This window comes from Hirundo rustica, chromosome 4, assembly GCF_015227805.2.
Source record: "Hirundo rustica isolate bHirRus1 chromosome 4, bHirRus1.pri.v3, whole genome shotgun sequence".
Taxonomy (NCBI): domain Eukaryota; kingdom Metazoa; phylum Chordata; class Aves; order Passeriformes; family Hirundinidae; genus Hirundo; species Hirundo rustica.
Window position 1 is genome coordinate 35569844 of NC_053453.1, and position 60877 is coordinate 35630720.

Genomic DNA, 60877 nt, shown 5'->3' on the forward strand with positions numbered 1-60877 from the left:
AATCCAGCCCAAGGGGTCATAGTTAAAATCTGCAGTACAAGGACTAAAGGAGGGGGAAATGTGATCCTTTTTCGTTGTTTTACTTGCCACTCGGTTTCTAATACTTTCCAATTTTAGTCTTTGTCATTTCCCTTTAGTAGATGCATAAGTAAGCTCCCTTTCCTGTTCCAGTCTGTCCTTTCCCTATAGTTATGATACAGTTTATGGAATTCTGGAATTGAGACAGAAATTGTATCACTGCTCACATAAATACATTGACCTCACCCACTGTTGCCAGTTTTTTAGATAGGGGCCCTTGTCTGCCTTCAAATCCAGAAAAAAAAGTATTTGCTTAAAATACAGGAGGAGTCAGGTTAACCTGAATTAAGAGGTAATTAGTCAGCTCAGGAGCTGCACGTGTCTTCCCAGTTGCACTTGCTCTGTATCAAACAGGCACAATGTGCTGCCTTTATAATGGATAGGCAGGAACAGACATGGGCAGACTAAACATAATGTAATTAAAGTAAATCACATATTTAGAAGCAAGTAGGGGGAACAATCCAAAGGCTGCTTGGAGGATTGGCATTGCAAAGATATTTTCTGTTTGTGGTTTCACTAGAACATGAATACAAGTCATTCATTTGAAGGCATGTGGTTATATTCAAGGAGCTCCAAGAAGCTCAGCAGGTGTGGGTAATACAGACATGAAGGATACACATGCAGGCTAAACAGTATGTCAGAAAAGAGCAGGATTATTTTTAGAACCATAGATGGCTGTGTCTCATCCAGGAAGTACAGGGAGGAGATCTCTGAAGCAGAGCATAAGAATGTAATTTTTAGTGACTTGGCACAGAAAACTGTTGTGTTTTACTTTCTTATTAAGCAGAGACCAAGAAGCAAACTCAGTTTGTAAAGGAGCTGTGTTCTGAAGCACATGGAATAATCATGGATACTGAGACCACAGAACAGAGGTGATTGTCATGAAAGAAAAAAGTGAGACAATGGATTAAGAAACAATGGAGAAGAGTAAACAGCACATACACATCCAGGCAGGTTTTTAAATATAAGGCCTAAGTTTAGATGCTTAATTCCACAATTAGGCAGCTCAGTAACAGGGCCAGATTTGTCAATGTGAACTTCTCTTTTAAGAGAACTTGATAGAGAATGGCATTGGCTCAGCACTTCTGGAAAGGAAGCTGCATAATTGACAAGCTTGACTTTTTTTTGTCTCCAACTAAATTAGGTATTGTGTTCAACCAAGAAACTGAGTCCTTGTTCTCTTTCCTTGCTCCACCCACAATGTTTTTAATCCTCCTCACTTCTGGGGAAAGAAACCATTTGTGCACTCTTATTTTCTGACTGGAGTGACTGAATGGGTTTTGTTTTACAATACACCAAAGTTGTTTATTAAAAACTTGGATTAAGATCTTAATCAAGCTTCTGTCTTTGACCTGAATGGAAAAAGCCATTCCAGCTCCTATTATACAGCATCAACTGTTGTGAAATAGATGCTTCTCTCCAAAGAGTCCAAAGCAATATTAAGGTCTGGGATCCAAAATGGTTTACTTGTTAAGTGCATCTCTTGCGGTGGTAAGTCAGAAACTTTCCTATTTGTCAGTCCAGTTGAGAGAAGAAACACAGTGGTGATCATATACTCTCCCTCATATATTTCTGAAAACACACATCCTTGCTTTTCTGACTGTTAAGGTGGTTCTTCTGATCAAGATTAATGTACCAGTATACCCCTAAACCTACAGTCTCAAAGAGTTTCAGCTGACAGCAGTGTAAATGGACATGTGGGAGGCTGGCACTGAGCTGGGATTGCTGAGCACCTGCACCAAGTTGGTTTTATAGAAATAGATGCAAGTTTACAGAACCAGCTGTTTGGATGTTATCCAAACCTCATCTTGGATGCTGAGGACAGAAACGTAAATTCAGAAACTTTGAGAAATTAGCAGACGTAGCTGAAGACATGCTCCTAGTACACATTAGTACACATGAGATGACAGCATCAGTGGAATGTCATGTTCCTGCTTGAAGACACAAGTCCCGTGTCTCCCCATGGACCCAGCCTAAGCTTTTGCTTCTGCCACTTGATCTGTCTGAACTGGGAAGTTAATCTGGTCCTCTGCTAGGCAGAATAGCTATGAGCGGCTGTAGAGCCTTCCTGTGCAGGCGAGTTTCCGTGCCGGGACAAGCAGGAAGGCTGACACCACACGGCTAGAAGGGGCATCGAGGGAAGCGGGGCGGGCCGGGAGGCGCCTCTTTCCACAGTCCGCATGGAACATCCGCACGCCCAGACCCAGAAAACGGGTTTTGAAGGAGGAAGTGTCACACGTAAATGACATGGTGAGAAAACACTCTTTTCATGTACAGCTACCAGCCTCTCAGGCAGAAGCCCTCAAAGAGCTTCTTAAGCACTCAACATATTTATGCGACTTTAAGTGGTCTTGAAGTCTTTGGGAGACTGGCCCTGAGCCTCAGTGGCTTTCTTCCGGCCTCTGCAGCCTCCTGTGTACTGGCAGTTTTCTCTTCACCTTGTCCCCCGTATAAAAGGAAGATCTGTGGATGTAAATTGTATGTTGATCCTATTTTTCAGTGTGCTTTATTTAGTTGAACCACTCTGATATGCTACATCATCTGTTTCTGCTTCTTTGAATCCTATAGTAATTCACTGTGTGTCACACAAATCACAGATCACTGGGATATTATTTATAAAGGCTAGTTCATTTTCTATTCACTTACTCGCCCCTAAGCAAGCCAGGATTTAAATACCTTCAAGTTAAATAGTCTCAGTGTTTTCACTGAGTGTAAAGTAAGATGAGCAACTCCTCTCATCTTCAGAGTTTCCTTTTAAAAATTAATGCAAATCGGCATATGTAAAGATGTCTGAGGAAATTATTTTATGATGCAATGCCCTGTTGTCTAATGAGATTTAAATTTGTGGTGCTAGGAATTGACTGAGAGAAAGAAAAACTTATGTAAAGACTTTGCTGCAAAAGTGGTTTGGCAGGATTGCATTGTAGCAGAAGCCAGAGACACTGGGCTCTAAAGAGGGATTGCTTGCCTTGGAAACTGGAACCAGAATCTAGTAAAAATGGAGAGCTGATATGCATATATAAAACATAGATAAAACCATATAGTTTTCTTAGTTTTAGAGTTTAGTCATCATTTCAGTCTTGCTTAAAATAATTGTATTGGCTGCGCGAACCAAAAGGACTCAGTCTGCGTGCAGAGGTTGCCCAGTGGTGTGTAGCAGTACTGCTCCCCAGCTACTTCAGCTCCTGCTTTTCCAGAGGCGATTGTCCTTTTCCTGTCTGTGTCAGCAAACAGGAATGTGTGCCCATGCCGTGGTCTTCCTTGGATACAGTCCTTAGAGTATCAGTTTAACATGCCAGAGTGAGAACTGAGATGTGGGTAGCGACCGATCCTGTCACCGAGACTGCGGGAAGAACAGAAACTCTCTAACATCTCTGCATTGTTAGAGAATCGAGACAGTACTTTATTCTGGCCGGGAAATGCAATAGAAATTATTTTGTCCACGCATGCCCAGGTTGTGCCATGAAAATCATTCCATCACAAGTGTTTTTTCACCACACATTTCACATATTTATACAGACTAATCCGTAAGAAATTCACGTTCATTGGTCTTAAATTACACAAATCTTAGTATTCTGTTTCCTGCTGGTTATTGATCCCTTCACCTTCGATGCTAATTTGGTCCTCATTCTTCAGTTCTCTTAGCGATCTTTTCCCTGACTAGGCATCTCCTACCGCACCGGGGCGGGTAATGTTTGTTACTTGTCTCCTGTGCATCTGGTGGCTACTCCCAGTCTGCAGATGTTAAGCTCATCACACCCCAGCTGATGAACAGCGTCTTTTGAAGAGAAACTTCAATTCCCCTCCCCCTGGGCAAAGGTGAACAAATCCCTGACTAAAGTTAAATTTAAAATGTTAGAAGTTGTATCATTTCCAACCACCCCCGCCAACTTAAACTGTGTTGCAATGGAAGTAACTTTTGTCACAAAGTCCCAACAACAGCAGAAGGGGGTGATGTCTTGTGCTTTTAAATCAGCCTTCACAGAAAATACTTTCATTTTGAAATACAGAGCAAATTAGTTAGAAAACACCGCTGCCTGCAAATTACCGTCAGAAGTGCCTTCTTTGGTAGTATCAACACAACTCATCTTGCAAAACTTTCGACTCCTTTGCAACACAGGAAAAGCTGGCTTTGGGTAGCTAAAGTAATTATCAGTGCTAACTTGCACTCTTTGCTTCTCCCTGAGTAACACCTGAGGGAAACTTCTAGGAATAGGGTCCCAGTTCTAACTGGTTTATCAACCCAGGTGACTGATACAGGAGATAACATCCAAGGTGTGGTTAGATGACAAGGAAAAGACCACTGAATGGCTCCCTGCCTTCAGAAAGGAATTATTTTCCCATTTACATCTCCAGTTCTCTGCTTCCAGCTGTGTGTCCCTGCTGCTTTCTTTATGATGTCTTATGTGTTCTTGATAAAGCAAGCTGGCATACTAGCAGCAAATACAAGTAAATATCCTGCTGTTGGATCAGATAAATCTGGTCAAAGGACCAAAGCCAGTTCAAAGAAATACTTGGCTAGGAATGCACAGCTCCTGGGAAGGCCATTGTTTCAATAGGACATTAGATGAGCTTCTTTGATGGTATTTAATGGGCTCAGCTGCATCACCAAACAGTTCAAGGAGGCTGAGACAGCCCAACACCACACTTCTTCCAAAAACATTCTCACCATCAGCTTGCAGCCATAAGTGAGGCAACAAGGACAATGGAACACCTCTCTCAAAGTTGTGTGCCCTGAAATCAGCCAAGCTTAATGTAATCTTCCTCCTTGGTAATGCTGCTAAAATAGCTGAAGCAGATCCCACCTTTTCCCTGCCTGTCTGCTGCTATTCCAGTGATGCCCTGCTGTGTAGCTGCTCAGGACTACCTCAGGGAACTGATCTACAAAAACAAAATTGCATAATTTCTCAGGTGTGCCAGGTCACTTTATCCACTTTATATCATAGGTGCACAAATAACAGAAGGGGCAGAAAGAGGATGGAAGAAATGGCTGGGAACAGATCTCTCTGAAGTAACATGCCACCAGCCCCTTTACAAAGGGATGCATGCTGAGTCTTCATCATCTTGCCATTAAATACAACCATTTTAGTGCGGCTGTGCAGCTAAGTAAGCCCCACAACTGCTATATTTCTTGAGCAGAGTAGATAATGTGGCTGATTAAGGATCAGAGAGAGGGTAAGACAGGCCCAAGTCAATGACTCCCTGCAGCTCTACCTATACCCTGTCCAAGAAGAAAGAGGAAATTTGATATTGTGATATCCTCTGCATTGAATGAGTTAAAGATCAGGATTGGCACATATCTGTCAAGAAGGATAGTCTCTATTCTAACAGACTCTCTTCAATAGATATGGGGGGAAAACACGTGTTTTTGAGAATCTTTTTGAAACTGTATTTTGGCATGAAAACCAGATGTGTGCTCTCAGACGTCTCACTGCAGTACATTTCAGGGTATGTTTGTGTGAGGCTTGTTTTGCTCGTGTGAGCAAACTGCAGCCTGTCCTCTGACAGCAAAGGCACAATGCAGTAATATCTTACAGTCCCACAACAGTGGATTTGGGATTTTTCCCTTGTGAATAGCACTACATGGTATATTTCTCTCAAGGTGTCCTACCCTCTGATCTTGGCTCATAGCTGAACAACATGTTGTTAAGATAAATAAGGTAAGTCAGAAGTCAAAGCCCAGTGCCTGCATATATCTCCAAGTACATAAACAAATGCAGAAGAAATTGCCAAATTATTTTTAAACTACAAAGGTGATTTAAACTAAAATGCTAGGATGGATATTGCAAAACCAGCTGAATGAATGAATATCAAAAAGTCCGTGCACTTGGTTTTGTGGAGGCAAGAGATAACTGAGATACTAATGCTTCAATGGAACTCATCAAAGCACAGAATAGTATTTTGGATGGCTTCATCACCTGCAGTCTTAGTTTGTGTTTACACTTAGTTTGTGTTCTGCTTTTCCAATGACATCAATACGTTTGCGCAACTTTTATGCATTAATTCCAAGAGCCTTTTTTGGGTGCTGTAGATGGAAAACAACCTTTTCTACACCAGATGGCGCAACCACCAGCGAACCTCCCCTAACAAAACCTCCTTCCGGGGCGAGCGGGGCGGAGGCTGAGTCCCAAGGCTCCGAAACTGCAGTGGTGCCTGTCAGACCGGCTAATGGAATCAGGGCAGGTGGTAGAAAAACAAGTTTAGTGTCACATACAGCATTCAAAAATGCATGTACCATTTGGCTTAATACTTCCTCTCTTCAAATATTGCCTTTCTGATAAAGACTCTGGATGTTACCCTGATCCGTACTGCCCACTGGTACTTAGAAAGAGGTTTCAATTTGTAAAGCAGCTGGGGTGGGGGATTTCCCTTAACTTTACTGTTTCATATTTAGTAAAAACAAACAAACAAACAAGCAAACAAACAAACAAAAACCCAAACAGAAGAAATATTCTTGTCCAAGTAATGGACTTCGACAAGAACTGCCTGTTACTTGTTCAAATGTTTCTAGTGCAGATGGCCCCATCACAGTTCTCCTCAGGCTAATGCATGCCACATATTAGAAACTGCTACCAGCTGGCTTTCAAGTGGAAGTTAGGAAGAATTAAAACTCTACAATAAAAGAAGAAAAGCAGAATGAAATACATATATATATGGATATTAAAACACTATTAAAAAGGAGCAAACCCTCTTGCTATATGCTTTTTATAGATCCAATTCTACAAACATTTTCACATATAACTACCAAAAATCAGGACACGTAAGAGTAATTGCCAAATAGATTGTGATCTCTTTGTTCGAAAAGACTTTTTTATATCTTTAGAGCGTGTATGTGTCTCTCTCTCTATATATATACTGTGGAAATACTAACAAAATCTGAAAAGCAGAAATGACATGGAGGAGAGAAGGATACAGGAATATGCAAGTACTGGGAAGAAAACACTGTTGGAAGCAAAGTGGAGAAAATCAGAGGCGAATGTGTAAAAGAAGCTCAAGACAGTGTTGGTCATCCCAACCAGTGTCTGGCACCTGAACAGCAGGATGCCAAAATTCCACTCCTTAGTGTTTCTTACTGCAGATGTGAGAATGTAAAACATGTGTGAGAGCTTTTCCTTTGACCCAGGGGGAAAACATGACATTTGCCCTTGAATTCGGTGATTGTCATGTTCCAGGGCCTTGGAACCCAGCTCGGAACAAGCAGGTAAACTGTCATTGCTGTTGCAGTGGAACTGTACTGCATCTCTGTGGGTCACCAAACTCCCAGAAGAACTCAGCTCTACACCAGTTCTCTGCCGAGTGCTCTGCTGAAGTTACTATTCCCTTGCTCCACAGAGACAACTGTTTCTGTTTCAGTATCATTAATGTGCTCCTTACCTACATGCCGTTGTTTCATGTTTGTGTTTAAACAGGTACTAACTCACAGGCAGGCAAATGGGCACTGTAAAAAACTTCTCTCACTTGGCAACAAATTATTGCATACCAGCTCCTGGCTGCTGAGGTGACTTTCAATCAGGATCCATGTGAATCAAGAGAGGGCATATGGGCAAAAGAAAAAACAGACTGGGTAAGCAATGTCATTTTTCAGAATAATGACTTAGCAAGAAAAATCAGTTTATTTCAGGAGGTATATGGATCTGTGCCTTATTCGGGGAGACATTTAATCTCAAGGAAACTCTTTGCAGCAAATCTACTTCCAAAGTGGGCTTCAGAGTATATCTCCAAGGTTGATAACTTTGCCCCGTTTGTGAAGGCAATGAACTCTTGGAGGGAAGCTACTCAAATAAGCCTTCACGGTTTCAGGTCAAGGCTACATCAGACACTAATGACTCTAGTAAATTCTCCAAACTAATCTAGCTACTTGCACTGTTGTTTAACTGCATGTGTTAGAACTGTATGCTAAAAGTTGTACTGAAGAAGCTCTGCTCTCAAACACAGAGAGCCAGCAGAAAAGTGACTTTGTAATTCATCAGTAAATCAATTGTATTAGGAAAGGAAGAGGGCTGAGGCTTTTTTCAGGAATGGATGGTACATCCTGTGTCAGGTAAAATCATACACCAGTCAGTAAGACTGCATCTAACAAAGATTAAATTGTGGAGTCGAGTACCAGAAGGTTTGCTAGGAAGGATATTACAGATCCTGTGATCCAAAGCAAAGCAAAGTTATTCTTTGTATAACAGGCAGATAGAAAGCAAGTATGGAGTGTGCAGAGGAAATGTGGGCAACTGGGTCAGCAAGACTGGGACAATTCTGGAAGGTAAATGATCAGGTACATAGAATAGGTCAGAGTTAAGAAGCTGCTGGTTGTGTAATAAAATCCCTTCTTGGTTTTGTTGTTAGAAACAAACAGTTCAAGTAACAGACAGACACTTAAAATAATTTTTTTGTCTTTTCTTCCTCTAACCTAGACTGCAGCCTGACTTGAATACTACTTCAGGCCTGACCTCATCATCAGCTGTAGTTCTCTCCATGCAAAGCATTCCCAACAAATTGGATTTGAATTGCATGCTGTGTTTGCTCTTAGCTTCTCCTGGATCTAGATTGTCCCTGAATACATTTCAGTTTCAGACTGAAAGATATCTCAGTGTTTCACATGAGTCCTATTAGCCTGTGCATACCCCACACACCCTTCTGGGCCACTCCCTTGAACAGAAATTTTTTTTGTGCTGGAGTTAACAGCACATTTGAAGGACAAATCAGCACTGAATTAAAAGAACAATTCTAAACTGAATTGGCACCATCCTACTTTGATTAAATAAGGCAGATGAGCATGATTATACTGGGACTTTTCTGATCTAATTGCATACAATCAAGTATTTCTAGGAAAGGAGAGATCACTGGATTGTTTAATTTTCACAGTTTAGTAAAGCAGGATATGGTCACAATCTAGTCACATACTTCACCCTTGCATAAGAAGAAAAACAGGTTTATTCACTCAGAGATGTGCTTAACAAAAACTATTTGAAAGTAAGAGGAATCTTTTCCTGAGATTTCTCCCTTTTAGTTATTTAGAATTGTTCCATGAGCTTCTTTCAAAAGTGAGGACTAAACAGAAAACTAGAGAGGGAAAAAACACCCAACCTTTTCGTTCTGTGTTAGATATTGAGCAGAAGTTCAAAATAATTGGTTTATATTTTTGCCAGTTGGCTTCCCTTCAGAAGGCATACGCTATTTTTTTGTTTAATTGTGCTTGTGGCTGACTGTGCTGCTACTAAACAGGAATCAGATTTGGGCAGACAGATTACCAATGTTTCCCAGATGGATGAAAGAATAAATGCTCCAATTAAATTAGAGCAGAAGAGCTGCCGTTTTCTGATGTGGGGTTATTCCACCTCCAGGTGGTTTTGAAGCAGCTGTAGTTAACGTGCTTGAGAGCAGACATACCTGAACTGAGTGCCTGTGGGAGGGAGGTAAGAGCTCATGAACCACTGCTAGAAAAACTTTTTTTTTGAGACCCTCTTTTCCAGTACACCTGAAGTAATTTTACATTTTTCAAAATAAACATCTGAAGTTATGGAAATGTAGGAAACTGACGTTCTCGTATCCAAAGCACCCACATGGCACATGGTGTGATTCTTGGAGGTGTCCTGTCCAGGGCCAGGAGTTGGGCTTTGATGATCCTTTTGGGTTCCCTTCCAAATCAGAATATTCTGTGGTAAGACACCACAGCCCAAGGTGTGCACCCAGATGAAGCTGTAGAACGCCTGCTGTGGCACCCAGCCTGCAGAGTAACTGGGGTTGTTGGGAAGGGCGATGCAGCCCTGGAAAGCTCAAACATGGCTCCTGCTCACCAGGAAAACATAAGCTGGACAGCAAGGAGTGTTTGGTGCTCCTTATTAAACCGCCGCAATAGCATTGCATGTGGTTTTTGGGTTCCCACTGCTGCTATGAGCTGTGCTCTTGATTCTTGCCTGTCTGCTCAAACTTGCACACAGGAAGGCTGCATCTGCTTTTCACTTAGTAGAACCTGAGTGTCATTTCTAGTAAGAATTTCTGTTGGAGGTGCTGACAGACCTCTCCATTGGGATAGGCGTTAGATTATGAAATATAATTTCTCTGAATCAAATATGCTATTACTGGCACAAGGATTTCTTATCACTATGCTTTTTCTTACACAACAGGAGTGCCAAGAAAACAACAAAATTCTTTCTCCTGTATTTGTACTGAATTGTACAGAACCCCTGTCTGGCACGTGGGGTCACAGCAGCCCTGGCAAAAAGCCGCATTAAGTAACACATGCCCCAGCTGCATTTCAGCATCTTTCTTCCTTTGTCCTTTTACCTTGACATGCCTGACAATCTGCAGCCCACAACTGATTCCAGATTTACGTCACAGTAATAGAGACGCAGTCTAAGGCTTCAGAAAACATACATCAGCACAGTGCAAAGCCCAGGAGGGTTGCTTTGAATTTATTTCTTTTTTGTCCGGGAGCAGTTCACAGACGGTATGAGATTATTCTATATGAATAGGAGCAAATGGCTTGGAGATGAGATCTGACGAACCCTGGCCACCTATGCCTCTGATCAGCATCTGGCAAGGACCATATTGTGTATGTGCTGAATAGGCAGCTGCCAGGAAAGGGTAGGTAGGGCATGTTGAGGGAAAAGAAATTACAGTGAGGAATGAAAATAAGAAATTGAAGTGTTTTAATGGTCCGTCCATTCACTTGAGTTGGGCACTCCTGCAGCACAGGGACCCACCCTTCCTCTGGCACATGTGCCTGTAGGTAGACCAGATCCATTTCAGGAAATAATTTAGCTTATAAGCATTAAACAGTGAAATGTCTACAGTTAGAATCTGAACTTATATTAAAAAGGGTCTCATACAATGTTAGTTAATCACAATGTAAAGTGAGTATCTCCAGTGAAGGCAGCTGGGCCTTAACTGCTCCAGGTATTTTCTATAGCATTATAAGTAAAATACACAAGTGTAGTGACATCTCCTTTTCTTTTTACAACCCTCAAATAGTGGAGAAGTTAGCACTCATAACTATACAAGCTTCATCCTTCAAGTAAAACTTTTTTATTATACTTGTCCTGAATTATCAAGCACAAGAAAATAATTACGTATGTTGATGACATGGCAACACTAACTGTATCAGTGACAAACAAGTGTTTCAGCACTGCGTATCCCCTTCTTTCCCTAAGCTAGCACAGACAGCATATTTTACCTACTTGCAATCTCCCTTAACTCAAGATTAGTCTGTTGGAGAAAAGAGATAAGATTGTCCTTGAAGACTGATAAAAATTCTAGACAGAAACTGTTGGGGGTTTTTTTATCCTTAGCAGTTAATGAATTGGTAAGGGAAATTATTATTTAAATAATCTCAGTCTCAAAGTCATTGGTCACAAGATGCTTATTGGTAGAGAGGTGGAAAAAGAAAGTCATAGTTATGAGTTTGGCAAGTCTTGGACTGCAGAAAATTTATTGCTAATTAAAAAAATCTCTCTAATTTCCCCACAGCCATGGCAAAATGATACTGTGCTTAAGATGAGGATCAATTATGTGATAGGTTCGGGAGAACTACATAAACAACTTTGTTTGGCTTGTTTTCAGTTCAGTAAAATACATTTTGCATTGGAAGTAAATTGTGTTGTCTGCATGAAGACAAGATTGAGCATCAGTAGTAGAGCTGTTCAGTAACCATTTACTTCCATCCTCTCACATTTTTATGTAGATGGAGTTTTCTCCTAACAATGAAATTAGCTAGCTAAGGGTTTCAGGAATTGGGGTGCTGGGTGAAAAATCTGACTTTGCCTGCTGCAGGACATTCATGACTCCACTTGAAACAGGTTTCTGTTTGCCATGAAATCCCAGCACTAAAAGGAGGTGAGCAGGCTTCGCGAAACTCTGGCAGCTTCTCGTTTGTCCCTCACTAAACCTTGAGCTTTATGCTCTAGAGGTCATCTTGAAAATCCATCCTCACACAAATATCTAGATTTAAACCGTTGCTGGAATTTTTACAAGGTGCTGTGGTTCATGAGAAGCTGTATTTGGCCAACAGACAAGTCCAGGCAGTTATCCGCTGCTTGTTTGGACAAGTTAGTTGTCATGGAAAATTAGCATTACACTCCCTCTGCCCTAACTTATTTTTAAACACTGTCCGCAGCACTCGTGTTCTCTGACAAAGCTTTGCATTATTCAAAAATAATTTTGAAATGTTACCATGGGCAAAGAAAAAAACCCGAGAATTAGAAAAGACAGTCAGACTAAAAACTAACCAGGTCGAGTTGAAGCGTAGCAGCAGTACCCGTGAAAGTAACGTACTTCCAAACGCCCTACATTTAAAAGATACAGAAAATTATAGAATGGGAGATGACAAGAACATAGGACGACAACATCCAATTATCTTTGGATGCAGAGTTTTCTCCTACTCCCATCTCTTAAGCACCTCTGAAAAAGCCCCACCGAGAGTGCGTGAGCGGGCGCCGGACGGAAGCGGCAGCGGGCGGTGTCGCAGCGCGGCCGCGGCTGCCGGCGGAGCCTTTCCGCCGTTCCCTCAGGGCCGGGCCCACGGCGGCTCCGCCCGCGCGCCGCCACAGGGGGCGCTGCGGGCACCAACATGGCGGCGGGCGGCGCGGGCGGCGCGGCGGGGCCGCGGTAGAGGGGCCGGGCAGGGCCCCGGCGCTCCCGGCGCTCCGCCCGCCGCGGGCCGGGCAGCGGAGCGGGCGCGGCTGGCGGTGCGTGGGGATCGATCGCGGCTCGTTCGGGGGCCGGGGGTGGGGGTCGGCGCCGGAGGTCCCGCCGGTCGTTCGTGCGGCCCTCGGTGTTGGGGGAGGGGCTCCCGCTGGGGGGACGGGGCCAGGCCGCGCCGCGCCGCGCCGCGCCGGGCCGGGCTGGGCGGGGGGCGCGGGGACTCCGCTGTTCCTTCATGCTGTTCCTTCATGCTGTTCCTTCGCTCTCCACGCCGCCGGACCCCGCCGCGTTCGGCGGCCGCGGTGAGTCAGCGCCGGCCCGTCGCGCCCGCCCGCCCCCCGCGGTGACTCGGCGGCGGCGCTGCGGATCATGCTCAGGCATGTCGGGCTGGGCCGGTGCTGGTGCTAAGTCCTGACTTGCCTCCTCTTGGCAGCGCTATATAAGGCCCGGCCCGGCCCGACTCAGCCCAGACACCGCCGCCGGAGTCCAGCGTCTGGGCTGGACGAGGCACCGAGGTGAGTGGGCCCCGCCGGCGTGGCGGCTGCCGCCCGCCCGGGTTGTATCGCCGGGTGCCACGTTCTGAGCTTGTTCTTCCCTTAACTGCAGGCAAATGTGCAATACCAAGATGTCCTCCCTTTCGGATGCCTCCTCTGTCACCGCTTCGGAGCAAGAGGCGCTGGTCAGTAGCTCTCTTTTTTTTTTTTTGCGTGCTTTTTGCAAAGTTTTTAGCGGCTAGTTCAGAAGAATCGCTATCCTTAGGAAGTGATGGTTGGAGAAAAGCCAGGAAGTCTAGCCAGTGAAGTTGGTCTTTCTTTGGTTCTGTTGTAAGCGAATCTTAATCATAATTGAGAGTACAGGGTGATGGTGTAGGTCTAGACTGTTTCCTGGAGATGTCTGGTGTTTTTTACTTTCTTTTAATAAAAAGGATCCTATGATCCGATTTGATCGTGGTAAGTATTTCGGGTGGAAATTGTTAAAAGATAACTGAAGAGCTGTGGAAAATCTCCATCGTATAAAACATACTCGGTGAAATAATCTGAAGATTTTCGACTTTCTCCTGTATTGGAATTTGTAGGAAGGTTGTAAGAGTCTTCATTTGGGTTTATGGCTTTGCATTTCCAGGCTTTGCATGATGCAGTGACAGTTCTGCTGTTTTGTCCTTAGTTTTCCTGAGGATGGAAGCCCTTTACACCTGAAATGCGAGTTAAAAAGCTGCATATGTACAATGATGGTTCAACTAGATTTTCTTGTGTAGAAGTGTAAAACTTAAGTACGTGCAGTAGAACTTTAAAAAAGTGAAATTGCAGAGCAGCAGGCTGTTCAAAATTGATTTTTTTGGTTTGTGTCTTCCTTTTTTTTTACGTCATCATATTGTGATATTACTGTTTGCTGTCAGATCTGCAAGGCTGCAGAACTTCATGCTTGGAGGAGTCAGGAGGAGAGGGCTAGGGAGTTGTGGATTCAGAGTTCTGAAGCTGCCTTGCTACACTTAACTGTCAGAAGTACTTGAGTAAATGATTGTTTGCGTCTTAGGAAACTCTAATATATATGCTGCATGTTCTAAATAATTCAGTTCTTGGGAGGGAGTGAATGGACAGCTAATGTTGTCCTCAGGCTTAGTTATCCTTTTCAAGCGGATCTTTGGAATGGAATGTAGAGTAGTTCCCCTGCTCCACCCTTCCCTCAAACATTTATCCCTTGTCTCTATTTTATTCACACTTCCCTATTTTGTTTTGTTTTTACTTTCTGTGCTTATTTTTTACTTTTTATTTTATGTAGTATATCAGGATAGCTAAATATTACCCTGCTTTTAGAATGGATACGCTGTGGTTAAAGGAGTGACACTAGAATATGCTGTTCGGGGAGCATCAGTGGCTCCACAGGCTTTGCTGTTGTGGCAGCCCCTGCAGCTTGTTCTCATCTGCTGCACTGGTGCTGGCACGGCTGTGTGGGATGGTGCAGTTTGTATGTGTGGGGGAAGAGTTTTTTCTTGTTTAATTTTTCCTTCCTTTGCCTTAGAAATTGCTATAGACTGACTGCAGATTAGACTGCTGGCATGGTGTGTGGGTGGGAGGCCATTGCAGAGGCAGGAGTGGGTGAAGTATGATGGATGGGACAGGATGTGCTTGTCCCAGCTAAGAAGAGTCTTCAGGGGTAGAGCAGCCCAGCTGGCAAATGCAAAACCAAAACCCCAGAAACTGTCACAGAAAGAGACTAAGAAAGAGTTTTGCTTTATGGCTTGCACTCTGGACCTGACAGTCACAGAGGTCTGTTTCTGTCCTCCCTCCCCTTTGGGAGTCGTGCTAATGGTTAAGGGAGCAAAGCTGAATTCCTCAGGACCCAGCCCTGGACTTGGAACTAATAAAAAAATCCCGTAGCTCCAGTTAAGGAATTTGTGTTTACCAATGTGTTGAGGTTTAACCCCAGCTGCCAACTAAGGAGCACAGAGCACCTTGTTCCCTGCCCCTCAGCTCCCTCAGTGGTGGGAAGAGGGAATCAGAAAACAAGGCAAAACACGTGGGTTTAATAACTGAAGTAAAGTATAGGAGTAATAGTAAAGAAAAAGGAGAGTGGTTAAATCCAAGGAGGACAAGTGTTGCACAAAGCAGTTGCTCACCACCTGCTGATGGATGCCCAGCCCATCTCCAGGCATCAGTCAGCACTTCCTGGCTGTCTGCCCTGTTCATAACACTAGGACTGACTTTCTGCAGTACAGAATATCCCTTTGGCCAGTCCTCATGGCTTGTTGTGCAGCTCCTCAGTGGCAGAGCGTGGAAAAGTCCTTGATTCAGTGTAGCTACTTAGCAACAACAACATCAGTGTGTTGTCAACATTATTCTTCCTCCAAACCAAAAACACAGCGCTGTACCAGCTACTAGGAAGAAAATTAACTATCCCAGCTGAAACCAGGGGAAAGTCAAAGACTGGACTTAGAGCTGAGTGTATGGGAAGTTTAGTGTGATTTGATTCATATTATTTGCTTTTATGAAAATAGATTTTAATGCAGTTGTATGTTTGCATATCAGATCAAGACTGAAGGTGGAAGACAACCTGTATAAATAATGTTTTTTTCATTAATAATTAGTGCACACTGTTTTTCTTCTACACACAGGTTAAACCAAAGCCACTGTTGTTGAAATTGTTAAAGTTAGCTGGTGCTGAAAAGGACACTTTTACTATGAAGGAGGTGAGAGCTTTTAATCACTAAAGGTAGACTACAGTGGGTAATGGGTACAGATAGATGGATTGGGCTGGTTGAATGGAGGGGGGGGTAGTGTTGTTCATAGCTTGTCTAGAAATTGTGGTAAGACACTTTATGCTCCTGCTGACTTGTATACCCTGCTGGGTATTTAGCAAGTTTCTCAAAAATCTGAACAAAAGTTTCTGGTGGTCAGTAGAATAGCAGTGTTCTTTTGGTATGATAGATGAATATCCGTTGGCTCAAAGAGACTATTAGGCTGAGTTGGGAGAGCAAATTTCAATGTATTTAATATGCTTTGTCTTTTACACTTAAACTTGAAGCAACAACCTGGGTATTTAATGTCTGTATTTCATTTATTTCACAGGTAATATTCTATATTGGACAATATATTATGTCTAAGCAATTATATGATGAAAAACAGCAGCATATTGTACACTGTGCAAATGATCTCCTGGGGGATTTATTTGGAGTAACAAGCTTTTCAGTAAAAGAACACAGGTAAAATGGGATTCTTTTCTGAGAGTCTGGTTGGGAAATAATGAAGAACATAATGCATATGTCCCTTTTTTAACTCTTCGCATTTTCAGAGATGGTAAGCTCTCTTTTATGGTTACGTGTAGCTAACTTGTATCATCTCTTTCTTTATCCCTATTTAAGGAGACTATATTCAATGATTTCCAGAAATCTGATAGCAATCAGTCAACAAGGTAAGCTAGTTTAGGAGGGTGATTTGTTTGGGAAACAGCAGTAGGGAAAATATAATTTACATAAGGTATCTTGCAGGGAGTGATCAGTTAACAGTGAGCTCTTCATTATTAGCCATTTGGCTTTGCTCACTATAGTCCAGAGCAATCACAAATAGTGTATCAAAGCAAACACTTGTTTCTTCAGGAGAAGAAAAAAATTCTGGACAGAACATTTGAGTAATTTTATTGGACTAGAACCAGAAAAAAACAACTGAACAAAAAAGGCTCCTAAATTACAAACTTAAGTAATTTGCTTGTATTTGTTACTGAGAAAGCCCTCAACAATAAAGTTTTCATATTAAAACTTTCAATAAAGTTTTAATATGAAAAATTAGCTTCCTGAACTTATACCCAGTAATGAAATCAGGGGCAAAGAAAAGGCTCTCCTTTTTTTAATTATTTTTAAAGTTCTGTTTTAATTTTCACAACTGAATGTGAAGTATGTTTAGAACTGGTCCTTCTTAGCTATACTCACCCTTGTTTTAAATGGGCTGTATAGTTTTAAAAAGTAGCTTTGTGGTGATGCTGTGGATAGCTACTCCTTGAATGGAGAATTGTTACACACATTCCTGCAGTATAAAAATGCTCAATATAGCTGTAATTTTTGCCTAATACAGGGTAAGTTAAACAATGGAAGCCATTTTGTAAATTGGCCTCTAAATCTTTGTGAAGACACCCTTTGTTTCTAATTTTTCCTAAACGCAAATGTTCAGCTGCTGAAGTTGGGAAACTTGCTCTCTTCATCATCCCCATTGTTAAGCTGGCAAACTTAAATTTATCTTTCAATTCCTTTTTCATGAAAGACTATTAATTCAGGATCTGTCTGTTAGTAAGCATTATAGCATCAGCAACAGCTATTTTTTCTTCTATTGTATGTCTTTTTAATTCAAGGTTCCCATAAGATGATAAGTAATAAAAAGCACATTGGAGAGGAGCAAGTAGTACATTTTGTGCTTTCAGTTGACATTTCTTTTTCCTCCCCGCATTTCCACTTCAGTAGTGTTACAGAGAAGGTGCTGCATGCACCTGAAAAACAAAGGAGCAGTATGTTTCTTTCCATTGTTGCAAAATGTCTGGATTTTGACTTTTTGAGCCTGAAGTTGACTTTTTCTGCTGTATTGTATTATGGGTTTTATTTTGTTTTGGTTTCAGACTCTACCCTTGGTGACACACCTGAGGATGATGCCACATCTCAGCCTGGAGAAGAAAATGTTATTAAGGTGCTATTTTTATTTTATTTGAATAAATTTTCTGAGCTGTACATTTTTATTCAGTTTTGTATGATAGTGTCACTGGTTCAATGTAATAAATTGATTCTAGCACTTTACCTCATACTTATGCACAGGCTTACTCAGTATTTCCATTATCAGGAGTCTATGCAAGAGTTAGAAGAGAAGCAGACTTCATCAAATGTGACTTCCCGACCAACTACATCTTCTAGGAGGAGGACACACAGTGAATCTGGTACCTGCAGATTTGTGATGCAGAGCTTTCAGTAGCATGGCCACTTAGGGGAAAAAGCTACATTCTCTTGCCTGGCTGACTTGAAAGATGCTGACAAATACTATTCATGTTTCTCTGCTTATCTAAAACAAAATGTTCAGTCTGAAAGAAAAACACAATTCCTTGCATTGTTCTGGTGTCATGTTACAGTTTGGATCTCTAGAATTGTTAGTAAGATGATGGAGTAACTTGTTCCACAGCTCTGTTAAACTTTTTCACATCAGCAAGACTTTATCAGTTGTGTTATCATCATGATGAGAACACTTTTTTTTTGTAGTCAACTGATACCATCAAATTCATTTTGGTTCCCTCTGTAGACAGTCACAAAATTTGGCATTTTGTTTCTTCACTAAAGCCAAGTTTTCGTTGGATTTCAACTGGTGGGAGGCATCGAAGGTGTGGTAGTAACACAGGATGATTTTGGATATATTCAGGTCCCTCACCCTTCATTAAGCACTTAATGCTTAATGTTAAAACATCTGGTGATCTAAGCATCATATTTGCCTCTCCTTTGTCTTTATTGTGGTTATTCAATAATCACTGGCAAGTACATTTTCAAAACACAGAATGTTTCTCCTGATAAGTAGCAATTGCAATCTGGTCAGCATAAACCTGAGTCATTTTCTCAATGGAGGCGTTCTCTACAGTTCTACTTAAACATTGTTCTGTGGAATTTCTTACATTAGTTTGTTCCATCACTTACTGCCTTGCCTCGTGCCTTGGTGGTTGTAATTACCTGGGCAGTGATAATTCTGTCACTGTGTAGAGCTTCCTTTTCTTCACTTGCTCAGGAACGTTTTTCAATTCCTCGGCTTTCAAGTGGTATTTTTTGTGTCCCTCATAGGCCACTGTTACGTTAAGTCAGTCCCAAACCAGTGCTGCGTTGCTGAGCGGTTTGCACTAAATTAAAAGAACATTTTAATGTTGTAACTAAAACTGATGAAAGGATGGAAAGTCTCAGTTAAACATCACAACCTGTAATATTTAGGCATGGCACAGAGCACATAAGGTCCTGTGTTGTGCTTACGTATTGTAGGTTTGATTATTAACTCTTGTCTTTGCATCCATTTATTAGTTTGTTACAACCTTAAGAGTTCTTTCAATATAGTGTTTTTATATACACTTTTTTTCTAATTTATAGGAAATCTTCCCTTTAAACCACTATTCTTGTTAAATTGGGATGGTAGCGGCTCCTTTGGAGCCACTTAAATAGTGTATAGAGACCTTGTGGTGATACAGTATCAGTACGGCATGGAGCCATGACAACTAAATGAGGACAACGATGGACAGGAGCAACCCTTGGGCCTGGGGGCACCAAGTTTTGTGGGGCTCTCAGGGCGGAAAAAAGAAAAGAGAGGGGCTGAGCCAAGAAGCGCCAAGGGAAAGTAAGAGAAGTCTCAAAGTATGTACAAGTGTTTTGTTCTCCTTTTTTTTTTTTTTTTTTTTTTTGTACAATGAAAGATTCAAGACTTGAAGACTTGTGCATTGTCACATTGTGATTTTTGCAAGGCCAGGGAGAAGCTGGGCAAGAGGGTGGGTGCAAAAGGCACCTGTGGGGGGCAGCAGGCTCCTACTAAGACCTGTTGAACCAAAAGTTGTTGGCATCTTGGGAGGTTTTCACTCTGCTGCACTGACATTCTGAATTTACAACACATTTTTTATATAAAATTGGTTTTTAACCGAACACTCTAGAAGTCAGGGGAGCTGAATTTTGACTGACTTACCTCTAAAATGCTGTGCCCTTAGTCCTTGCGCTGCTGTAGGTGATTGTTCCAAAACACAGTGTATTCACAAAGCATTGTCTTTTTGCCTTCAAAACTGGCATGCTTAGTAAGCAGAGCTTAAGGCAATGCTTTCAGAGTTCAGCTTTTGCGTAGTATGTCTTGAAGATTTTCATGTTAGGGTGCGATGAAAGTTCTAATAGTTTGTTACAAAAATCTGGTTGAGTAAATACAATTACATATAGTGCAGCTGTTCACTGATAAATATGTTGAGGTGTCTGAAACTTGAACCTGAACTTACCTTGCTTAGCACAAGGTGTTCTATATGCATGTGACCTGGGAGCTAATTGCTCTCTCTCCCTACAAATTCTGGGATGGACTCAGAAACCCTCTGTAAGTGCCTTTCTGTCTATTGCTTGTAAAGCGAGTGAGGACAAGCAAGATTCTAATTGTATTTCCTGAAATTAGGAAGGGTTTTAACGTATCATGTGTGGAATAAAAATTCTTTCAAATTTGCAGTTGTTTTCCATGTGGAAACTGCCATTCATAAGCTGTACTGATGGGACAAGTGGGGAAAGCCAGCCCCTGAAATACTGGTTTCAGAAATGTTTCACACTATAAGTGGGTATAAGTGTTATTGTGTCTTTTTAAATAAGTCTTAGTGCCTTCTTGTCCCATAAAAAAATACTGAATTATTTTGCTTTATTAGATTTCTTTATAGTAAATTATATTTTAAACTTCTGTTTAGAATATTCAAAACTGCACATTGTATAGATATTTTTGAGTAATAAAAAATTCTTGACTATGCCCAGAAGAAAATTCTTCAGATGATCTGCACAGTGACAGAAGAAAGCGACACAAGTCAGACAGCATTTCGTTGACGTTTGATGAAAGTCTCTCATGGTGTGTAGTCAGTGGTCTGTGCCGTGAAAGAAGCAACAGCAGTGATTCAACAGATTCTCTTTCCATTCCTGTAAGTCAAAATAGAAATGTAAAATATTTTTGTGGTACAAAGTTTGCAGATGCCGCGAGTGCAGACATGCATCTGAAAACACAGTGTTCTTAATTAAAAGCAGCAGTGCCTTCAGTAGTGTCTGAGGAAAGAAAAGAGGTTGAGAGAAAAGTAGGTGTGTGGGTGGAATGGGGTTTTTCATAGATCTGCCAGCAAAGCTGATGTGAAATTTTAAATATTAATGTTGAATATTCTTTAAAAATCAGGATCCTCACTGCTTGTCACAGTATCGAAAAAATGTCAGATGTATTTTGTGTTTTAAAATAAGTATTCCTTAGGATGCTAAGAGACAAAAAGAGCCATAGACATTCCAAAATTTAGATGGCAGTTCTGGTACAGCTTTGGTAACTGTACCCAGTGGAATGGATACTGATGTTGCATTGCATTCATTTGCCATTTGGAAGTTTTGTATTGTTTTTAGCAAACACCAAGGCAAATTATTTGTGGTTAGATTAAGTTATGAAGAGCTGAACTAACAGTATTCCTAGTCACATACCGTGTTCTAAGTTGACAGAACTAATACTGTATCTTCGGTCTTCCTGTTTTGTAATTGTTAAGACATGGTCTCAGATTAAACAAAGTTTATGTGAACAGAGAATTTAATGACATGCAACTAGAAGAAATCATCTTCTTGCATCTGTTCTTTCACTTTCTGGAGGACTTTCTGAAATAATAACTGCAGCCTTTCAGCTGCCTACTGGCTGGGTGCAGTTTCTTATTACAGAGCCAACAAAAAGGTTCCAGACTTAGCTTTATTTTTACCCACCTATAATTCATTTATTTCATAAAAATTACTGTGTCTCACAGCAGCTGGTCCTTTTTCTTCCACAGTAATTATACTGAGTAGTACAGTTTTATCCTGAGAGTTGTTTTAACAGTAATGTTATGTGTATGGGCTGGTGAGTTTGAATGTGTGCTTTTTTAATTTTGTTTTTTTTCAGGATCTTGACGCTAGTTCATTAAGCGAAAACTCTGATTGGTTTGACCACAGTTCTGTATCAGACCAGTTCAGTGTCGAATTTGAAGTTGAGTCTATTTATTCAGAAGATTATAGCCATAATGAAGAAGGGCAGGAGCTCACAGATGAAGATGATGAGGTACTACCTGCTTTCCTTGTTTGACCCTGGGGGAGGGGATGAGAAGGAAAAGGAATTTCAGCATGAAAATTTTCTGTAAGTTTCCAAGGAGAACTCTGCAGATATATTTTTGAACCGCAGGTGCTGGTGTCACAATCTGCACCCAGTTGTTCATTAAATCCAATTACGTTCCAGTGCAGTTGGGTCACCCTTGTACGGCCCACCAGGCAGTGACTGAAACGGTGCTGAGGCTTTCTGCAGACTCTGAAATGGGCTATATAGGAACGTCTGGGTGCTTAACTTCTCTCACCGCCTGTTGGAGTTTGTGGCAGCATGTGTACTTCAGTCTTTCTGCATTTTTAATTCTAGGATTATGTGTTGAGCTTTGACAACACTTAATACCAAAGGGAACTTTTCTGAGTAACTCTTTCCAAAGGGATATGACCAAGTTTTTTGCCTTTGTGAGTGTTAATGTTTCATAGACATGCTGAACCAAAGTTTTAGAAATCTTTGTTAGTATGCAAGAAGACAGAAAGATTGGTTACCACAATTTTCAAGAGATTTCTGGACTGTTGGGAATGAAGTGAGACTGTATATGGGGTTTTCTTTCTGAGTTAGTTTTCTGTTGCTTTAGAGAGGTTAATTAGCTCATGGCAAGATTGGGTAGGTACCAGAGGCAGAATTCACCAGGGACGTACGTGAGAGGCTGAATGGGGTTGACTGTACTGACATACACCAAGCTGTAGTGTCGTGCAGAGCTGCACCCTGAGAGAGGATGGTATTTTGGAGGAAGATAAGATGGAAGTGTGCCCTTGCTCCAGACAGTAGTTTTGGGAATTGCAGAATGGCTGGTGTTTGAAGGGGCCTCTGGAGGTTGTCTCACCCACCTGCCCTGGCTCAGACAGAGCCGATTGCCCGGGTCCATGTGCAGATGTCTTGAATATCTCCATGGAGATGTTCATAGATGGAGACTTCATAGACGCTCAGGGCAACCCGTGCCAGTGCTCCTCCATCCTCACAGTAAAAGGTGTCTCCTGATATTCAGAGGGAGCTTCCTGTGTTTAATTTGTGCTGGTTGCCTCTTGTGCTGCCACTGGACATCGCTGAAAAGAGCGTGGCTCTGTGTTCCTGATGCCATCCTTACAGGTATTCACCCACATTGATCAGGCAGCCCCTGCCCTGAGTCTGCTCCAGGCTCAACAGTGCCGGCTCTTTCAGCCTTTCCTCACGTGAGAGTTCCTCTAATCCATTAATAATCTTAATAGCCCATCCCTGGAGACTCTCCACTAGCTTGCTATCTGAAAATCTTATCAGGTTAAAAATATTTTTGATTTTTAATTAAATGGCAAAACCTAGTTATATATTTTTAAAATTCAAACCAGGTTTATCAGCTGACCATTTACCAGGACGAAGATAGTGATGCTGATTCATTTGATGAAGATCCAGAGATATCTCTAGCTGTGAGTAAAAACTTTTCTGGCAAAGCATCTTAAGTTGGATAAACTGACATAGAATAGATCAAGAAGTATAGATGAATTCTATTGCTACCAGTGGGTTTTTTTTTAAAGAATTAAATTGACTTTTTCTTCCATGAGTGAAGGTTCCAATACAGTATGTTAATTACTGAACATGTGATTATTAAGGAATCCTGGGAGTGTTTTTTAAATAATAAATATGCCTCCTAATCCATTAAAAAAACACAATCTCATGCTAATCTACCATTTCATTGACTTGATGGAAGGAAATTATTTGGAGCCTAAATCTGACTTCCTGCACAGAATGGAAAAAAATTGAAATCTTAGTACATTTAAAAAACTCTTCCTGTAAGTCAGAATGCCTAGTTTTATTGCCAGCTTGAATGAAGGTACCTGTAACACACAGATGTGAAGGCAAGCCTTTTTTGAGAACAGTACTGTAAAAGTAGAAGAGGCGTTTACTACATTCTGAGAGACCGTTCTTGAAGAGTGGGAAGAAATTTAGAGTCTTGATGCAAAGTCTGGAGATGTTTGTGAAAAAACTTAGCACTTTAATTCTAGTGTGTACAATCTCTTTATTTATATTTTCTTTTCACAGTTGACAGTTGAATTAAAGCTGTTTTGTGAAACTGCTCCAGTCCCTTGATAGTCTGTAGGACTCAGAGGCTTTGTGTGTTAAAGATAGGGCTGGCCACCTTCTGAGCACATAGCAGTTCTTATGTGTGGGAAAAGCGACCTGTACATTATTTTTAGCATTTAAAATTAGTCTGATAAGTTTTTGATGTTATTGATGTTATTCAGGACTCATGTAAGTAAATTTTGGGTTGGTTTTTTTTTTGTTTTGATTTCCCCTACAGCTTACATTATTTCTAAGAAGGGTTTCTATCCTTAAAAACAAAATATATATTTTAACGAAATAGTGGTTTATTTTCATTGTAGTACATGGAGTAACCTCTGAGAGGCTGATGCACCACTTTTTTTTTTATTATTTTCTCTTATATTTTGTTTTCCTTTCCCGCCTTCTTCCCGTCTCGTTTTGTACTGGCCGATGCGTTGTCTCCTGCGGCTGTGTCGGAGCGCCCTCCCCCGGCCGTGTTGTGCACCAACAGCTCGGCGAACCGCGGGGGAAGGGTTCCTCAGTCTTGAATAGCTCCCGTTGCAGAAGTCCATAGTAGAAAAGAAGGGAAATTATGACCTTTTTAATAAGCTTTTCATGAGGGCCCCTGGAAAAATTTGTGGTCTGGTTTCTGCAGTTTTGCGTAAGAAATAATAATTTGTTCTATTCACAAACATACTGCAAAACAAAGGAAAGCCAGAGTCGTTTTAAAATAAGAACCACTTTAGTCTAGAACTGTAACATGGGGCCAAAACTACTGAATGGAATTTTAGAATTGTAAACAAGTTGGTAGTTCCACATAATAATTATTTTGGCAGTAATAAGTTGTTTATAATTTCTGAATACTTCAGTTATAAGTGTTCCAAGTCGCTTAAGCTTTTCCAACCTTTGATTCACTAAAGGATTATTGGAAGTGTCCCGAATGTAACGAAATGAATCCTCCGCTTCCACGACATTGCCACAGATGCTGGGCCCTTCGTGAGGATTGGCTCCCGGATGAAAAGAGTGAGAAATTGGAAAAGAGCGAATTAGAAGCGTCCTTTCCTGCAGATTCTGGGGAAGGTTTTGATGTTCCTGACTGCAAGAAAACAAAAATGACTGAAGATAAAGAACCAGCTGTGGATGAGAATGAGGATAAAGCAGTACAGCTTCCCGAGTCCCAGGAAAGTGAAGGTTATTCCCAGCCATCAACATCAAGCAGCATGTTCTGTAGCAGTCAGGAGGACTTTAAGGAACCCGAGAAGAGAGAAACGCAAGACAAAGAGGAAAGCATGGAGTGCAGTCTGCCTGTTACCAGCGTAGAGCCATGTGTCATATGTCAGAGCAGACCTAAAAATGGCTGCATAGTACACGGCAAAACGGGACACCTCATGTCATGTTTTACGTGTGCAAAAAAGCTCAAGAAGAGGAACAAACCCTGCCCAGTGTGCAGGCAGCCCATACAAATGATTGTACTAACTTACTTTAGTTAGACACATGTTGACTGGAAAGCTGCAAAAGAAACTTCATAAACTGGTTAAGAGAGTAAGAAATTATTTTTGTATGCTTCTTGGAAAATTAATATTTTGTGTCTCTTGATGTTCTGTTTGAAAAATAATTTCTGACATAAATGCACTGGAGTTATTAAGAGGTTTGCCTAATACTCATAAGTCAACTTGGAGATTTTAAATCCCTAACAGTAGAAGTAACCAGGTCGTCTAAACCACCTGCCTCTCCAAGTGTTTAATGTTCCATGCAAGTTAGTGGCATTTGTTTTATTTAATTAAATGCACGCATTTAAACCCCAAATTCAATGACTGTTGCAGAAGAGACATATTGAAATGTTTATTTCTGGAAGTTCCTAATTTAAGAAAATAGCTGATTATCTGGTTTCCAGTTTTTGTTTTCTGGTGAAGATTTAAGCCTCAATCAGACCCCTGTGAATAAGTCAATAAAATGAATAAGTAGAATCTTTTCTTAAATTCCTCCAAGTAACCAAATTCTGTGGGAGAACTTACCAGGAAGTAAGGAAAGAAGTGGCATAAAATAATACTTTGGAAACAGAGAAGGGTATTGTGTGTCTTATTTTTATAGCGTGCATTGTAAACTTAAGGCCTCTGTGTCCCCTGAGAAGTCATTGATCCAAGCTCACTCATACAGTTCTCTCTCAAACATCATGAGAAACTGACATTTGTGGGTTTGGAGGTCTGCACTGATTATGATGATTATTATTATCAATTTAGCAGCATGAAACAAGTCTTGGGCAGACAACATAAATGAAGGATATACTATGAACCATCATATTAGGCACTATTAGGGGACAGTTGTTTTCTTTTTCTGCACTTGTTTTTGACTTAGAATACATTCAGTTGCATTGTTACATCCACTGTAATAAAAATAGGAAAAAAATCGACCTTCATCTGCAAAAACAATTAAGCTGTGCAGTTCCAGTTCACATTCTTTAAGTGCAGTAGTCTTTCCAACTCACTGTTCTTATCTGTATCACAAGAATTCTGAAAATCTTTTGCAAGGTGTTTGGCCAGCTCAGAGTTGGTCTTGTTGGACCTGTCCTCTTCTGCTTTTAGCTCTTGCCTGCTCACTGTACTTTGTCAAAGACTTGGTGAAGCTTAGAGTTCTGTGCCCAGGGAGTCTGCTGCCTGCCTCCGTTCTGGAGGTCTTCAGGCGAGGTAGTGCGAGTGTGGGAACCAGGATGCGGTAAAGAACACTCAGCTGCTTTTCACATGGAGTTTCTGTACCCAGTGAGTGATAACTTATTCCTTTGGAAAACTGTGCTACAAGAGGACTTGTATATTTTTAGCACCTTTTATTTTTACAGGTAGTTGCTGATTGTCTGCCCAATAGGGAACGGCAGATAAACAGGGGAGTGCCAAGAGTGGAGATGTAGTCCAAGTGCAGGAATTGTGCTCTCTTGCCATCTTACAGGCCAAGGCTCAACAGCTTCCCTAACACCAGCAGTATAAAATTGCTGTGTGCTGGCACAGAGACTTCTATTGCCCTCCTTAACTCCAGGGCTGACTGGAAGTACCCAGGAAAGAACATAAAGACAGAGAGGAGAGACTTAGTATTCTGTGGTTGTGACTTGGTTGAAAAGTAGTAACGTCATAGGTAAGGACTGAATTATTTGGATAATTCACATTTTGTTCATACATTTGAGCTATTTCTTTAAAAATACCACTAAAAGATACTGGTCTACCTGAAGTTCTAACGTAGTTCATTTTAACTAAATAAAACATAAAGCCCAGTTGTATACATTGAAATTCTTACTTGCAAGTTTCTTGCCTCCTGCAATTTGTAAAGGGACAGCAGGTCGCTGGAAGTTCTTGGAAGTCTTTTCTTCAGCAGAAACCTTTCATGGGTTTTACAGGATTTGATAATCCTTCAGCCTGAGATAGGAGAAGGCCTTTGGGCAGAGAGTTAATTTTTTCATGTAGGGATACTAATAGAGGGCTAAAATTAATGTTTTTTATTTAATTTTTGATTTGATAAACTTAAGTGCAGTGAGGCTTGCAGAGGCTCTTCATTGCACCTGCAGGTGAGAGGGAACTGTAGCTGTGTATATGCAGAAGCATCAATAACATGGGGACCGTACCTAAAAAGTTTCATCTTACGAAGCTTTGTCCATTGCATTGTCTCCCGTCTTCCCCTCAGTGTGATGCTCACTGCCCTGGGTCTGTTACTGCAGTGCTGGGGGAGCAGCTGTCCATACCTAGTTCCTCTTGGGACAAATTGTACCATCCACTCTTGGCATTCTTTTCCAGTCACATGCCTTCTGTTGCAGAGAATAGCCCAGGAAATACCTTCCACATGCTACAATGGCGAGGAAAGGGGGAATTTCAATTTCTGCATCTGCAAATCATTGCGTCAAGTATTTTGGTTTGAGTTACATTTTATGGCTTAATATTATTTTTAATGACTTGTAATACAACTTTAATTTGTTTGGTGTGGGTGCAAAGCCTTCTGAAAGGAAGTGATGGGTGTTGATGCCTGTTCTGTTGGGGACACTGGTAGGCGAGTGCAAGTGCAGGCCTGGTGCCCAGGGGCTGTGTCACAGTGATTCCCATGGTGACATCCATGGTGACTGCCGGCTGTGGCCCGGAGCCTTTGGCTCTGCCTCCACCCTGTCTCCCAGCCTGGCTGTGCTCTGTGTGTGGGCACGAGCAGTGAGCACCTTGCTTGTTCTGGCCCTTAAACACATTTCTGGCCTTGGGTAGTGGCACAAAAGTGAGCAAAGTTTTGGTACAAAAGTTGTTCCTCCTCGGTGAGGTGTTTGAGATCCTTATTTAATGTCACACACATTTTAATCTTTAATTTATTGCTGTTTGTAAATATCTTTGTGCTCACAGTTGATGTGTTGAGCTCTAATTTATTTAATTAGTCTACTGGTACATGTGTAGTTATATAAAAATGCTTATTTAGTAAATCACAGGCACAAGAAGATATTTTAAGAAATGTAGCATTAAAATACAGATAAATACTTATGTTATATTCAGATTAAGAAGGGCAGAGGAAGATTTATGTCTATGTTTCCTTTTCCCTTCCCTTAAAGCGACTTCTGCATTGAACCTGAACAAGATTTATTAAATAGAGAAGGTGCTGGTGCAACATGAGCATAGTGAAAATATTTTGGTGGTGTTTTGCTTTCCTTTGGACTGCTTTTGCATCCCTCCGTACAGGAAGGAGCTGACTGACTGCTTCCGGGTGCTGGTAACATTGGGGGTGATGGTCCAGGAGATGCAGGATAGAGATGAGAGGCTTTAAGGTTAACTTGGAAGGTGCTAATCGCTTTTGCCTTCGGATGTGTGACCAAGAAGGTTGCAGGGGAGACTAGATGCCCACAGGATGTGACTGTGTGCGATTTTCAGTAATTTTCTTAGTCTCTTCCTTCTTGCACATCAGGTAGACAATAGTTATGTACAAATGGTGCAAGAACTTCCATTTATTCTTTTTTAGAAAGTACAATAAACCTACTTCTTGTTTAAATACAAGTCTTTAACTGTTTACCTACGTGTTAGTATTGACATTATATTAGTATTGAAATTCACCCCACACTGGCAGGATCCTGGGCTGAGCCATCCTGTTCCTCTTCCCTTAGCAGATGATTTAGAAGGGGTAAAAGTGCTTCAAAATGCCCACTGCTGAAAAGCTTACATTTCATCTGAGAGTATGGTACGATTTTCATCAGTGAGTTCTGTTTGCTGTACGTTTATTCAAATGTCACTGTCTCTGAAGTGTCTGTGGGTATGAAGAGGCTTGTAGGACTTCTGGCAGATTTTTTTCTCTTTTGTGACTAATGCAAGGAAGAGGAAATTCACCGTTCTTAACAGAAAGTGTCAACAAGAATAATTGTTTCAAAAAATTGTATGTTACAAAAGAGAGATTAGAAAACTATTAGAAGCCTAATGAAACTGAGTAAACCGAATAAATAGGATAAAAGCAGGGGTGAAGATTTTTTTTTCTTCCCCATCTTAATCTAAGGCTACTGTTGTGTTAGGGTGTAACATTAGGTAGAGTTTATAATTTTTGAGCAGGTTATTTATTCAGCATATTGACTTGCCACATACATGGTGGGGCCGGAGTTATTAGCCCTTATCCCAGGAAGCTATGGCATTTTGTTGTGCAACATCTGGCCTAAAAAGGGGGCATTTGCTGTTGTGGGACTTCCCTGTGGGAAGGAGCATGGGACACGTTCATGGGACTTGTGGACATGCAGTGTTGTCGTGGAGAGTCTGTAGGGCAGCCTTGGTCCTTCCTGCAGCACAACAGAGCCTTGCTGGAGCAGCAGCCTTCTCCTCTCCAGGGGATTACCTGCCCTGCCCTGCTTTCCAGCTCCTCCATACCAGAGTCCAAGGCATAGTTTGTTCTTTGAAGGTTGCACAAGCAAAGCACAAAACCCAGATTGATGTTTTAACAGTTGCACTTGCTGAACATGAAAAATTGTTGCTAAAGTGTGGGGGGGTAAGTTAGGGGGTTTTTTTAGCACTGATGCGCTAAAAGCTTCAAGTGAATGCTTCTTTAGTGTATCTACAGCTATATTATACTTGTGAAATTTGTCAGTGATACTTAAAAAGGTGGTTCCCCGTTTGAGTAGATGTTTTAGCTTAACAGCCTGCTTTTAAAGGACAGTTCTTGATCTTGAGGATGATCATTACTTAACACCTGAAATACCAATAGCTTTTCTAAAGCCAGAATTTTTGTTGTCTGACCACACATAGCTGGGATGACTGTTGAATAGAGTAGTTCATAGTGAATTTAAATAACTGCAACACGCCTTCAAGAGCTTGACCTGGTGCATTACTGTCCAGCTAGTCAGTGCACGTATGACCAGTCAGTAACCATTAAATGCAAGTATCCACTCCAATTGCACACAGTATAGACCCATTTATAAGAAGTTTCACATGTGTTGCATTTATCTTTCAGTTTTCCCTTTTCTGATGAAAATTGAGTACAGTGTTCCATTTAAAAGCTTTAAATAAAGGTTTGTTTATATACTCCATGGTGCTCTTTTTCTTCACGTCAATTACTTGATTGTTATAAGTCTTGGTATTTTGTTTTCACACAGATTCTTACTTTTGTGAGCCAGCACAGAGGCTCTTTCTGCCCCCCCTCAGCTGCTGGAATGCTGACTTTGTCAGATTTCTTTGGTTTGGGAGATTTTAACTCAAGGAATCTCTCATTCTTCCTGCTACAAGTGGCACGATCATTACTTCTCTGTGGTAAACAACCCACAGCAGATCAGAGGATGAGAAAAGGTAGAAAATGAAAATGGATAGGAGGAAGACATTCAAAAACCAGTCTCCTGCACACAGGGCTCTCATTGCTATCAGCATTGCTGTTTCAAGTTCTGGAATGGGTTCACATACTGAATGTAGCCGTCTGGCAGACAAGTGCCCAAGTTCCACAGTCCAGCTGGTAGGGCTTGGTGTGATAGGGAGCAGTGCCTCAGGAAAGATTTTAAAAGGCATTAAAGGATTAACTGCATTCCTGCATTTTTTATTTACTGTATACAGGAAAAGATTGATGTTTCCAAAGATAATCTTTGCTGGTTCACTTTTGAAATTGCTTAAGAAAATTACTGGCAGATAAAGCTTTAGAATAAACACAGGAGATGGTACCAACTGTCTTTTCTTGATAAATATTCTCTTTATTGGGCAGCTTCAAAGGGCCCTGAAAATGGCCAGGCAAAAGCAATCTGCTAATCCTGCCTGCAGTACAATCCAGCCAGGGAACACTGAAACCACTCTCTGTAACTGGAGCTGGCTTGTGCCTTACTGAGTGTGCCTGCCAGCTCCTGGCATGGGTGTTAAAACAGTCCCACAGTGGAGCAGCAGGGCTGTGAAGCTGTCAGAACAGTATAAAGCCATAGCTAAAACTATTCAAAGAATTCTGAATTGTATGTGGTTCTGTGCCACAAAAAATTCAGTTAAAAATGGACAAGGTATAAAGCCGTCAGTGACTCCACATTGTTTTCAGCAGCTCTGCTGTAAGGAGAATACTGTTTTCAGAGCCACAAATCCCTCCTTTTTCCCTGCTGGTGCAGATTATTGTCCAGCTTCCACAGCATGGCCCTTTGGCAGATACATTTAATTTTCATCTTGTCTTACAACATTGGTTGGTGTTACTGGTCTTTACCTCATTTGAGCCCTGAGCACTCTCATCTGTCCAGGTAAGAAAAGAGCATGTATAAAAATGGCATTCTTCATTTATAGCAGTAGCTTCATTATGAGAAATTAGTATTGAGCTAATGACTTACAGTTGTGTGGGCATCTGAGCTGTTAGCTCAGTCAGGAACCTGAGCTTGCATGAAACACTGCAGTACAGTCCTCAATGTTTTTGAATTTGGGAAAAGTCTTCAAATGTATTTGTACTTTTTGCATCAAAATTCTGTGGTTATCTCCATTGGCTGTACAAAATTCTTCAGAGTAAAATACTTACATAGAAAAATATGACAGTCTGTTACAATTAAAAATATGTCTACTATAACCAAAGTAAAACATTCAATTGTCAAGCCAGTACTTTACAAAATACAGTAAACATGACTTTGAATCTGAGAATTTGGGTTTATAAAAACATACATTCTTTTGCATATACAATTCCTTCTCTGAAAAGCCACTTTTGTGCAGGAAGATTTTGCCTTTGCCATTCCTGACTTTATTTGAAAATTACAAGCGTAACTGTCATTAAAACCAAGACGTGTACAGTTGGTTTTACTGCAGCTGAAGCCCGCGTGAGCTCTTGGTAGAGGGGAGTTTTGGGACATGAAGCAACCCTTGATCTGATCTTATCTGAGACCTCTGGGAAAGAGAAGTCCTGTTTCAAAGCACTGAAATTTCCAGTGTTGTCAGGTATTTCCACTGTCTTCAGCATCGATTTAAATCCTGGTACAGTTGCCTAGGAGCAAACACAAAAATGTTCTTCCTTGGTTTGAAACATTGAGCTCAACTGTGAAACAATCATTGCTTACACTTGAAATGTACAGGGAAAAATGTTCTAAAAATACATTTGAGAACATGGAATGGGAAAAGAGTCAAGTTTTTATGTTTTAGCAAATAAGACTCTTGCGGTACAATAGTCGAATCCTGCAGTGATGCTTAAGCATAAGCCTTTGGCAGCAGGCAGAGCCTACAGGGCATGGATGTTCTTTGGACTTCCACAGAGAAACTATTTTGACACAAGGAAATGACAGTCACCGATGGTGGTGTCAGGCCGGTGCTGCCTGGTCCCAGGCTCCACCCCTCACCCTGCAAGAGCTCTGGGGTTTGTTTCAAACACCTCAAGCTCCTGCTGCTGTGCTCCAGACACTCATCCCAACTGGCTCCACCATCAAGGTCCAAGGAATGTTTATCTCTGGACATTGAGGACTGTATAAAAAAAATTTCCTTTCTGCTGACTACTATTTAAATACATAGTTTTTTAAAAGTCTGCTAAAGAGTCTTTACATCTCCTATCTATGGCTTGGACAGTTCAGCTCACCCACCTCTAAGACTTCAAGTCTCACTGTGCTCTGGAACTCAATGCAATTAGAAACAATACTTCAGTAAGGCTGCATACTCACATTGATCACATACGTCCCAGGCAAAAGGAGAAGAAAGTACTCCCCTTGTTCATTTGTTCTGTAGGGGCAAACATGTGGCCTTCCTTTCACTTCCACGATGGCATCGGGAATAGGATTCCCATTCTTATCAGTAACTTGGCCTTTGACACCTGTGAAAAAGAGAGAGGAGGGAGAGCTGCAGCTGCAGCTGCAGCCTCCCCTGAGAAAGGCAGACTGTTCTGTTGCTGGATATGCTCAAAGGCTATTTCACCATGTTTCAGCACATCTAATATTATCACTAGTCACTTGGGCCTTGCTCAAGGGAATTAAACCAGAAAATCCTTGGCTGTTGTTGTTAATAGTTTACCCTCATGTTAAGTTAGAAAGCAGTATTGTAATACCCTCTTTTAAATCTTATTTGCTGAAGGCATCATACGCACTTACTGTATGTCCTTTATTGAAGAGCTTCAACCCTCAGTACAGGCTTGGCAGTTTTTGCACACAAACACACACCCCCCTCCCCTTCTTTTTTTGTGATTTAAAATAAGTCAGCATATTTTCTAGTACTTTCCAAAAGCAGAATACCAACAACGCTTATGAAATAGTTTCCCTTAATTCCCACACACCATCTTCAAGGCAGCAGAGGCATTTAGCAGAGATAAAATAGCAGTCAGATATTTAGGGCAACAAAAGGCAAGATAAGCAACAGGTTTGTGCAAACCCTTCAACTTTACTAAGCAGCAGTTCTCTTCCAAATGTGAAGTCAGATCACTCCTAGAGAAGCCTTTCAAATTTACAAAACCCAAGCAGCAAAGACCCATGACGCCTGTGCTGGGGCACACAGACACTTGGAGACCTCTGAAATAAATGATTGTCCCAAGGCTACTCAGGAAAAAGAGGGAAGGGGGGAGTGCATGGTCAGACAGCCCCCAGGGCCTGCCCCTTGCTCCTGCCCCAGTACACTTTAAGCCCCTTGCACACCTGCAGTAGCACCCCACCTCACCTGACACACTTGTAAGTTCTCCTGTCTTACCCACCCCTGGCTTTGTAGCACTTCCTGTTCAGAAGCTCCCAAGTTAACACCAGATCTCTCCCCTGTGAGCTGTGACACTGACCCAGGCTGCTGAGGAGTTCTCTCTAAGCTGGCCTCAGTTTTCACTCTGCCCCCATTCACATACCCACCTAGGTGTACTTGTTTGATATATTCGATCAGAGCAACCTTGTTGTCTCTCCAGAACTTTTCCAGCTGGTCTGCTGGAGGATATTTACAGCATGACAGCTCCAATGTAATTTCAAAACACTGTCCCCAGACATAGTTGTAATCTTGCATTCCACCTTAAAAGTGAAATAAAAGGGTTTTCAGCTGCAAAGAAATACTAAGGTCAAACTAAAAGACAAACAGGAGAGTTAAAATGTTAGTACTGGCATCATACCTGTAGGAAAAGTAAATCAGATAAATTATTCCTCAATGCCACACTTGTATTTACTGCCTCCTGTGAAAAACCAACTTAATTATTTACTCCAGTTACTCATAGAGTGTTGTTTTCAAAAGCATACTTCATTTTGGAAATGATGATGATTGTTGCTGAGAAAGGGTGGGTCTTGGACTTAAATTCATTTAAGCTTTTCCAACTGAAAAGGGACAAATAGGATGGCATAGGATTTGCCACTGCCAAAGCCATTCCAAGACCCCTTTAAGTCTTGGAATTCAAACAATGAAAGCAACATATACAGTGCACAAGCTCCACAGTCTATTTGGCTGCACATAAACAATAATAAAAACATTTATTTAATTAATAAAAATTTAAAAATGGACAACATATGAATAGAAGATTAGTTTTCTTTCTGAAAGGAGATCTTGATACCCAGCAGTATGTGCACATGTGTGTAATGTATACAGGTACTGCAGGCCTTAAGCAAGGGCACAGAAGCAGGTAAACAGCAGTGACTGCCTCATTCACTTGTGCAGTTGCTGGCTGGAAAAGTCAGAAAACAGCCAGGTCCTGCTCACAGAATCTGCACGAACGAGTTGACTTGCTCCCCTCATCAGCCCTCTACTCTGACTAAAATCACTGCCCTTTTACCATCAGAGATGGCAGGAGAAAGTGAGAACCGCTTACCAGAAGCAGCTGAATGACATCAACGACATTCTTACCTTCCAGCTGGTACCAAGAGTACCCGTTGGTAATGCCTCCTGGGAAGGTTTGCCTGTTGTCACACCCCGTCCCTTTGTACATGCTGGCATGGTTGGAAGAATAGGTTTTTGCCAGGTGAATAAAGACATCATCATCTGGAGATCTGCTATAGCCTTTCAAAGAGCCAGTAACTGCAGAGTGAAGACAGCCATTGTGCAACTCTTGTTACTGGTAAGACACACAGTGTTGGCTTACATGCAGGATTAACATCTCCCAAATGGCCAAATTAGGCAGTGAATTTTGATGGGGTTTATCAAATTCTGCCCATCCCAGCTCAAAAGCTACAAGAACTTTACAGGAATCCTTATAAATTTTGCTTCGGTATAGCCAACGTTCCTAAACCCAGCCAGGTGTGTAGAACAGAGTTTGTCACCAGCTTACCTGGGTTACCGTTATCAAAGGTGTAACTGGCAACCAGGGCACCCCCATGCAAGTTTGCTGAAAGAACAAACGTTTCATTTTTTATCCAGTCCATTACTGCTTGAGTCTCTGGCTGAATGTTGGCGCTGTTATTTTCAAAGGCATCAGGAAAATTTCTGTTCAGATCTGCTCCATTCCTGTTGTACCTTAAAAAGAGAGAAGACATTCTCATTACAGTTTTGCCTGTGGGTACTTCCACTTCACTTAGCCTCCCAGTACTTCAGATCTGTGGTGTGCTAACATATTCAGGGAACGGGCAAGATGACTTTTTTATTTCTCAAGTATTACTGATGGACTTCAGTTTGCTTTCTGGCAGCACTGGAATTTTCATAGGCCACAATAAAACAATTCTAAGTGGAAACAGAGAATACTTAACATGCACATAGAATGTACACCTTCACATAAGTGAATCAGAAAAACCAGACCCAGATCAGAAGGACTTTGTCCTCCTCTTGTATGTGTTTTTCCAGCTTGTGTAGAAGAGCAAGGTAACTACTGAATAGCTGTATCCCTTGGGCTGTTGTCACTCTCAACAGACAGAAAAAATTTGAGTCAAACACAGGATGCATTTTCTTCCCTCGAATCTTAATGCCCAGCCTGTTTAAACGCCCTCTTGCTTTTTCACTCAGATAGGTCAGTACAGTAATAAAGAGGGTGTTCACTGTTGACCATGTTATTTTTTGAACTCAGTCTATTAAACTCTATTTAACAGTGAGGGGATAAAAAATGCACCCTCCATACAAGTCCCATCTATTTGCTGAGGAATACATTTTTCCTTAATAAAAAGGATGTCCTATACTGGTCACCTAAAGAACCAAACTACCTAAACTTTCTTTTCATTTGTTTCTGATGTTGCCAAGGCAAGTGATCCAAGAGAACTTCTAGCTCATGAGTTTGCTTTTTCTGCAAATTCCAAATTTGTCCTTTGGGCGTTTCTTCCCGTTCTCTCATTTCTCTGTCTCCTAGCTTGTTAAGCTTTTCATCTCCTTTTTGGTCTCTGCAATAGTCACATTAAAGAATGCAGAAGTAGCACAGGATGCAATGCCAAGTTATATTTTCTTCTGTGTAGGTTTTTCTCTCTACCATCGCTATTAGCACAGAATCTATTATAGCCTGTTCTGCTTGTGTAACTCCTCCTTCCTACTAAATCCACATTCAACATGATTTTTAAACATATTGCTAAAGTCCATTCAACAAGCTTAGATACACCTCTTCTCATTAAGAAGGGTTACACAATTCTCCAATTGAAATAGATCCCTGTGGGTGGAATTTTCCTTCTTTTGTAGCATTCGTAAGGTATTGCAAAATAGGGAACTGTGCTTGTATTCACAATCTGGGTCTCCCGCCTAAGAGGTGAGGTCATTATACCGTTCTGACCAACTTTTTCTGGACACATGACATATAAACAGCAGTCTGACTCAGTCTTCCAGAAACTCAATGCCATAACAATGTGTCTTCAGAAGAGCACAGGCAAAAATTAGTCCTAGCACATCCAGCAGACTCTGCTCTCCACCAAGTATGATTCAGTCTTCTGGCTATCTGCAATTATTACTCCCCACCCATTCCTTTTACCTCTCCCACCCTCCTAAGCCACCCTTACCTTCCTCGTGTGTAATAACAATCAGGCACTTTTGTAGCTTCAAATCCATCGGGATTCATCGTTGGCATGATATGAACCCGGGTATTATTGAGTAACCGGGTAATAACTGGGTCACGTCCGTAGCTGGTCACCAGGAAATCTATCAAATGGAGCAGAATTTCTCTCCCAACAGTCTGTGTAAAGAAGCACAGGTTTTAATTTAAGTCTGTTACGGAAGAAGAAGAAGAAAATAAATAAAGATCCACCACCTTGAACTTCCAAGTTTTTCTTACGGATTACACAGACATACAAGGCATATGAGAGCACACTGATCAACGCTACTTTCTTTTATGCTCTCCCTTAAATATATTTAATGCAATTGAATAGATTAAAGGAATTACTGGAGGGTTTCAAACCCAGAGCAACCAGACCTTTTTGTATAATGGGAAAAAGACCATGTCAGATGCACTGCTTAAATCTTGCATGGATAAGGAACAGCTACAACAAAAACTAAAGCTGCCTGATAATCATCACGTGAGCTTGGGAACACCCCAGTGCATTTTCTCAGTCTCATGGCAGGGTCCCAGCTCTGCGCTGGTGCCCGAGTGACCCTGCACAGGAGTGCCAGCGCTGTGTGGCACCACTTGGCAGTGGTGCTTCAGAAGGAAGGGAGGACAAGTCTGCTACATTTTCCAGGATGTCACAGAGCAGGAATTTTTCTTGTTGATCCTCTTTTATGGGAAGTCAGTATTAACAAGATCAAAGAGGCCGCATAGGTACTTCTGTTACATTGCTTTATTTTAATGTAATGAACATCTGCATTGGGGAAACCAAATAAATCCTTAGAAAAAGACATGGAAAGACATTTGGATACAGACTTTAGATCAAGAAGAAGCAGTGGCAGAGAAAAAGCTAAACACATATTTTTGTTCCTATAAGTTAGTGATAGTCATGAAAGCTGACACCTCCCTTTAGTTTATCAGATTTTAGGCAAAATAGTGTCAAGTACCAGATCCAGAGTTAAGGATAATCTTGTTCTACCCCAGAAACCACGGCTAGAGTTCATTGAACTATACTTTCCAGGGGCACTTTCCACAGCACTGTGACCCATGCCTCAAGGGTGCTTTAGGGTTCCTAAACCCTGTCTGGAAAGGGAACAAATCAAGACTTGCAAGTAGATGAGTTCTAGAGATAACTTATCTCTATTTTATCTCCAAGAACAAAGCCTGGTATATCACAACAGGATCTAAACCAGCACCTAAGTGTGTGAAAACAGGCTGCTCTGCAAGGTTGATAAATATACTCTGTGAAATTTAAGAAGGGATGCAACAGAACCTGTCCTGTACAGGCAGCTCTTGAAGAGGGTGATAGATATCTTGGGAAGGATATAAGGGTGGGAGAGGGAAAGGGAGAGGGAGTCAGCCAAATCATGGGCCTGGGCATGAGAGATGAAGTTACGAGACTCAGAATCAGCAAGAATAGTTCTACCACAGCTGAACTACAGACAAGACTGGACTGCTGCCTGGAGAAACTGGGAAAGTGCTCTTCTCCTACTGTACTTCTCTTCAGTACCTGACCAAAAGAAATGCCAGAAAGAAAGGGTAGAGAAGCAGGAGCAGAAAGGGGGAAAAAGAAAAGTAATGAAAGAATGTGGTAGAAAAGAGAAATGTTTATAAAGAATGAAAGTTGACCAGATTTTCACAGATGACATACTTTGAACTTAAAAGTTAATCCCAGGTTTACTTACACGTACAGTATTTTACAAACCATTTTATAGGATTCCTGGTGTAGCTGTTGTTGTACTCAGGACATCAGGCGATTCAGATTATCCTAAGAGTGTTGACACTTGGGTGATTGCACAGCGAGGGAAGAATATACTTAGTACCACTGTTTTGGTGTGGCAACATGGGGGTTGTTTGTTGTGGTCCAGACCACCCTGCATTGCTTGGGAAAGCACATCTGGAAGTATCTGAGGGAAAGTTTTTGTTTCTGGGAAAGTTCAAGTTTTGATCAAGCCCTTGGAAATGATCTGCTGTTCAGTCAAGTTTTACCCTGTTACTACAGAGGTCAGGTGTGTCTGTGGATAAGAGTTACGAGTCATTTAGTTTTATTTTAGAGCCTCAGCTAAAAGATCTAGGCACACTGAAGGTAGGTTGCTGACTGTAAAGCTGAGGACAGACACTATTACCTGCCTTGGGTTTAACATGAAGGTAGAGAGAAGAGCAGAGGACATGAACATTTACTTTTGATTGCAGTATCCCAAGGGACATGCCAAAGTAGATCATGCTACTGCATTTCACACAGAGGGAGACAGAAAAACAAAGGAAATCCCTTTCTCCCACCTCTAGGGATACAACTAGACATTAAATTGCTCTGTGCACTTTCAGATGTCAGCTTCCTCCTGTGCCCCAAAGGGAGAAAGTCAGCAGGAAAGGTTTTCAGTGATCCTCAGAGGAAGCCTTGAAAGAAGAAGCGTGCATGTGTCAGGACATGGATCAAGGCTGCAGAAAAGGGCGCGACTGCTGCTTCTGTACACAAATCCTTTAAACTTCCTGACTCTGCCTGCTGGCAGGGCTGTGTCAGCACCCTGCTCAGCTACCACAGGGATTACTCCAGAAGCCCGAGGGGCAGCCAGTTAGGAGATTAAGGTTAGCTCCAACTGCACCTGTACTGTAATACTTTACTGCAACAGCCCTGGGTTTAGAACAGTGTTGTTACCACATGATAGAGACCTAATACCAGGGGACTATGGGTGGATGGACTCTGCCCCTTTTTATTATTAAAATTCTTTCCTTAAACAGAGCCTGGTTTTTAAGGTGAACAATGTTGAAAGAAAGATCCAAACCATCAGGTAGGACCTGTTTCAGGGCACCACAGTCTTGCCCATCTCCTTGCTCCAGCCCCGGCTGCTCCACAGGCCAGGTTCAGCATTCCAGGCACAACCCCACCTAAGGAAGCGGAGTATGAGCAGAGAAACCAGTAGGCCATCCTGGTTTCCCACTGAATTGCCACACTTGCAATATGTTATTTTTAACACTTGTACAGTGCTAATTATTACACACCGCTAGGACACACCCCACTGGGGTTGTCTTTGCTAAAAGATGCCAGTGCTAAAATGACTGTTGATGTGAACTGTTCGGCACACATCCCTTCATTTCTACGGCAGCAATCGCCTCGGACACCTGAGAAATACCGCACGTATGACGGGGAAGTGCAGTTCTCTGGTTTACCACTGAAGGAAATGGCAACATGAAGCCTGCTTTTGAACTAGTAACTAGCCTAAGTTGTTACCACCTGGACAAACTCCACTGGCTTCAGGACTTACCTTGCCAAGACATGGATGCTTTTTCTTTTCCCACTCAGAAGAGTGTGAAGAAAGATAAGGAAAAAAGTAACTGCAGCAAAGCAGTGTTAAAATGTGCTGAAACAGACCACAGCAACATCCAGCTTTTTTCAAAGTTAGCATTGAGATTTGATTGTTTTGAATTTTGAAATACCTGGTGCTCCCTTTGACCTTCTTCTCTGACCTTTTTCACATTACATCAGCTAATACTGAAACTAGGTGGAAAATAGTTCACTATGCAATAAATATTTTTTATGAATAGTTTGGGGGTGTTTTTTCTTTTTTACTTAGAGCAAATACTGTTTCCCTGCATATCACTTCAATAATATATTACACAGGACTGAAGACACAGCACAATTCCTTATAGCAAGTCATGCAGTATATGCAGTATTCTTTTTGTGGAACTGGATGATAAAAAAACAGCTTTTTTTCCACAGTGGTATTTTGATAGCGTAAATGCAGCTTCCATTAATTTTTTTAGAAATGAGAGTAAGAAATTCTACACAAGACTCATTAGCTAATTGTTTGGTGTTTTTTTAAGACCCCATTATATTGATCACAAATCAATCTACTCCAGTCCTTATTCACCTAAGCTGTAATATTTCAGGAACCCCTACTGTGAATATAACTATGTCTATATGATGACATGGAAAACAGGGTAGAGTTGCTTTAACTTATTTCACAAGATAAGGCAGCAGATAAACACACCCTTTCATGTAGGCTAGTCCAGACCTATCAGTACAGGCTCAGTTTCACATAACCAAAGAGGAAAAATACTACTATTTTTAATACTATTTTATACAACTGTATTATTATTTTATACAACTGTAAATAAATTAGTGTTTATTATGAATAAGCTATTGTATTATTTAATATTATTTGCATTGTCATTATTTTATATACTGAGAAAATAAAGCAATCAGAAGTGGACACTTTAGGAGAAAAGGAGAAAATCAGCACTGAGAAAGAATTTATCTTGTGATGCTCCAGTTACACAACTGCTACAGAAAGTTAAAGCCATATACTCTATACTTTAAACAGGGAAAGCAGAAACACACAGGAAACTTCCAGTTTGTTCAGATGTGCTTTTCCTCAAAGGGTTTCCCTGTAGTGATATACATGGTTGAGGAACAGCCTTCCAATTCGATCCTATTTGTTCAGTTGTACAGAATGGACTTCAGTCACTGGCACAGAGTGTCCAAAGGTGATAGTTACACTCCATTTATGACTTAGGAGTATTTAGGGGATTGGTTGTAGTCAATGTTAAGCAGGAAGCTTTCTTCCCCAGGGAGAAATGTGTGACTTAGAAGATCTTTCAAGTAAGAGTACAAGGCTGGGACAAGAGAGGCTGCTGTCTAATTCAGAATGAGAGCTGCCCCAGAAGATCAGGCAACCTCTCCCTCCCTGCAGACTTTATTAACATTTCATAGGCTTATGCATTTCATGCAGTCAGTTGATTAAAGTTTATTTGCCATCTTGATTAAAGTTAACTTAAATCAGTTTTAATTTGGCTCAGGTTAAACAAAAAGTACGGTTAAAAATGGTGACCAGCTCCATACAGGCAACAAAAAGAATGGGAAAAGTCTTTTGTTGCCTCTCAGTGGATCTGGGGCAAAAGTTCAATCTATCTGGCAACAGTGAACACGATTGAAAATCTTTTAAATCTTGGCTGGTTACATCTTAGACTATCAAGAAAAATGAACTGGCTTAAAAAACTAAATCTTTTCAGTTCTGAAAAAAATACTCCTTTTCCTGGTATTGTGTACTCACACTACTTTATTAGAACTTCCTTATTGGGCAGCTTTCCAGATAACCTAGATTTTCTTCCAGCAGCATGTGTGAACAGCCCCCACACATGTAATTCAGGTTCCGCCCCAACTTTTGTGTTTTTGGAGCAGTGGGCCAGCTGAGTCAAAGTTAAGTGTCATCTGCATGATCATAACAGGTTAGAAGGGCAGCATCACCAAACAACACTTGAGAACAGCTTATTTTGTACCTTTTGTGGAAAATATCACTGAAGCACAAAAGACCTGACTGGATCAATGAAGCCATAGTCCCACAGTTTCAATTTATGAAAAACTCTGGCATACAAGTTGAAGCTTTTTGTATAATTAGTGCAAAATTTATCCGCTTAATATACTGTAGGGGTAGTTGAATCTATCCCCAGTGACTAGTCCAGCAGAATCTCAGATTATAGGAAAAAAAACATCAAGTTCTCCAATGCTTCTCTATATGAGGAATTAAATTCCTGCCATCTGAAGTATATTTATGATCAGATTTAAAAAAAAACAAACACCAACTGTATGTTACCTGTATGCACAAAAAACCCCTCATACGGCAAAAATCATCATGAGGGCCTGAAAAGGAGGAATAGCTCTATTTCTGGAATGTTCCCTAGGTGTGAGCTTGGTCTGACAAACAACTGGAATGTAGGACGCCTTAGCTTGGCAGCTTCAGCATCAACCCTGCTCAGACCATCTGGCACTGTGTCTGACTTCAAAACAAAATCTTGCCTCATTTCCTCATGAAGTCAATAAAATGCTTAGACCCTAGGCAGTGATCTGACTTGCCAATCCCCAGCAACTCCCAGCCCTGTGGATGTGCAAACAGCATGTGCTTCCATGGTCAAAGCTGCCTATGCGTATCCAGCTGGGCAGTGATAGTGACAGGGGTGCTTCCTCGTGGAGACTCCAGTATGTGTGGCCCTTTGCACTCCAGAAATATTGGATTTGCAAGCCAGCCCATTCCAGATGAGATCATATCCTGCCCTCCGCCTCCTTCCCATCAAAGCCGGGTGATTTACAGTCCCAGGTTTGCAGTCCCCTTCAGCAGTCTGCAGGGACTGCTGTATGGAGCCTCAGTTCTTAGATGCCTTGGGGACACACACCAGGTTCCAGGAGCTGCAAACCCGATCTTGGGCACCCAGTAACAAATGCACCCATTTGACACCATGAATCAGCCTCCTCCCACACAGAGTTAAATTCCCAAGCAGCCAAACTGCCAGCAATACTTTGAGCAAGGCCAGTGTCGAACACGGTGAAACTAGTCTAACTTGGGGGAAGTTCTTGGCACATAATGTCACAAGTGTCTGTAGGTGTGCAAGTGCTCATGCACCATATATTGTTAACAGCAATAACTCGTGACACGTTACCCTTTGAACAGGATACACTTTCTACTACATCTAACTACCTTAGTTTTGGGAATTCACAGCGTGGCACATACATACACATATATATCCTGCTGCTCCTGTTAAATTATTTAACTTTCACATGAAAGACTGCATAAAAACATATTGTGTAGTTTAAACTTATCCTGAAGATGACTAATATAATCATGTAAAGCTAAAGAATAAAAGAAATGGAAAGCAAAAAAGCATTATAGAGGACAGTGAAGCTTTGATTCTTTCTAATTCAGATTCAAATACTGCACCAGGTAGACTCATAATCATAATTTCTCTTAAGCAAGCATTCTTCCCAGAGCAAGTTTATTGTTCTGGCATTGCTGCTTCTTTTGTGCCGTGTGTTATCTCAGGTGAATCTAGCTGTTTGTAGCTTAAGGTTCCCAAAATAAATTTTCTTCCTACAATAAATAATTTGATGCTTTGCAGCAATTATTGTTTAATCTTAGGATGTATTTGAAGAGTTCTATCAGTCATATTTCATGCCTAGGCAATAACAATGTACAAGCAAACTACTGCATCTGACTCATTGCCAGGAAACTTAAAGCCTCTGGGTTTACTCACTTGGAGAAGACAAAGCTCTCTACTTAAGGGAGGTCTTGAGCGTAGGACTGTAAGACTCTTCCCTATGATGTAAGGTCTCCTAAGGCCCTTCCCAAAACAAGGGAACTTTATTCTGAAAAATTCCCCAATAAATACAGACATTTTGTCTTCCTTGAGTTATGACATACCTCAGTAATAAGAAGCACATGTCTGAGAGAAGCTCAGTCTAAACCTCTGGTAATTGTACTTGGTATAAATGACATTGCAAAAATTGAAACGTACCTCATCCCCATGCATATTAGCAACATACTTGAATTCTGGAATGCCAATCTTATGATGGGTTGGAAACCTTCCCAGAACAAGAACCCACAGGTCTCTACCTTTAAAGAGGGGAAGGGGAAAAGACATTTTTCAAAACAAGTGTAAAAACATACAAGCCCTTAGAAGAATAAAAAGAGTTGGTCACTAAGACCACTGTACAAATTCTCATACTTCATCGGTGCCCACTCAGTCCTATACATAACGTATCAAAGTAGACTGGGGGGTTCTTTTATTCTATGAATATTTGAAATATTAGTTATAAGAATAAATATGCTTTGCCTTCTGCCCAAATCTGTAATAAATGCTTCAATTTCTAAAGCATTTAACCAGGACTAGAAAAGAAGGCTCTTTTTTTTGTAATAAACACTTTTCAAATTCAATTTATCAAATAAGATTAGTGTTTCACCACCACCCCCCTCCACCCAATTTTTAAATCATAAGGGTTTTCTGAAACATACATAGAAGTTTTCTTTATCACAAAGAAAGAACGCCTGGATTTGTACTAAAGACACAACACAAAAAGCTAAACATATTCATGCATTACTGCTCAGAAAACAGGAGGCATCAGAAAGAGCAGCATCAGAGACATATTTAAAATATATCTGCAGGGAAAGAATTAATAGCTACAGAAAGAGTATTAGTTAGGACCACTGAAGCTGCAAAAGAAGCTGAATTTTAGGTAACAAAATAAACATACATACATTTTGCAAGTCCACACTTTAATGGGGGGAAAGAAGAGGGCATTTTTGTTATTATTTTTAGTGATACTGTGGCATTTCAGATGTCATCTGCAAATCTGTGCTTCCCACTAGTCTGCTCAGTGAGGCGGAAAACTCAAGTTTCAATAGATGGCAGCACTGAAACTGGACCAGTTCCTTGATAATAGCAGTGGCAGCCTATAGATCGCTAATGCCTAGACCCCACAAGTTTGCTAGCTGTCCCCAGCTCCACACAGGGCTTGTTGGGACCCATGACCTGTCGAGAGGAACCCAGCCCCCACTGCTGCTTGCAGGAAAGAGGAACATAGGAACTGCTACTTGCAGTACTATGAAAAGCCTTATTTCCTGAATCTTTGTGGCTCATCAGATCTGAAGTAAACAAACTCTGGAGCATATCAGCTTCCCATTCCTGAAGGCATGACCCCTGTATTCATGTACGTGCCACAGCATTTTTGTTTTCTTTTCTAGCTATGTGACTGACTCACAGCAGCTATACCACAAGGGTCATGACTTCAGGAACATGAGAAAAACTTGAAGAGCACTGAAGCAACACTGCAAGATGCACTGAAACAGTTGTGAGACAGGTAAAAGTGAAGACAGTGGTTGCCAAACTAAATTCTCAGTTAACAGAATCAGAGTCACAGGCTTAAGATCAAGAAGCAGCAAGACAGTGCTGAGAGCTGACAGATTCAGCAAAGAGTGATCTCAGCATCCCCTGGTTTTACAGTTGCTCTTGAAGACATTGGTGTTCAACCACTATAACCATGCAATGCACAAAGCTGTGAGATGATGCTATTGACTCTTTCATTAAATGACAATTTGAGCAAGCAATCCATACCTTTAAAAATAATTTTGTGGCAACCAATTTGGTAAGAAAGCTAGTTATCTGGCTTTGTTATATGTAGAGACACTGTTTCATAAAAAATGAAAAGGCTTGATTTCTGTAAGCCTAGACAAGTTGCAGAGTGGAGAACCCAAAGATACTAGCTTTTAATCATATTCTTCTTCAAAAAGGAAAGAAAGAACATACAAATCATCTCACCCTAGCCCTTCTCCCCCCCAAAACCTCCAGAGGTCCCCTCTAATCTCAATCATCCTGCATCTCTGTGAAAACAGATGACAAGTCTGGCTGTAGTAGCATATGTTTGGAACTGAAAACAATCCTAGTAGTGAAAAAACTGTTATTCGTAATCAGGTGCGGAGAACAACCCCAGCTTACTTTCCAACTCTGCAATGTGTCATTCTCTCTACAGCTGTAACCTGGGGCAAATGAATTACCAAGGAAGTTCCTCCAGAACGCTTCTATGATTCTTTACCCTTATGCCCTCTAAGCCCTGCTCCCCAGCTCTCATTCCCTCTACTGGAAGGCAAGTTCAGACATCCCTCCTTGTGCCAGTTGCCACGTGGACTTCTGCACCAAGAGGAACACACCTGCTTACAGAGGTGATTGCAGCCTTTCCGCACCCAAACCTAATGGTGGCTGCTGCAAACCTACAACATTCAACTCATGAAGTTGAATCAAGTTGGACTCAAGCAAAGAGTCCAAGTAGAGCTAAAGTGTTCCTATCATTTAAGATTTTCTACAAATAATAGCGTATTCTGATTTCAAATTCAAAAATAATACTTTCAGTGTCTTGCCATCAGCAGTACTCATTTGTGCTGCGCTCATTCATGGGAGAGGCAAGGAAGAGCTAAGTATAGACTAACATTAAGTACAGATGTAAATTGGTCTTTCCTACATTAGTGTTAAGAGTGCTTAGGGTTTGTGTGAGGGCCATCACACGATAAGCAGTCCCATGAGCTTAGATACCAATTATTCCCTGGCATTTCCAGCTTGTAAGAAGTACTAAACCTTCAATTAACAATTAAAATACATTCCCAGGTCTGCTCAGCCTGCAGTACTGGATGATGTAAGGTTTCTTTCCATACGGCTGTAATTAACTACATATAAAAAGATTCAGCATATGGATGGTTTCCTTTAATCAGTAAAGCCTAGGTAACTCTGGTTTGGTACCTGAAGGGAACAGCTAAGCTTCCTCTCACGCTTTGAAAAGCCACTTCTCACTGCCAAACTGCCAAACCAAAACTGACATCAACTAATTCGTGAACTATATTTCAAGAGATGAAGACAAACGTGTGTTTCTAACTGTGTGTCTCAGGACAAGTAACAAGACTTGTATTGGAGCAAGGCCAGACCACACAGCTTCCAGTGGAATGAGAAGCCTTTTTAACATTTTATTAAAGTTTTCTAGCACTGCCACTGGTTCGCAACATAGTGTCAGTATTCTAAACAGATGTACAAAAACTAGTAATTAAAATGAAGAATTGAAACTGATCTCCAGACTTAGTAGGAAAGAAATCAAATCAATTTGTAGATGTTGGAGTCAGGATTGTGCTCCCTAGTTTTGTTCTGAACTTTATTTCTGCTTTTCTTCACTTTGTTCTTCGCAGTTTCATTTATGAAAAATCTGCCACTTCAAAGAAAGTTATGGCAAGGAAATGAAGTGAAATGACTGGGGAATGGCTCAGACCCACTTTCAGTACCAGTCAGGCTAGAGTACTGATTCAAGAGTTTGCAGGGAGGAGCACTTTGATCAAGAAAAAGCAATAGACTGACTACAGTCCTGGGCTGGCCATGAGCTGCACACTGGCTTCATGGGTAGGAGCTGAGGTCATGCTGATTTATGTTGAGGCAGCCCCTACCTAGAAAGACACAGGACAGAGAAGAGGAGAAGAGAGATTAACTCTCATTAGAATCCCAGAGCAATTGAATAAAACCAATCTCAGAATCATTCAACAGCCCAGGTTAGAAGGAACCTCAAGAGATCTTCTGGTCCAAGCCTATATGAGAAAGGAAACCTAGGTAAGGTTATTTAGCACTTGGTTCAGTTGCATCTTTAAAACCTCCAGTGAGGAGGACTCTACCTCATTTCTGGGGAAGTCATTCCAGTGAATGATTCTCACTGTAAAAAATTTTCTTATATTGAGATTAAATCTCTCATAGTGCAACTTGCACCCATTGCCCCTTGCTTTTTTCCCATTTGGCTCCTTGTGAAGAGAGAGGATCCTCTTTGTAGCCACTCTTCAAGTACTAGAATTCTGTGATAAGATTCCCCTCTAAGCATTCTCTTCTCCAGGCAGATGAGCCTCCTCGAGGCAACACTGTCCTCCAGCAAAACAGTACCACAGATAATGAAGGACTTCAAGAGTAATTTCTTTTGCTAAACTATCACCAGCAGCACCCTTGCCCTGAGGTACTCTGATTTGTCATCACCAATTCAAGCTGGAAAATCTAAAGCCATTTTGGAACTTTTCTTCTGCAAGGGGACTGCCCAACAACACACATGGCTTGATTCAGATTTTAACCGAATTTGAAGTACCAGTACATTACTTGTATAACCTGAAATGGCTAATCAGCATGACTGATGTAGCAGTATTACAGAAGTAGCCTTATAAATGTGAACAAGTATGTGATTTTAATCTAGCCAGACTGAGTAACACACCCCAAAATAAGCTACATACCTGAAGCTGAGATCAGTCAAACATCTGTAAGAAAACTGTACATCAAATTCTTTTGTGAGCATTTATCCTTACTTTCAGGTATACCATGGTCCACTGAGACAGAAAGGATTATCTGAAGACTTTGCCTGTAGCAGCACTGGCATTAGTAATGAACAAAGCTGATATCCAAGAAGAGCTAGGACACTTTTAATATATGAAAGTCTTCAAGGTATTTTAAAGAATAAAGATATATAGATGAATCACATATAACAACCAGGCATATCTGCCAATATTCAGCATGGTGCTTAGGTAAGCAGAAAAATATCCAAAAGAACCCAAGGTAACATTCGGCTACAGGTCTGTCACAGCCACTGAGTCACTATGTGGGGGTCACTGCTCAACTTAATACTTCTGGCCGCTTCCCACGGATCTCTTATTAAAGACATAAGGCACTCTCTCTCGGAAAAAGTAAATAGAAGCATCATTTTTCCACTATTTAATCAGTTCCTATCTACTCCAAGAGATTATACCAGTCACTCTAAATTAGAGTCAGCACCATATAAGCAGAACTGACAGAATAAACAATGACTCTAAAAAACACTAGATACTGTTTATTTGTATCCAAAGCACTTGAGAAAGGAAGGGAGTCAAAACAATTCATGGTTCACATGCTTGCTTATCTTTCTAAAGGTTTAAAAATCTGTAGTTGATTGGGACACCCATAGCTGCTTTGGACACTTTCACAAGACTTGTATCTTATGAGAATAGCAACCCTTTCTTTCCTATGTACATGTGAGTCATCACTGTACCATATCCAGTTCTCATAATCAAGTTGAACACGCTCTTTATACATAAACCCATGAAAAATTGCCAATGCAGAGCACAGTCTCTACAATAGTACCTTATAGGTTGTTTGAACAAAAATCAAGAAATAAAAATACATTTGTAAAAGCCAAAGAAAAACAATCCAGAGGCATGGAGTGCTCCCATTCCAAGGAGGCAGGAATTTGATTTTACCCTTCTTGTGGTAACTCCGCCCTTGACCCAAACCCTAAACTCCACCCCTGTGATACCCCACAAAAACCCCACAAACCTTCCTTTGCCTCGTCTTTCATCTTTGCCCCCCTCCTCATCCCCAGGGGTAACAAATGGATTTTCGAGCTCAATCAAATGGAGACCAGTCTCGTTTGTTCCCATGTCTGGCACCTGCACCCTCCCTGGACACGATGAACTCTGTTGCAACGCGACTCAACAAATGGTGGAGAATGTGGGCAGCCAGTGAGGACAGCACAACCGGCACCCTGTAAGTCACTTGCTGACTGCTACACCTTGCAGGACCCCCATCTTAAAAAGGAAGACTCAAGAGTACCACAGCAAGAGGCCAGGTTAAGAGTGACCTTAAAAACGTGGGGGTAAAAGGTTTACGGGGAGGGGAGCTCCCAGTAAGGGGACCGGACGATGGGACTAACATCTACCATCACTTAGCATTTATGAATGGTTTAGGTTTTTCATGGGAGGGAGTTTTTAAGAGCTACAAGTGGCTTGTCTACCTGCAAAAAGGACAACCAACACCACCTTCACTGTTTCCCTTCACTTTGCAGTCCTCATCATCATCCAAAATAGTAACACCTATAATACCAGTACCAAAGCCGAGACCAAACACTAAGGTCTACGTCCCTCGTGAAGAGGAGATTAAAGAATTGCACCCCTTCTGGTGAGAAGATCAAAAGCCAAAGGACATTGAACTATTAACTCATTAAGTAAAAATGCATTAATTTAATTCAGTATCATCAATTCTGTTACTTTATCCTTTGTGATTAAGTCTCAAATGCTTTTCTGTTACTTGTTAATTTAGCTTAATAATGTTCATTTTGGTTTTGTAAACTATTAAGTCATATTCCCAAGAATCCCTTGGTTATGAATTATTCAATGCCATTAACCAATTTAAAAATGGGGTGTTGTGCAGTGCTCCCAGTATAAGGAGGCCAGAATTTGATATTACCCTTCTTGTGTTAACTCCGCCCTTGACGCAAACCCTAAACTCCACCCCTGCAATACCCTATAAAAACCCCACCACCCTGCCTCTGCTGTTTTTTTGCCTTCATCCCCCTCCTTGTATGTGGGGGAAATAAATGGATTCTCGAGCTAATAAAACGGAGATGCGTCTGGTTTGTTTGCACGCCCGGCACCGGCAGCTGCACCCTCCCTGGACATGATGAACTCTGTTGCAACACGACGCAACACAGAGGGAATACTGGTTTTCCATAAAGGTATACTAACCTTACTCAGTATTGCTCACTAAGACGATGAGAACACCACACACACAGAAATAGTCTGAGCAGGCTTTTTTCTACTATTTACATTGACCAGTTTCATATTTACACCCAGAAACCGAGTAGACTATTTTTCCTTTTCACCAGATCTTGTTTCTATCACCACAGGGTTTTTAAACCTAGTTCTAAAAGGGTGTACTTTATTTTCTGAGAAAGCTGTGAAACTGGTATGCATCTTGTAATTTTCACAAAAACTATTATATACATGAAAGCAATGAATATTACCTGTTCACAGCAGTACCACTGGATCACCATGAATAAAGTGATTGCTTTGATACGAGGGAAGGCATCTGTGCCTACCTTATTCCTGTAATTTTCTCTAGCTGTTCTTTGGAAAACAGAATAACAGACCAGACTGAACTTTTGAACTGACACAGTAGAACTACATTTCCCATTGAGAACAGAATTCACTTTTATTTTAGATTTAGGAAAATGTTACTTTTTCAGATGTGCTCAAGCTGTGTTTAAATGCCCCAGGTAACTGCAAGACCACGGAGGTAGAACACACTGGTCAGGGGCAAAGAGGAGACATAACTCAACTGTCCTAAATCCACTGTGAGTTCAGCATGTTACATAAAACAGCTACAGCAATTTAATTAAGTAACTCCGACTGCCATGGTCTGACCTTTCCCATAATAAGAAGTAAGTCCTAGATATCAAACTGCAGAATCATCTGCTTAGAAACATCCTCTAACCTCTTTCTCACATTTGAGCCACAGCATAGCTTATAAGAGTGAACAGAGTTTTACAGGGAGAGTATTCTCTCAGCTGTGAGAGGAAGAGATCTACAGCCAGTCCAATGCTTTATCTTTTTCTGTGTACATTTCATAAAATTAGTCTTCTAATTAATAAAAAGTTCCAAAAACAGAACTTTCAGAAAGTTTAGAAATCACATGCACATTCATATTTCATTCAAAGAAAATTCCCAGCCCTAAAAACAACCTGTTCTACACAAAAACATGTACAGAACAACAGCCCAATGAACAAATGCTTCATTGGAAGAAATCTTGCAAACAATTAATTAATATATTATAAGTAGGTCTCCACATACTTATGTGAACACAATATGCCATAGCTACACACAGCAAACCTTTAATTAGGCAGCCCTGGAAATAAGCAAGGCTGGTTCCTTCAAGGATCTACAGCCAGAGGTCCTAGGCAGAAAGGCTGGGCAGAAGGGATGCAGGGCATACTGCCTTCTTTTGTGGCAAGTGAGTGGAAAGCTACTAGAAACACTTTTCTATTAAAAAGTCTCACTGTCTTGAAGTAGTAGTTCTCCTCAAGCTAAAAGGAGAGTGCAGACAAATTGACCATCTGGGTAAAACTGAGGCACAATATAGTTTTAGTCCATTAAGTAAGTTTGTGATCAGGATCACATTTCATTTACAGGGCTAAAAATGTATGCACAATGTTTCAAAATGCAGAACCCTACAAGGAGTGAGGGGGGAAAAACATTCATTTATGTCCATTGTGCACCACTGTTAGTATTTTGAGCTCTGTATTGTAGTTAGTTTTCAAACAAACAAAACCCCCAAACAGAAAATCTCTTACATATTTACTTCCTCAATAGCAGGAAAGGATATGGATACTGGATCCACCAGCTGCAATTGCTGATTCTATGTTACAGGAGCTCCAGAGCATTTCTGACTTCACAGGTATAAATTACAATATCCAGCAGTCAATTCTGCCTATTTCTAAACAAACACAAAAAGCTGCAAAGTCTTGCTGATGGAAAACAGGATGGCTGCAGCCTTAAGACCTTTATTGCTCTGAAAAAAGGTTGACAAATATATGCTGCAACCAGACAACTACAAAGCAAAAGGTAGAGAGGAAGCAGGAGAACCAGGAGAACAGATTTTTTTCCCACAAGGCTGATCTAAATAAATGCTACTCACATGAACAGTGTACTATTTTTAAACAGATCAGATCTTTCAATTTTGAAGTTACAACATGAAAATTTCAGTACTAGATAACAGTTTATATATGAGAAATGTTTGATCTATGTTATTAGGATATGTTCCCCTCACACTTTAAAAAAAATATTTATTTATTTAGGCTGGGACAGAAATCTCTGCTACAGCATGTTCCACAGGAAACAAACAAACAAACCTTCCCACAAGATTTTCTGCAATAAGTGTATTTAAGTAGGAGAGACCATAGAACACAAGACAAAAATGACTGACCAATATACAGCAAGTGTAAAGAAGAGAAGATAAAGTAAATAATTTTAATTTCACTGCAAGAGAATGGGAATGTGCTCAGAGTCAGTGACTGCATCTCCAAGAGTAATGTCTAAGGTTATCAATCTTTTGAGCATCTGATGCTTTTTATATATTATTCATGTAAAAAGCACAGTTACTGTGCTTACTGACAGGAAAGCAAAGTTAATTCTTGTTATCATCAGATAAAGTCTTAGTACTTGGCTATTGCAGGACTGATTGCACACAACCTACTTGCATCACATCACAGGAGTCAAACTGCTAGAGGATGCAGCCAGATAATAGATGAATCTATATTTCAGCATTGAAAGAATTTTCAGTTTCAGTCAGGACAAACACAATTTAGAATATAGTAATGGTGACTTCTATTTAAACACATGACTTAGAGCAAAACTCAGTTGGGAGCTGAAGACTTAAGAATACAAGCTAATAACTTCTTGTTTTTAAAGTCATGATTCAGCTTTCACTAGATAAACCATGAAGGAGCCTATACGCCTTCTCAGTTTTATTTCCCTTTTCCATCACAGTGACTCATATAATCTGCTGCAAATAGAGTCTACAAGGCTATTACTATCAAGCCCATCTGTGAACCCAAACACTTTTCCAATAATAAAATGAGCATGTAAATCTACTTAGAATCTTGATAACATACATTTATATGCCACACATACTGTCAAAGACAAGAACAAAGATGGTTTTGAGGAAAGAAACAAAAAAGAGCAAGTGACACATAACAGGCAAAAAGCTTCAGAAGTGGGCAAGCATGGATAAGAATTTAACTATCACAATAAGTTTTAGAATGCCCATTTTTACATGGAACACTGGACTGGAGCCAAGCAACTTTAGTATGATTTATTACATGGGGCCCTCCATGGGTGGAAAATGTCTCATTCATTCTTGTTCCTAAAAATGACCTTTGAGAAACCTCAATGCTTATATTATCTGTACACACCATACTTGCATGATGAGCCTGTAAGGAAATTCGTGGGGCAGAGATAAGGAGGAGGAAAAGGAAGAAGAGACATTATCAAGGATTGGAGACAAGAGGAAAGTCATCTGCAGCAGTCAAATGGAACAAACCTAAGGTAATAATCTTCTACACAAATATATCTCACATAATTTAACCACAGAAAAAATAACTGCAATATAGTCTTTAAAGACAACACATTTGCTATGGATTTTCATCTAGGTAATTTATTTTTAAGACAAAAGGAATCCTCTCTATTACCTTTCATTTTCCTTCCTTCTTTTAAAAACACTGGTACCCATTTAATAATGGGTAACACCAAGAAACTTACCTTGAAGTATAGTGGGCTGTATATAACCTTCTCATTCTATTTTTCTGCAGTGCCAGAACCCCTGAGCCAACTCAATGATAATTACAGTAGAATACAAACATTTTCTGGATAACATATTTCATCCTTGCTTTCTCCAGCAGTAAAACTTGCTTTCTAGTACTTCAAAAAAGTAAAAACATCCAGAATATAAAAGTCTGTCATATAAATTCAATAAATTGCACTCTACCATTGGCGGTAGTAACTCAGGCTTCTTCCATACTGTGTCACAATAAATAACTTTAAATGAGTTCCTATTTTTCCCCAGCTACATACACAGACTATTAATGTGTAGATGACACAAGAGCACTACCTGGCCTTTTATTATTAAATATTTTCACTGAAGTGCAGTGAACCTTAAATCAGCACTCCCCTCTTCAATAGCCACCCATAAATGCCTACAGGTACAAATTGCACTGTATCAGAAGAGTTGTGAGATTTGACCTTTGGCACATTCCTCACTGATGTTGGTGAGGAATGATGGACGGGTTCATTGCCTAGGTTTTCTATTGACCGCATTACCAGGCACACGTTGCATACAGCGCTACCCGAGTCCTAATCCCTAGCACGCCCTTTTGCTGAAGCCACAGATGCTTATCAGATGGAAACCTGGGCATGCTCATTCCCTCCTGTTTTCCAAGGAGGAAAACACACGAATGTAGGCAGGAAGGAGACATAATGTGCTCCAACAGGCAGTTGAATCACTGAGAAACCCGGCCTGCTGAGAGCCCTGCTGAGCACACCTTCCCTGTCGTCCACAGCACAGCCCACGCACACAGTCACAGGCGAGTCCTCCACAAACTGCAAAACCCACAGCAACCATACACACACCCCCTGCACATTTCAGCCTCTCTTGTTTACAGAGCAGGGATAGCAAAATGCTGATAAGCAAGACTCACTACCTAAAAACAAATTTCAAAAAATTCCCCTAAAGACAGCAAAGCGTTTAAGATTAACAGATAGAATGTGTCCATCCAAGGGCAACAGAGAGAGCAACTGAATATTGCTGCCCACTAAGCCACTTAGGTCTCAACCAAAGCAGCTTTCAGGGCAGCTCTTTTGCAAGGTATTCCTGAGAATTTCTAGTGGAATCAGAACAAAATCTGGCCAGTTTGTTTTATGCTTTTGTCTCTCCAGTGATAAAATCTGCCAAAGGGATATTACTGTATAAAGTCAATTTTGTAACTTCACTAGGTAAAGACAGGGTGGACTTTAACCATACACAACCTTTCCCTCAGTGAGCAGAATCTGGCCTGAGGATGTTTACAACTGTCCCAAGCTGACTGGAATTCTAAAAATGCAGACTGGCCTCCAGAAAATCTAGATCTAAACCAAGCTGTAATTAGCACGCTATCACTTTATCTCAATCCAGAGTGTATCTGAAAAGACTTTTTAGTGCGTGGATCTACTACAAAAGTTACTCCACTCTTCCAGTACCAGGGTGTTCTGGAGGACCTCCTAAGGAGGTCATCAGGTCTGTTAGAGTCCTTAAGTCAGCTTCCCACCACCTTCATTTTCTTTTCAAAGAATAACAGCAGTACTGTACCTTGAACAATTAAAAGCCACAGATCATACACATACATTGACTATTTTCCTTTTGGTAATGCACTCTAAGGTTTGCTTGCTCAAGTGTCAGTCTGTTTTTCACTGGGGTGGCATTAGGCAGGATGGGTTAATGTTTTTACACCAGGTCCCACTCTCCCATCCGAGACTGATGCAGCTCTGCAGATTCCTCTATTACTATAGAGTCACACACTGTTCTGAGGTTGGATGGGACTGCTGGAAGTCACCTGGTCCAACTCCTCTCCTTAAGCAGGGCAACCTACAGCCAGCAGGCCAGGACTGTGTTCAGACAGCTTTTGAATATCTGCAAAGATGCCCCCTGAGCAGCCTGCCCCAGTGTCTAGTCAACCTAATGGTGTCTTTGTAAACAAGCTGGGAACATATGGATTAGAGGAACAGACTACAGTAGGGTCAGAAGCTGACTGGACTGAACAACTGGTGGTTCAAGAGACAGCAAATTATTAGCAGCATTCCTCAAGGGTCAGTACTGGGCCTGATGCTGTTTAATATATTCATCAGGACCACAGCTGCCATTCAGAGGGCCCCTGGTAAGATGAAGGAATTTCTTGAAAGCAAACTCATGGAGTTCAACAAAGATAAATGCAAAATCTTGCACCTGGAACAAAAGAACCCCCTATCTGGATTATCAACTCAAGAAAATAAACCCATACAGGTACAGACTACAGACTGGCTGGGTTGCAGCTGTGCAGCCTAGGAGCTGCAAGGTGGCTCAGGTACCCAGGGACTCTGTAGAACCTCCACCCTTGCCGATATTCAGTAGAGTGGAGAGGGCTCTGAGCATCATAATTAATTTTCGAGTGAGCCTGGCTTTGAACAGGAACTCAGACTAGATAGCCTCCAGACCTGAATGACTTTATGATCTGCCTGAAGCAGGTCAGGCTTCTGACATGAAGAGTGTTTAGATACTTCTCTTGAACAACTATATGCAATCACTTTCTGAAGTGGGAATACACAGGTCGCTAGCACCCTCCACAACTGGGCTTTTAAGAGTGAATTTTTATATCCTTGCAGAGCTCTAGGTCTACACACACTGACCAAAAGTCAGGCCTTTACTTCACCTTCTTCATAATACAAGTATAGACAGCAGTATAAAATACTAGATTATCAGATAAAAATTGGAATAAAACATAGATTAACAAATAACATGGGAACAATAGCCATGCATTATAATAGTAAAATAATGTCTGTTGGCTTTATAGGCATTATTTTGATCCATGGGATATTGTATTCATCATCAAGAATTTTCATGTCACGAATATCAACTTACTACATCACATTGATCTCAGTTTTATAGTACTTAAATTAATTTCTGTTTCTCATCATCAAGAAGTACATTTTGCTGTCATGGTTTAGCTAATTGGCATAAGGACAACACTAGTAAACCCATACAAGCGTGTGCACGCAGAGACAGTCTTGCTTGTGTCAGCTTAACTGAGAATAGAGGAGGAGGACCTCAGGCCATGGACCAAAATTGAAACTTCATTTTCACCAGAACCCTGTCACCACTGTTTTCATACAACTTTCTTTTAGTATGAGCAAAAACCCACCCAAATTAGACCCTAATTCTGTACTATACCATACCATATTCCAGGTAACTCTGAAGGCTCATTTCTCAACAAAGGTAGAAATCTCTTAATATTAGGAAACACTGAAAGAAGAACGGAACACTAAACATTTTTCACTACTATTCTACTTTACATGGCACTGAGAATAATAACAAGGAAAGACCACACATTTCTCAGAGTTTGGCAAAGCAGAAGGCAATATATCAAAATCCGAAAGATATTTCAGTGCATAGCTAAATCACAATGAAGAGATGGTGCTTTTCCAGTTTTTATGCTGATGGAACTTAGACAAGTAGAACACCTCATGTTATCAGCTTTCAGATATCTAGATATGTAAAAGCCAAAGTTTCAATCTCTCAGGCTGGATGAAAGCTTTTTGCCTACCAGTACAAAGATAAGCAAGCTGAGTCCCTGGCAGAAAAGTCATAATCTAGTCCTATCATCAGAACGTAAGCTAAATTCTCTAAAGGTATGAAAATGAGGATGTGGATAATTGCTAGTTTGTACTGAAGGGAACTGTACTTACAGGAACTAACCTCTTGCATGGATGAATAACATAATCCAATCTAATTCTGCCTTTGATGGAACCAAAACCAACACAGTTTAATAACTTTAAAACTCCTTGTCTACTTTGAGATACATGGTAAAACAAGGGAGAAGGCATGAAAATGTCTGCATGATCACCTACCAAGAAGAATACAGATTTTTGGTTTTTTTTAAACACAAGTGTGGATTTGATAATAGATTCTACAAATGTCTCCTTCCAGTGGTGACAAATGGGATTAGAGGACGAGATGATGTTTCTGAAAAATGGATTTTCTATCTAGTTTTACAGCTCTTCTCAGAGTGATTTAGTTTCTTGAACTAAGCAGTTTGGTTTTTGGAGTGTGTTGGTTTGTTTTTTTCCTTAAAATTAAACAGATGTACATTAAAGTCCACATGCTTAATAATCATTAATCTTATAATTCTCTTTTAAAAAATTAGCCACTTCCCCCTCCAAATTTAAGGTAAGAAAGTACCAATCATAGAGTGATAAATTAAAATACCAATACAAGGTCAGAAAGGTGATTGTTAATTTCAGTACATTTTCCTGTAAGGTTTGAGACTGAAATCCTACTCTTCATCTACGGTACAGGACCTTGTATCACGAAGGTATTTTTAACACAACCAAAGTTAGAAAACACATGTCTTTAACCATTGTGCCACCCAGAACGGGCACTTGGCAAAGGGGTCCCGCACATTCTACGCTCCATAAAGCCGGTCCTCTTTCTGAAATTGCCACTCAGGACGTTTCCAATTCTCAAAACCGTAAGGGAGAATTTTTATCCTGACGACACGTAGGATGCTTCAGCCAGAGTGTGTTATTCACGCTTAAGCAAGAGGAAGATAAAACTTCACAGAGGTTTGTTAGAGCAGCCCCGCCGCCAGCAAGCGCCCACGAAACGCCACCTGCACCCACACCTGGCCCGCTTTCATTAGAACAAAAAGCCTTCTCTCCGCTCGTCCTTCCACCTTCCTTACCTTCCACCGATCGCCCGATGCTGTGCAAGTGGGTGAGGGAGGGGTGCGCGGCATGAACCCCCCTCAGGTACTTCTCCAGCTCCTCGGTGTGGTGGTACTTAAAGTCCAGCGTGGCCGCCGCAGAAAGCAGGCAGAGGATGAGGATGCCCCCCACGCCCTAGAAAGAAACAGACGAAGCTCCCTCCGCGGGCTTGTCGCCGTGCGGCGGCGGCAGCTCCGGGGCAGCGGCCGGCCCGCGGAGAGCCCTCCCTTCCTCTCCCCCTCCCTCGCCCTGCCGGGAGCAGGTGCCGCAGGTGCCGCCCGCCCTACCCCGGCTGCCGCCCGCATGCTGCCGCCGCCGCTCCGCCACTGCCCGCCGCGCCGGGCGGGGGCCGCCATCCCCCGGCCATCCCCCGCCGGCCGCGCCCGGCCCCTGAGTGACGCGGGCCCCATCCACTCGGCTCCGGCCCCGGCCCGCCCAGGGGCACACGGCCCTCCCCTTGGCCCTTGGCCCCTCCCTCCGTCCCGCCTGGCCCGAGGCTCGCACCTGGCGGGGCCCGGCTCCCGGGCGGGGCGGCCCCCAGCGCTGCCCTCTTTTCATCCGTCCCTGCTGGCCTTTCCTCCTTTTCCTTACAGGAGGGGGTGAGCGCTGTCTGTAGGGATTAAAATACCCCAAACAACAAATCGGGGAGAGGTGCAAACGTCCACGTTTTGACTTTCGGTGTTGTTTCGATTCGCGAGAAGGGTCGTTAAATAAAAGCCAAGCTCCTCCTCAGCACCTGTGTGGTCCTGGCGTGTGATCAGGACGGCAACACCTGGGGCCCAGAGACAAAGCCTGCTGCATGAGCCGTGAGAGAATTTATGCGCAAATCCAACAAAATCTCTACCTGGTGCTATTTTTGCTTTGGCTTGTTTTGTTTAAAGATGGGGTTTTAATAGGCTCGTATTCACATACTAAAAGGACTGGATTCTATCTACAAAATTAAGTGCTTTTTCTTGGTTTTCCACTAATCACATTGCCTTGGGGATATCTTGGTCTTGGGATTTACCACAAAGACTTTTTCATCACCTTTTGTTGTCTTGAAGATTGAAAAGAACTAAGAGAAAGAAAGTTAAGCTGGCTTGCAGCAATGAAAATTAGGATAGTGTCTGCATTTATTTTAAAATATGAATGTGGATATAGCTGTGTATTAGAATACAGCTACCGGCAAATTCTGTATAATTCTACTGAGAAAAAAGTTATAACTACCAGTGGGGTTTCATCTGCTTTATCCTGAAATTTACTGTGCTGGTTAATGTCAGAAAAGGATTTTAAAGGAAGTGAACCTCTGAGCCAATCCCACATAGCGAGTTCTGTATTCCAAGTAGAATATATTATATTTAACAAAAATTCTTGTTAAACAAAAAATTACTGTAAAATTTAAAAGTACCTTTTTTTTTTTTTTAACAT

General features: G+C 41.3%; 2 protein-coding genes across 8 annotated transcripts; one reads left to right on the forward strand and one right to left on the reverse strand.

Moving 5' to 3' along the window:
• Positions 1-12702: 12702 nt before the first annotated feature.
• MDM2 (MDM2 proto-oncogene) lies at positions 12703-30555 on the forward strand. 3 transcript variants are annotated; one of them, XM_040060986.2, is made up of 11 exons: positions 12703-12755; positions 13318-13390; positions 15824-15898; positions 16278-16411; positions 16571-16620; positions 17812-17879; positions 18030-18123; positions 20696-20856; positions 21837-21992; positions 23354-23431; positions 24965-30555. In XM_040060986.2, the coding sequence occupies exons 2-11, from the start codon at positions 13322-13324 to the stop codon at positions 25532-25534; spliced, it is 1455 nt and encodes a 484-aa protein (XP_039916920.1). In that variant the 5' UTR covers positions 12703-12755; positions 13318-13321; the 3' UTR covers positions 25535-30555. The 3 variants fall into 3 exon arrangements, with proteins under 3 accessions (XP_039916920.1, XP_039916919.1, XP_039916918.1); XM_040060985.2 differs by lacking the exon at positions 12703-12755 and adding an exon at positions 13104-13226; XM_040060984.2 differs by lacking the exon at positions 12703-12755 and adding an exon at positions 13145-13226 and having other exon boundaries at positions 20699-20856.
• Positions 30556-31757: 1202 nt separating this feature from the next.
• Positions 31758-60060, reverse strand: CPM (carboxypeptidase M). 5 transcript variants are annotated; one of them, XM_040060987.2, is made up of 9 exons: positions 59975-60060; positions 59449-59605; positions 44634-44731; positions 37309-37481; positions 35670-35854; positions 35249-35419; positions 34276-34428; positions 33115-33263; positions 31758-32450 (listed from the first exon to the last, which is right to left on the reverse strand). In XM_040060987.2, exons 1-9 carry the CDS (start codon positions 60026-60028, stop codon positions 32211-32213), a joined length of 1380 nt encoding a protein of 459 aa, XP_039916921.1. In that variant the 5' UTR covers positions 60029-60060; the 3' UTR covers positions 31758-32210. The 5 variants fall into 5 exon arrangements, with proteins under 5 accessions (XP_039916921.1, XP_039916923.1, XP_039916925.1 ...); XM_040060989.1 differs by lacking the exon at positions 59975-60060 and adding an exon at positions 59758-59794; XM_040060991.1 differs by lacking the exon at positions 44634-44731 and having other exon boundaries at positions 59975-60051.
• Positions 60061-60877: the final 817 nt, after the last annotated feature.

Excerpts from the sequence above, each read along its gene's own strand:
- CPM (XM_040060987.2), bottom strand. The coding sequence starts at position 60,028 with ATGAAAAGAGGGCAGCGCTGGGGGCCGCCCCGCCCGGGAGCCGGGCCC. Across the intron at positions 59,606-59,974 it reads CGGGAGCCGGGCCCCGCCAG|GGCGTGGGGGGCATCCTCAT; the intron begins GTGCGAGCCTCG and ends GTTTCTTTCTAG. Across the intron at positions 37,482-44,633 it reads CTAATATGCATGGGGATGAG|ACTGTTGGGAGAGAAATTCT; the intron begins GTACGTTTCAAT and ends TTCTTTACACAG.
- MDM2 (XM_040060986.2), top strand. The coding sequence starts at position 13,322 with ATGTGCAATACCAAGATGTCCTCCCTTTCGGATGCCTCCTCTGTCACC. Across the intron at positions 15,899-16,277 it reads ACACTTTTACTATGAAGGAG|GTAATATTCTATATTGGACA; the intron begins GTGAGAGCTTTT and ends TTTATTTCACAG. Across the intron at positions 16,621-17,811 it reads GATAGCAATCAGTCAACAAG|ACTCTACCCTTGGTGACACA; the intron begins GTAAGCTAGTTT and ends TTTTGGTTTCAG.